Below are 53436 nucleotides of genomic sequence, written 5' to 3'. Positions count from 1 at the left end.
TAGAGATAGGAAGTAGATGGTGGGGGTCAGAGGCTGGCGGAGGGGATGGGGAGTCAGTGTTTAGTGATCACAAGATGAAAAGAGTTCTAGAGATGGTTGGTGCTGAGTGTTGCACAACAATGTGAATGTATTTAATGCCACTGAACTGGACACTTGGACATGGTGGAGATGGTAAATTTTATGTCATGTGTACTTGACCACCATAAAAAATTTGGAAAACAAATCATGAACAATTCTCCTCATAATAGTGGAAAATTGGAAAAATACTTAGATTTCCATCACCAGCAAAGTGGAAAAATGCATGAAGGTGTATGTCCACAAGAGAATATTGTATCACTCTGGAAGCAAATGAGCTAGAGACTTGTGTATTGATCTGAATCTTAAAATATGACTATTTTTATGAATCTTAAAAATATAATTCTAAGCAAAATCCAGGAAGCTGCAGAGGCATGCGTAGAGTGACCCTATTTACATAAAAAATTGTAAAAACCATAGGGTCATGACAAAGGCTGTATTTAGAAATAGTGGTCACCTTGGAGGAGGAAAATAATGGGACAGGGGAAGGTATACATGGGATTTTCAATTGTATCTTTGATGCTTTATTTCTTAAGGTGGGTGATATTTGTTATATTATAAAGAATGCTTTTACATTTCTTTCTTTTGACCTGTATGACTATGTTTTTGAGGTATACCTTATGTAATAAATGGCATATATGTGAACACAGAAATTGTTGAGTCCTGATTATGTATGGCCTGTGAAATTATTACCATAAGCAAGATACTGAACATTTCGGAAGGCCTGAAATCCAAACGCTTCTCTTCCTGTTTCTGACTCTCACTCTCTGTGTGTCTCCCTCTGTATCTTTGTCTTGGTCTCTCTATGTCTCTGTGTCCGTGTCTTTCTGTCTCTGTTTCTCTCCCTGTCTCTGTCTCTCTCTGTGCCTCTGTCTCTGTGTCTGTACTGCTCTTTGTCTCTGTTCGTCTCACATACAATCTTGATGAAGTTCCTGGTTCTTGTCCTCTGTTCTCAAAGAAGAATGTGGGAACAAGTAGAAGGATCCACCGGCCTGTATCTGGGTTCTGTCTGCAATTCTCAGGTTGATGTCCCCCCCTGGGCATCCCCTGGGGGGTACCCTCTAGGACTTCCAGTCCCGATATCCTCCCACCCCCGAAGCAGAGCCGGGGTGTTGTTCAGCCCTCCCACCCACCCCCTCACCTCACTTCTATGGCTAATAGATCACCACTTCCTGCTGTTCTTTCCTCCTAAAACGTCCCTCCTTCCTGTCCCCTCCTATCCTCTCCAGCCCCCTGCCTCTCCTCTGTCTCCTGGACACCCAGTCTGTGCCCTCACTGGTCACTCTCATGTCTCCTCTTTCTCCCCTCTTCCCTGGGACAATCCCCAAAGTAACCTTGTAACCAAGTCCAAGCTCCCTACAGGACAAGCCAGTACGTGGAGAGGTAAGTTGTTGGGGTGGGAAAGTGAATTTATTCATCAAATCAGGAACCCGAGGATGGTGGACTACTGTCTCAAAGAGCCATCTCCCTGAATATGAAATTCGAGCTGCTTTTACGTTAGCAAAAGGGAGAAACAGGGACTCGTGAGTGGCTCAGTGGGTTAAGCCTCTGCCTTCAGCTCAGGTCATGATCTCAGGGTTCTGGGATCGAGTCCCGCATCAGGCTCTCTGCTTAGCAGGGAGCCTGCTTCCTCCTCTCTCTCTCTCTGCCTGTCTTTCTGCCTACTTGTGATCTCTGTCAAATAAATAAATAAAATCTTAAAAAAAAAAAAAGAAAACCCCCTATTAAAAAAAAAAAAAAAAAAAAAAGGAGGGAGAAACAGGAGGGCGTTGCAGTCAAAAGATAACTGACATCCCAGGAAGGTCATGAAACTTCTTTATCTTGGTCAGTTGATCCTTGGGTGTAGGAATCTGGTCATATCTTTTCTGAAAATCTCGAACCTTGTAAGTCATTTCTGTTCGTTCTTTCTTATCTCCTCAAGTGAGGTAGGTTTCTGGTAAAAAAGCAGTTTTTGCAAATCTGAGCTGCAAACAAAATTCCTTCGATGGTTAACAAGCCTACAGGGCTCATCAGAAGTTTCTCAGCTGTGGGTCCCAGCAGCAAGGGAAATAGAAGCAATATAGAGGCAGACATTCTAAGTTTCTCCCAGTTACAACCTCACTTGCCTCCCTGTGGGCAATCCTACAATAGCTCTTCCTGCTGACGGCTCACCTGTGCTGAGGGCTCGCTGTGTGTGACTCTATGCATATGACTGTGTCTGATTCTCCAAGGTAGCTACTGTTAATCCTATTCTCTAGAGGAAGACTTTCAGGTGCAAGGAGGCCAAATGGCTTGGGTTTATTTGCTTCCAAAACCCATTCCTATAATACAGCATAACATAGGTTTTAGCATGGCTTACACACATAAAGACTTTCTGGTCCCATTCATACACTGTGGGGACTAACTAGTCAAGACTCAGAGAGGCAAAGTTACTAGTCCAAGGTCGCACAGGGGGACTAGCTACCTTCAGAACTCCTGCTTTTTCTTTCTGCACTCACCTGGCAGAGGAGCTATGACGCCAGGCTCTAAGCCCAGGGTGGTCCATGCACCTCTGGCTTCTGGATCTGAAGTTGAGTGGTGAGCTGGGTTGCATGGGGAATGGGGCCCGATGTTTTGAGTGATGGGGAGGGGGGTCTTTGGTCCCTCAGGAAGAAGCTTTAGAGCTCACGCCCTGATCCTATTGCTCTGGGCTGAGCCACTGAGTGCTTTGTTAGAGATCCAGATGCCAAATAATTGTCTGCCTTAAAAGGAACCCGTGCTAGATGTGGTCTCTTGGGGAAAGTGAGCAACACTCATCATTTCTGTCTTTTTCTTTTCCTTCCACTTCTGTGGAGGCCTTGATCGCTGAAGCATTTTTCTTGGGGGAACTTCCTTCGATGGCCCTAGAAGTGGCAGAATTCCCTTGGAAGCTTTGCACCCTTGTGACAAATCCATGGTGCTATTCTACTCAAAATCTTACCGTGGCTCCCACTGCCAGGCAGCACCTCCACAAGTTTTTTCCTACATAACATTTTATTTAAAAAAAAGCATTTAAGCCATATATTTATCTATAAATTAGGCACACCTACTATAGAGAGAAGATACAATAATTCATAAACCACATCCTGTAAATTAATTTACAGAAAGCAAGAATAAAATAAATCCTATTTAAATGGATTTATAATTATGGGAACTCCATAGTATTCTTAGCTTGTACTTCAAGGCACATATCATGGTTAACATTAGTGTATATGTATCTATATATATGATAGTCTTCTTGATGACTATTGATAGTCTTCTTGATTTTTTTGTGGGGAGGCTGACTTCTATCCTGGCTGTTACAGTTATCAATCCCTTTGTAACAAATAACCCCAAAGTAAGAGGATTAAAACAGCAACAATAACAGCATTTATTTTGCTTATGAATATCTTTTTTTCTAGATTAAATTCCCCTCCCAGCTTTACTGAATTATACTTGAGTATATATTTGGGGCATGCAAGGGGATGATTTGTCATGTATATTTGTTATAAAATGGTTACGCCAATCAAGTTAATACATCCATTACCGCTCAAGGTTACCAAAGTTCTGTGTGTGATGAGAGCACTTAAGACTTGCTGTCTCGGAGTGCCTGGGTGGCTCAGTTGGTTAAGCGACTAGCTCTTGATCTCAGCTCAGGTCTTGGTCTCTAGGTTGTGAGTTCAACTCCCAGGTTGGATTTCACATTGAGTATGGAGTCTACTTAAGAAACAAAAAAAGACCTAGTATCTCAGCAAATTTCAAGTGTATGATCAGAAGTATTAACTATAGTCGTCTCCTCATTGTACATTGTACATTAGTACATTAATGTACATTAGTACAATGTACAATTGTAATTAGTACAATTAGTACAATGTACATTGTACATTAGGTCCTCAGAACTTATTCACCTTATAAGTGAAAGTTTGTACCTTTTTAAATAAGTAGGTACCATACCAAGTGCAGAGCCCAATCTGAGGCTTAACCTCACCACCCTGAGATCAAAACCTGAGCTGAGATCAAGGGTCAGTTGCTTAACTGACTGAGTCACCCAGAGGCCCGGAGAAAGTTTGTACCTTTTGACCACATCTCCCCATTCTTCTTTCTTCCAATCTTGGCAACCACCATTCTGCTCAGTTTCTGTAAGTTTGACTTTTCCTCCCTCCATCCCCAGATCCTGCGTATAAGTGAGATTATGCAGTACTTTTCTTTCTCTGCCTGGCTTATTCCACTTAATATAAGGCCCTCAAGGTTCATCCATATTGTCACAAGAAGTATTATTTCCCTCTTATCTGTATCTATAGATCTATATCTGTATATCCACATTTCTTTATCCATTCTTCTGTTGATGGACACTTATGTTGTTTCCATATCTTAACTATTGTGAATAATGCTGCAGTGCAGGCACCTGGGTGGCTCAGTGGGTTAAGCCTCTGTCTTCAGCTGAGGTCATGATCCCAAGGTTCTGGGATCGAGCCCCGCACTGGACTCTCTGCTTAGCAGGGAGCCTGCTTCCCCCCCCCTTCCCGCCTGCTTGTGATCTCTCTTTGTCAAATAAATAAAATCTTAAAAAAATAATGCTGCAATGAAGAGGGAAATGGAGCTATATCTTTGAAACACAATGCAAGATCCCTGATGAACATGGATGCAAAAATCCTCAAAAAAATATTAGCAAACTAAATTCACTAGCACATTGATCAAGTGGGATTGACCTCTGGGATGCAAGGAAAGCTTAATGTTTGACAATAAATAAATACGAAAGAATGCTAACAGAACGAAGGGTAAAGATCATATGATCGTATTATTAGGTACAGAAGAAGCATCTGAAAAAACTCATCTTTTCATGATAAAAACTTCCAACAAGTTGAGTATGGAAGGAATGTAGCTCAACATAATAAAGGCCATATATGACAAGCCTACAGCTAACATCATGGCCAATAGTGAAAGGTGGAAAGCTTTTCCTCTAAGATCAAGAACAGGACAGAGATGTCCACTCTTACCTCTCCTATTCAACATGGTCCTGGAAGTCCTACCCAGAGCAATTAGGCAAGAAAGAGAAATAAAGGGCATCCAAAGTAGAAAGGAAGTAGTAATTGTCTTTGTTTGCTTATGAATTTTAACTTAAGTGGTGCTTGGCAAGGCCAGCTCATCTCTTCCATTTGAAGGCTGAGGGTTGGAATCATTGGAGACAGTGTATTCTGGTTGTTGGCTGCACTTCAGCTGGGACTGGGCTGTAGCACCTATAGATGGCGTCTGCATGTGGCAGCTTGGCTTCCTTTTAACATGTGGCTGGGTTCCGAGAGCGAGCATCTCAACAGGACCAGGTGGAAACTGTATGACCTTTATTTTTTTTTATTTTTTATTTTTAAAAATTTATTTATTTTCAGCATAACAGTATTCATTATTTTTTCACCACACCCAGTGCTCCATGAAATCCATGCCCTCTATAATACCCACCACCTGGTACCTCAACCTCCTACCCCCCCGCCACTTCAAACCTCTCAGATTGTTTTTCAGAGTCCGTAGTCTCTCATGGTTCACCTTTAATGATACAGCTTTGGCAGTCACATGGGGCCACTCTGCCCTTGTCACAGTGCCCCACCCAGATTTAAGGGGAGGGAATTTATGCCTCACTTTTTGATGGAAAAGTATCAACATCACATTGCAAGGACAATATGTGGGATGACAGACATCGGTATGGTCATCCTTGGAAAATGCAATCTGCCAACATCTCTGATTACGATCTTTTCCTCTCACACTTTACCCAGTGAAGGATCCTAGCCTTAGTCATTTTCTTAGGCATGGTATTTGCATTGTTAAAATTAATTTTGTCCTGTGGATTCTTTTCAAGAAATTTTCTTTAAGCCACTTATCCATTTCGTGAATGTTGGTTTAGTGAAATCTGGATAACTCAAGCCATTCATAGACTTTACCAAGCATGTGGACTCCTATAACACAAATTAAGACTAATGTGTATACTATATATATTATGAATAAAGTATACATATATAATATATATATTTACTATATATGTACATATACACATACATATATAGTGTATATATTTTAAAAATATATTTTATATGTAAATATATCTGTATTTTCCTCTTTAAAAAAGAGGAAGTGATTTCTTGAGGAAAAAGTGGATGTTTCTCCCTTGAAATTATTTTGTAACCATGAGTATATTGCTTATTTAACCTTTAGTTGGATACTTTGAACATTAATAGACTTTCCCATTAAGTAAAAAAGCAAAAACATAAATGACTTCCACTGGAAAATTTTTTAACCCAAGAATGAGTCTTTATTACCAAAGTGAATTGTTTTTTCAACTGATTTTGATATAGTTACAGATGCACAAGGAGTTTGAAAAATAGTACGTGAATTCTGCATACCTTCCACTGAGTTTCATCCAGTAGTTACATCGTATATAAGTATAGTATAATATCAAAATCAGGCAATTCATATTAGTACAATGTATTTATATAGTTGTATGCAATTTTATCACAGGTGTGGATAAATTTGTCATTTTGAGGGTGTCATAGACATGGAATCGTACAGTATATAACCTCTTGTGATTGTTTTTTTTTTCTTTTTCTTTTTTTTTGCATTCAGCATAATGCCCTGAAGATCTGCTTAAGTTGTTCTGTGTATCATGGCATTTTGTTCCTTTTTCACTACTGGATATGTCATGGGCTGAATTGTGCTCCTCACTCCAAATTCATATGTTGGTGTTCTAACCTCTAGTAACCCAGACTATGACCTTATTTGAAGATAGGGTCTTTACAGAGATAAGCAAGTTTAAAATGAGTTCATTAGGCTGAGCCTTAATCCCATATGACTGATGTTCTTATAAGAAGAGGACATTCTCCCATGGAGATAAACACAGAGAAAAAATGATATGTAGACACAAGGAGAAGACATCTACAAACCGAGGAGGGAGGCTAGGGACAGACCTTCCTCTTGTGGCCATTGGAGGGAGCCAACCCTGCCAACACTTTGATCTCAGGCTTCTGGCATTCAGAGCTGCAAGAAAATAAATTTCTGTTGTTTAAATGACCCAGTCTATGATACTTTATTCAGTTAGCCTTAGCAAACTAATACAGGATAGAATATCATTGTATGGGTGTACTGACACTTGTTCAACCATTCCCGTATTGAACAACATTTGGGTCATTTCCAGTTTTTGGCTATTCCAAATAAAGCTGCTCTGAATATTTCTGTGCAGGTTCTTTTGTGGGCTGTATTAAAGCCAACAATTAGTGAAATTGATGTAACATTTCATTTAGTAGTTATTTCTTTAAATATTTAATGATTTCAATTTTGTGGTTTTACTTTTGTGCTTTGGAGCAAAACTCTGCTTTGCTCTTTTTAAATTTTGTTTTCATTCCTAGATCTCAATTATTTCCAGAAGCTTCTGGGATGCTGCAGAGTGTTAGTGGGCAGGGTCCACCTTTGAAGCTGGGGAAAAGAAATAAGGGGCTGGTTAGACCCTCTGGTGAAACATACCACTGGAGAATCTTGGGAATGATTCCCTTGATTTTGAAACACTAACACCCCCTAGAGCTTGGTTTGGATTACACGTAATGAAAGAGGGTGCCCTTGTGAATGGGGTTGAGGAATGAATTCCTCTACATTTATATTTATTATCTTCTTGATGAATTGATCCTTTTATCTTTATGAAATGTCCTTCTTTATCTCTGATAATTCTCCTTGCTTTCAAGTCTGTTTTTCCTGATATTGATGTAGACAGGCCAACTTTCTTATGATTCTATTATCATCATTTGGTTTCCACACTTTTGTAAGAAATCCATAGCCGCGGAAACCTGAATCATCAATAAACTTATAAAAAGATGTTCACCCTCACTAGAAATCACACTCAGTGTGGAGACTGATGTGGGGCTGGATCTCATGACCCTGATATCAAAACCTGAGCCAAAATCAAGAGTCAGAGGCTTAACCGACTGAGTCACCCATGTGCCACACAACTCATTTTTTGGAGATTACAGATGGGTGTGAGACAGAAGAAGAGAGGGGGAGGAAGTGAGAGACCCAGTCCTTCTGACAGGGTCAGCGGTATAGGTAAAGACGTAGGAAGAGCTGGAAACAGGTCTAGCATCATTTTTCCCACTGAACCTGCTTAAAGCCTCTCATGCCTATATTCATGAAATGTCTAAGAAATAAAACTAATCAGCCCCTTGCAATTGATAAATTTTTTAAAAAATATTATTTATTTATTTCAGAGAGAGAGTGAGCAATAGAGAGTATGGGAGGGCAGAGGGAGTGGGAGAAGCAGCTCCCCACTGAGCAGAGTCCCTGATGCAGAACTCGTTCCCAGGATGCTAAGGTCATGACCTGAGTTGAAGGCAGATGCTTACCTGACTGAGCCACCCAAGCACATGCAACTGATGAGTTACTGAACACTACATCTGAAACTAGTGATGTACTATATGTTGGCTAATTGAATTTAAATAAAAATTTTTAAAAAACGTAACCAGAGGTGCCTGGGTGGCTCAGTGGGTTAAAGCCTCTTCCTTCAGCTCAGGTTGTGATCCCAGGGTCCTAGGATTGAGCCCCGCATCGGGCTCTCTGCTTAGCAGGACTTCTTCCTCTACTTCTTCCTCTCCTTCTCTCTGCCTGCCTCTCTGCCTACTTGTGATCTCTGTCTGTCAAATAAATAAAATTTTTAAAATAAAATAAAATAAGATAAAAAATGTAATCAGCCCCACAGAAACTTACTCTTTTCTATGTTCCTGTCACTCTACCCACCGAGGTGGAATATTTCTTTAAAAGTATCTCAAGTTTGGGAAGAAATATGCTCACATCCAGTCCATTTTTTTTTTTGTAAGTTCAGGGAAGCCTTACTGGATCTGGGAGGAGCAAGGGTAGAAATAAGAAGAGAAGGGCAATAGAGAAGATTCAGGTCCTTCTGGTTTGTTCTTACTAGTTTGTAAAACTGCATTAAAACATGCCCTCCTCACCCCACTCACCTGCCTAGCCCTAAGAACAGCAAGACCATGATAACAGTCTGACCATCATCTCACCTATGACCTCAGAGTGATCTACCCAATGATGACAGTGGCCAAGAGGAGACAAGAGGAGTCTCGCCACCATGCTATAGTTCCTTAACTCGATTTTTACAATTTCCTTTCTAGTCTTCAGGAGCATTTGCCAGTTGGAAGCATTGTGATATGTTGAACATGGACTCAGATAGCTTGGGTTAGAATCCAAGCTTCCCTACTTCCTAGCTGGGGGACCTTGGATATGTTGCCTAAACTCCCTGTGCTTCAGTTTCCCCATCTATAAATAAGACAATAATAGTATGTACTCACAGGGTTGTTGAGGGCATATGCTGTGATAATAGAAACCCTGCTGGTTTTATAGATAAAAGTTTATTTATTGCCCATATCAATTCCAGTGTAGGTCATCTCTGATCCATACTATACTAACCTGATACTCTTCTGTAGTGAAGTTATGATACTTTTATTGTAGTGTTGTGTAGTACAAGTAGTACAGTACATCCCTGATACCTATATTGACTGGTCCAGACAGTTCGGAAAACGGAGCTTAGACTGAGATGTGGGCTTGGTGACATAGTTTAAATACTTAAAAGCCCCGTTCAATTAATTCCTTTTTTCGACACACACATAGATTGGCACCCATTGTTCAAAATGCTTAGGGTGACTTGTCAACTCAGCCTTCATATGCACAGGAACAGCTCTGATACCTATATATTTTGTAAATATCTCTGTAAAGATAAATTTCAAGTACGTATCTTTCCTCTGGAAATCTTTAATTGAGTACATTTAACTCTTGTACCTAATGGTGATGACAACAAAAGTTTAAAAATGGCAGCATTCAATATTAGATGGCCTTGATATTCAGATAAGAGTGGGCCTCACCATCTTACATCTCTGCTTCATAGTAATTGAAACAGTAAAAGTAACACATGCTTGGGCTGCCCAACTGGGGTCATCTTGAATGACAGTCTTCCACTTCTGTGAAACCTAAAAGTGGGACTCAAACAAAGATACTGCAGAGAACCAACATGGGAAAGGACTTATAGAACACCACTGCCAGAGCACTAGCCTTATATCTCCTTTCTTACTTGGATTCCAGAGATTGGATCCCAGACCCACCACTCATTGTGCAGAAATTTATAAGAATGGGGTGTAAGCCAGGACACTAACGCATGACTGAAATATCCACAAGCTGTTGGGTTAGTATTATTTTGGTAAAAATTTCCTTCTGTTTAAGAATGAAAAAAAAAAAAAAACCAACCCAAGCAAATAGACCCTCCACTTGTTTCAGTGATTGGGTTCACTATTTTTGTTTTTTTTATAAACCTTCAAGAAAAAAAGCAGGTCTGGGAGGAGAAAAGGAGTTGGTTATAGTACACCTTGCACCACATGAACTACAAATGAGACAGGCCTCAACTGTAAGGGAGGGTCCTAGGAACATCTCTTTGACCTAAAGCCAGTTCTGCCAAGGACCTTGACCAAAGCCATTCGAACCTCTCGGTTTCTCAGGCTATAGATGAGGGGGTTGAGTGTAGGGGTGACAAGGCTGTAGAAGAGGGAGACCACATTGTCTTGCTGTGGGCTGTGGTAGGTACCTGGAACCATGTACATGAAGACAGCTGCCCCATAAAAGAGCCCCACCACAGTGATGTGCGAGGAGCAGGTGGTAAAAGCCTTGTGTTGGGCCTCGGCAGAGTGCATGCGGAGAACAGCCCTCAACACATGGCTGTAGGAGGTGGTGATGAGTGACAGGGGCAGCAGCAAGATCAGCACCCCCGAGATGGACAGCGACAGCTCATAAGCAGAGGTGTCTGCACAAGACAGCTTCAGCAGGGCAGGCAGCTCACAGAAAAAGTGATCCACGGTGTGTGAGGCACAGTAGGGGAAGTGCAAGGTGATGGAGGTCTGGATAGAGGCCACAAGCATACCCGACAACCAGGAGGTGCCCACCATGAGTAGGCAGACCTGACGTCTCATGAGCACAGGGTAATGTAGGGGGTGGCACACGGCAACATAGCGATCGTAAGACATGAGGGCTAGCAGGACACCCTCAGAGACACCCATCAGCATCAGGAAGAACATCTGAGCTGCACAACCCCCAAAGGAGATGGAGCCCTCTCCCTGCAGGAAGTCAGCTGCCATCTTGGGGATGGTGACCAGTGGAAAGCCAACATCCAATAGGGAGAGATGACTGAGCAGGAAATACATAGGTGTGTGGAGCCTGGAGTCTATGTGGATCAGGAAGAGCAGGATGGCATTGCCCAGAAGGCCCAGAGTGAATATGAGAGCCACAAGGGAGAACAGGACCGGATGTGGCCTTGAGTGGCTGAAGAGCCCCGTGAGAGTGAAGTCTGAGATCACTGACTGATTTGATTCTCTCATCCTCCAGGAAGCATCACACATGTGTAGGAAGAACAGGATATTTGGAAGGAGTCTCCGTGGGTAATAGTCTTGTCTTACATGCCAAATAAAATTGTTTGATAGTAGTTGCTTAAAGTCTCAAGAAGGATGAGGAGCATTTTCAGTCTCAGTAGGAAAAAAAGCACTGATTTATTATGTCTGCTTCGGTCAGGAGATGGGAATAGCAAAGTCTTGTCTTTGCCTTCCAAGCAAGCACAATCCACCAATATTTTCAGTTGAACTTTGTCCATGAGCTAGGGAGTGCAAGTTAGTCCCAGTGGAGTATTGGAATATACCCCATCCAAGATGCCCTTCAGCCAAAGCAGGGGAGGTATTCCAAAGAGATTATATATCAAGTAGGGAGAATTTTCCAAAGATAATAAGGGATGATGAGCCTGGAGAAGGAATATGGAGTGTGTGGATTGTTTGGTATATGGTTAAGGGAACTTGGATAGAGCAAGATTTAAATACCAACTCAGCTGTGTCCTAGTTTTGTGACTCTGGACATGTTATTTAACCTTTCTGGGAGTCAGTTTCCCCATCTGTCTATAGGGATAAATAACGCCTTCCTTGTAGGAGTAGCTGGGAGTATTAAATGAGATAATGAATTAAACAACTTAGCTCAATGACAACCATACGGGGATTTCTTTTTTTAAGTTCACAGCTATTAGTCATATTGTAGAAGAAATGTATACATTAAAAAAGTCAGCTGGGTGGGATGATTCTCCTATGATAGGATAATGTATGTTTGGTACTTAGCTCATTGTCTGGCATATAGTAAGACTGTTCAACATGTATTAGCCCTTTTTGTTGATGTTATTCAACATTATAACTCTTGTTCACTTGCATGACAAAAATTTATCAAGTTTATTCTCAGTCATGCTCTCCTGAAATGACAATTTCCCTGTTCTTATCCTAAATTGGTGGTTCTCAACCAGAGGTGATTTTGCCCTCTTTCTTAGGACATTAGCAGTATCTGGAGATATTTTCAGTTGTCATGGCTGGGGTTGCTAATGGATCTAGTGGGTAGAGATCAGGGATGCTACTAAATATCATATAATGCACAGGATGGTCTCCACCACAAAGAACTGTCTGGTCCCAAATTTCAATAGTGCCAAGGTTGAGAAACCCTTCAACTGACATCCATCAACTCTTCTCTGACCTGGAGCAGAGCCTCTGGGAGATCTCCTAGGTCCATTATCTTGGTTTTCTAGCAGAGATAAGCTTCATGCCCGATGCATGCCTGGAGAGTAATCTGTGAAGTTGAATTTCCAGGTACATTTTAAAGAAATTATTAATAAGACTAGTCCCAACTTAAATCTCTGGAGAATTGCATTGTTTCCGTAAGTCTGTGTAGAGAAGGGTTTGTTCTTTAATCATTATCCTTTGGGGGTAAACTCATAACCAGTCAGTCTCTCTGGAGCTAGTCAAAGGATTTTCAAGTGGACAGCGTACTTATTCTCTTTTCACCCACATCTCCACCTCAAGCACCCCACCGAAGGGGAAAAAGGGAAGTGATTTACTATTAAGCATTTGCTATGTACCAGACACCATGTTAAGATCAGAGAAAGGCTGATGGGTTTCATTTGAGTGTTTCTCGATATTGACACTATTGACATTTAGGGCTGGATAATTTTAAGTACTATAGGCATTTAAGATTTACCATTTAAGTGTTACAGGCATTTTTTTTTCACTTGATCTTACTGGTACATGTTATCATCTGCTGTGTATAGGTGAAGGAGCATAGATTCGAAGAAGTGCAGTAGTCAACTGTACTGGGTTGGATAACATTGCCCCCAAATTCACGTCCACCTGGAATCTCAGAATGTGCCCCTACATGGAAATAGGGTCTTTGCAGCTATATTAAGGATCTTGAGATGAAATCATCCTGGATTTGGGGTGTTCTCTAAATCAAGTGACTAGTGTTACTGTAAGACAAGGAGAGGACACACAGAGACAGAAAGAAGGTGACCATGTGAAGATAGAGGTAGAGATGGACGACCCAGTTATATGCCAAGGAACACCAAGGATTGCCAGAACTGCCACAATCTAGGAGAGAGGCGTGGGACAGATTCTCCCTCAGACCCTCTAAAAGGATTCAATTCTGGCAACACCTTGACTTTGAAAATCTGGCCTCCAGAACTGTGAGAGAACAGATGTCTGTTGTTTTAGGCCACACAGCGGCCCCAGGACACTCATACAGGAGTCCAAGAACACCCAGCAAAGACGTGGTAGAATTAGTTTTTAAACAACAGCTGGTATGATTCTAGAGTTCCTGTGTTTTTTCTTCACGCCTTACTTTCCAACAAAAAATAATGGATCATTCAGATTCTGCTTTCCTAAGTAAATCTTTGGCATTCCTGCTCCAGTCATGTTAAGTTTTTCTCTTCTGTTTGACAGTTATTCTACTACCCGTCCGGGGACAGGAGCCACTTCACTAGCTGTGGGTTCATGGTCTTGAATTCCCTTGCTGTGATGCTCCCCCGCTCACTCACCTGACTTTGGCACGATGGTCCTTACAGTGGATTGGTCACCAGCTCTCCAGTCTCCACCTTAGAAACCATGAAGATCAACCATGGTTTACATCCAAGAAGTGTCATTTGGTCTAGAGCATGATGTGAACTCAGTACTACTTGTCTTGGTGCCTTGGATCCTCTACCTCTGAAGACTATATGATGTCTCCCCAATGTCTTACCTATAAAAGGCTTTCCTTCCCTCATACGCAACCCTATTTCCTAACCTCACTTTCCTTCCAGAATTGCCAGGGGGTTCCTTTGCTAATGACACAGCCACAGAACAGCACCTTTCCCTATTGCTGGCTTTTGGAATCTCCTTTAAGCAGCTTCTCCAACAGAACTGTCATCCTCTCTGTCATGTTTTGCCTGGGGCTTTGCACACTTTCTTCCTTCAGGATAGGATGCTTCCCTCCACTAAACCCACCTTCCCAAGGGAGGCAGCAGGAAGCCCTAGACAGAAAACGGTCTTGGCTTTGGGTGTGTTGTCTCCTTGTTCTAAGTCAGTTACCTCACACCTTATGATGAAAAGCCCCTCCAACTCCCACCATTTTATTAAAGTAAGCTCTACACTCAACATGGGGCTTGCACTCGTGACCCTGAGATCAAGAGTTGTATGTTCTACCAACTGGGCCAGCCAGGTGCCCCTCCAACTGTTTTTGGAGTTGACTTTTAAACCACTTCTATGTTTCCCTCTTTACTGTCTGCTTTTTAAGATCTGATGTCCTTTGCTGAAATGAAAGATGAGAGAAGAGGCACTGGAGTTAGCAGACTCTCTGTTGCCAACAAAACCTTCACAGCATCTCTCACCTATGAGGGAGCACGGCTGAGCTCTTCCTCCATCAGATGACACAGGTGGTCCAGGGTACATTAAAATGTATTTATTTATTTTAAAATCAGAAGAGAAAAGATGACTGCATCCAACCAGAACTAGAAGTGTCTTTATACCAATAGCAAGCTATAAATTATAATTGTTTAATATTGTTATTTTTGGAGGAAGGGGTCCACAGAAGCAAAAGTGTCTATGGCCCATTCAAGTTACACTGCATTCCTGCCTTTCCCCTCCTTTGCTAATTTAGTAATCAAATAATGAATACTTGGGAGCTCAGCTCACAGATTGTTTTCTGTTTGACCCTCACTCCTGACCACACAGCACAAGGAACATAGAAGTGCTCCTTGTGCATTTGCTGGATGACAAAATTTTCAAGGGAAATACTTAGTGTAATGACATGTCTAAGGTGGCACAGGGATTGACCGGCAGTCCTGGCACCTGAACCCATTCTGAGGGGTCCCAATCATGTGTTCTTTCTACTCTGCCAACTGAACAGAGGTTTGCCTCTTTCTGTCTTGGCTCTCCAAGCTGATCTGATCTGATCTCTGAAAACTGTTTTGGGATGTCAGTGTTTTAGACTTTCTGGAAGGGGAGCTGAAGGATGTCTCTGGGCTGTGGCAGTAAGCATGTCTTAAGTCCAATATTTGGGCAATGATCAAGGACACGAGGTCCTGCCAGCTCACCAGCTTCTATGGAAGTTCATGTGTGGACATGAAAATAAACAACCCCTTGCTCCCATCTGCTGCACAAAGCACGAGGCTCGAGGCTTGAGGCAGTGTTGATGGGCTGAGGTAAAACAAATGGTAAGATGTTCACTGGTGAGCCGGGCAAGATTAAGAGGTGTATACAGTCTTCTCTGTCCCTCCAGGTCCCTGCATATACTCAAAGTCTGCATGATTATAAAAATGTATATAAAACTATCAACTTCAGGGGCTTTTTCTTGCCATCAATATCTCCTCTCTAAACATGCTTACTCTCCAGAAAGCATCACAAACAGTGGGGTTCCAGACTCTCACCTCTACTTGCCAGGGTCTAAGAGACACCCTCTTGGCTCCCATACATACTTCAATTCTCCTTATCCTGGGTATCCTTTTTGATAAAACCTCCCTGGGACTGAGCACCTTTGGTTAATGAATCTTGCCTTGGTCTATGGAGTGAATGACAAAATTGTCTGAGGATAGAGGCTCTAAGGGACTATGTTGCATCAGAAAGCTTCTTTTTATCTTCCCTTTTTATCAGAGACAGAAAACTAATCACCATGGGAGCTAGAGCCCTTGAGACTGAAATTATGCCAGGAGATACATTCTCCATCCTTCAGTTCCAGGAAGGTGGGAATCCCTGGGTGGATAATTGAACTTTTCAAAGAATCCAAAGCCAAACAATAATGTCAGATAATTCAGAAGTCTTTATTTGTCCTCTTGTGGGAGAAGGGATTGTGAGAATCTTTATTTATTTATTTAAAAAGTATTTCTAACATGGATGTAAATGAACATGAACACACAAAAATAACATTTCTAATTGTAGAGAGTCTTTTCTGAGTGAAATAGGGAAGCTGTGATTTGGAAGAATAACCAGGAAATAGCCCCACTTATTCTACCTATTTTAGAGTAATTCCCTTCTCCAATTCATAGTCTCTGAGCGTGCTCACGAACTCAGAGATACAAGAGAACTCAGTGAAGATCGAAGCTATTGATGACCATAAGCCCCTTGGCAAGATAACTGAAGAAATGAGAAAGATCTTAGTATGGGTGTAATAATACTCTGATTAAAATCAGGTGATGAATCAGGGAGTGCAGAAGAATAATGAACTGAGATGCAACCGGCTGGACACAGAGCTGTAAGGTTACAGGTTATAAAAGCATGCAAGATACAAAGTAGGCAATTGGCTACAAACAAATCATGGTCAAGGAGACAATTGTTCATCCCAGCTAAAACCATCCAGGTGAGGCAGTCTGCCAGAGTGATTACTTTGTACCCTTCTGGATGTCTTCTGGTGTGTCAGGGACCCTGATGGAGGTGAAAAGATGCCAAGGAAAGGCGCAGCTGGAGAAGATAAACCCCAAGGGGTAGTGAAGGTGGGAGTCAGAGGTGACAGTAGGCAAGGACTCAGTCGTGAAGATCAAATTCAGCCCAAAGAGAAGTTACTGATCCTCTGGCTTCTCCGAGAATCCCATGAGTAATTCCTTAGTAATGATCTGGGGTTTTGTTTCCATGAACCTGCTTTGTACTTCATGGGCAAAAAGCACCGAGTCAAGGAAAGATACAGAGGATCATATATCCACCACCAAAGCCATCTTTCAAAAATGAAAGTGAAAGGCATTCCAAGATTAAAAACTACAAGAAGACTGGGGAAGGTGTGTTTAGCGGAGAGAAGCATCCTGTCCTGAAGGAAGAGTGAGTGCAAAGCCCCAAGCAAACCATGACAGAGGTGGGTGGGGGATCACAGTCCTATTGGAGAAGCTGCTTAGAGGAGATACCAAAAGCCAGCAATGGGGGAATGTGCTGCTCTATGGTTGTGTCATTAGCAAAGGGACCACCTGGCAATTCTGGAATAAACAAATGTTTCTTCATTTGCCGTATGCTCCCAGGGCCATTTCCAAAGATGTTATATGGATGTCCATGAATGATTTCACAAGGTTCACCAGCAAACAGATACATGAGAGGTCTATTATGTGTGTAGGGTCTCCCTCTGTGTGGTATTTTTCAATAGCAGGTTTCTTTATTGCTAATTAAAACAAATATGAAATCCAAAAAGATGGAAAATTGAAAGGAAGTTAATTAAAATATAAGTTGTAAAAAACCACAAATAACCAGAAAGTAAGTAGATCTAAGTTATTTCCTAATGAAACAAAATTTAAGACCCACGGTATGTAGCAATAGGATTCCTGACATCGCCACGCATCTGGAGGACTGGGGAGAGAAGTGGCCTCCAGATTATAAAAGCTCCTGGAAACATCTCCAAAAACTAGACTCTTAGGGATCTTGGGCTCAATAGGTCCAAACTAAACTCTTAACTTTCACCAACCCAGACCTGCCTTTCCGCTGGTTTCAAAAAATGGTTTCATCGATCCAATCTCTAGTTGTGTGCATTTTGAAGTTCGCTGTTATTTTTATTTTTTATCTTTTAATTTTATTTGATTTCAACTTAACTAGCATTTACTATATTATTAGTTTTAGAGGTAGAAGTTGGTGAGCCATCCGTTGCATATAACACCCTCTGCTCATTCCATCATGCGCTTTCCTTAATGCCCACCCCTGCCCCAGCATTCCTCCTCTGTTTCCTAGAGTTAAGAGTCTCCTACAGTTTGCCTCCGTCTCTGTCTTCAACTTATTTTAGTTTGCTGTTACTTTTAAAGATTATTTATTTATTTATTTGACAGACAGAGATCACAGTTAGAGAAGCAGGCAGAGAGAGAGAGAGAGGAAGGGAAGCAGGCTCCCCGCTGAGCAGAGAGCCCAATGCAGGTCTCGATCCTGGGACCCCGCGATCATGATCTGAGCCGACCGCAGAGGCTTTAACCCACTGAGGCACACAGGCGACCCGGTTTGCTGTTACTTTTAAAGGTTGCTGCTCCACGCGCCTAAGAGTACACGTGCTCTTACCAGATGATGGATCACAGCCTGGAACTCAGAAAAGGAACAGGCGGCCCTGCTGCTGCCCCAGCCAATGGCAACCCCGCTTTCCCGAAATCCCCAGGGGGGCTGGAAAAATCGAGAGGGCAGCCCCTGGCTGGGCTCGCCAACACTGTTGCCTGAATAAACTCGGATAAACTCTTCGCAAGAGAAGCCAGTAACTCAAGAGAGGAGGGTTGGAAAGAAAAAGAGAGAGAGATTTGTTTCGTGTATGGGCAGCCCGGGCAGGTGCAGGCTCAAACTTTAGCTACGGACCTCTCGTGCCCACAAGAGGGACACCTAGAGTTTTATAAGGAGAGTTTGTGGGGAAAGCGGTGTTGCTGCAAGAGCGCAGGCAGAAAGCGCGCGATCAGGGGCGGTCATGTGGGCAGCGAATGGGGCGTGTGGAGTGTGGTCTTCTGGGCGGTCCATTGTTAGTGGGACTTTTCTGGTCTGACCGTTGAAACGTTGGGGTCATTGCAAAACACCTTTATCAGTGCCTCCTAAAATGCAAAAGAAATAAGCACAATGGGATTTAGTGTAAGAGTTAAGCGGTCTTGGGGCGCCTAGGTGGCTCAGTTGGTTAAGGGGCTACCTTCCGCTCAGGTGGTGATCCCAGGGTACTGTGAGTTACCAGAGCACCCCCATCGGGCTCCCTGCTCAGCAGGGAGGCTGCTTCTCCCTCAGCAACTTCTCCACTCGCGCTCGCTCTCTTTCTCTTGCTCACTTTCTCTCTCAAGCAAATAATTTTATAAAGAAAAAAAATGAGTTAAGTGGTCTTGTCTGTTTTGGGTTTAAACTCTTGGGGTCTGTGGTTAAGCCAGAGGGTTCACTAGCAGTAGAAAGGTATGGGTAGTTTGGAATCTCTTGAGTGTTTCTTGGGCCACATATACAGTGACTTATTATAAATATTTGATGAATATTAGATATAATTAAATGCATATCAAATTTAAAATATGCTTATACTTTATAAATATAAAATAGATATATGAATATTTATAAATAATTACATAAAATTTATATGAGTTATACGATTTGTATCTAGACAAAGGAAGTAGTTGGGGGTATGGGCTTTGGATGTGCTGACATGCATATGAATGAGGTACTCTTAAGTGAGTTGTTGGCTCTCTAGAAATTGGCTAGTCTCTCCAGAGTCAGCAAGGCCCTAGGTGTCAACACATCAGGAAATTAAAAGGCATGGCTAATACCAAAAAAACCATGTGAATTCAGTAAGTGCCAACAGTTTACCATAAGGTGATGTGTATCAACTGCAGTTTTAATTTCATATAAATAGAGTTGAAAACTTACATCTTGGTAGTCAATTACAGCCTACACGCAGGTATTCTGGACCTTTTCTCTATTGAATGATAAACTTAGCTTATTCTGTATGCATGAATTGGCATGTTCTTTGGGTTTAAATTTTTATCTCTCCAACACTTCTGAGTTGTCTGATGGTGAGTCCAGGTCTACGAAGGTTCTGTCCTTATCTTTCACCTCCCTTAAATAATTTCTCTCTAGGATGGTGGAAACAAAATTTATGGGAATCATCTAGAGGGCAATATCACCCAATATCAGACATAAAAATGAATTGGTGGTTACATAGGAGCCAATCGTGTTGTATAAAAGTAAGATGACATTATCATGACGTTGTCTTCTAAAATAGATCTGCAGAAAATGCCAATTGATAGATGAGTGTCAAGTAGGTCATGCAAATTGGAAAATCCATCTTTTTTTTTTTTACATTTGATCCCAAAAAGCAAGGGAACTATAAAGTCCCCTATTCCGTTAACAGTTATATGGCATTTTATTTTATTTTTTTTTAAATAAACATGTATTATTGGTTTCAGAGTTATATGGCATTTTAACTGTGCAAAGTATTTTCATATCCATTTTTCACAACACTTTTATCCTTATTGTGAAATATAATGTATATACGCAAAATGTATTAACAAACATATTCAATCAATGAATAGTTATGTAATCAGTGTTCATACATTTACAACCCAAGTGCAGTAGAAGATGCTTGTCAGATCCAGAAGCGCCGCATATGCGTCTCTCATCACACAGGTTAATTCTCCAGACTTATCCAGTATCCTGAATTTCTGACAATCATTTACCAATTTTCTTTACAATTTTTTACCCATGTGTATCTATCTATACACCCCTAAACAATATAGTTTAGTTTTGCTATTAGACAAAATCAACTCTATTCATATATAATTCACATAAAATGACCTCATTTGAAGTTATATATATTTGATGAATTTGACATGGAAACTCAACCACAAACAAGATATAGAACATTTCCACGACTCCCTCAAAGTTCCCAGTCAATCCCCCATCCCCAATTATAGACAAGTATATTCTGCTTTCTGTCACTCTAATTAGCTCTGTGTAGAGGAGATCCTGTAGTTAGCTAGTCCTTTTGGTCTGGCTTCACTCACTTAACATGCCTTTGGGAACCACCCATGCTGCTGCACGAATCAAGAACGCATTTCTTTTTCATCTCTCAGTTGTAGTCCGTTGCATAGATGTTACTATTTGTTTATCCATTCACAAATTGATGGACGTTTCAGTTATTTGAGATTTGAGGCTATTACGTACAAAAACGCTATGAACATTAGCATTTCACATTTTTGAACTTTTTCTCCACAACTTTTAAATTGAAAAAATTTAGATCTACAGAAAGGTTGCAGGAATAGTCCAATGGACTTGTGTGCCCTTCATCTAGATTCACCATTTATTAACTCTGTGCTAGAATTGCTTTAATGAACTATAATCTATCATCTATCTGCCTATCTGCTTATCTCTCACACACTCTGCATTGCTCATCCATTTGAGAGTAGGTAGGACAAATTGGTTTTTTTTTTTTTAACATTTTATTTATTTATTTGATAGAGAGAGACAGCAAAAGAGGGAACACAAGCAGGGGGAGCAGGAGAGGGAGAAGCAGGCTTCCTGCTGAGCGGGGAGTCCCATGCGAGGCTCCATCCCAGGACCCGGGGATCATGACCTGAACTGAAGGCAGATGCTTAACGACTGAACCACCCAGGCGCCCCCACAAATTGCTTTTGGATACTTGATTTTGCTTATGGAGAGGTAGTTTTGTAGTCTTGTGTGTGTGTATGCGTGCATGTGTGTATGTTTTCTCACAAGAATAAAATATGAAAGACTCATCCAAGCTGTTGTACACAGCTCTTGTTGGCTCATCTTCATGGATGTATGTTTTCTGTTTTTCTGTCATAACGATATACCGCAGCTGTATTCTTCTAACCTACTTAGATGGGCATTTGATTATTTTCAGTTTGGGCAATTACAAAAAATTGTGATGGAATAAACATGCAAACAAGCATGCGATTGGGTTGGATATACACTTACAAGTGCAACCCCAAGGGTGTTTGTGTTCTCAGCTTTGTTATTTGTGCTGAACTGTTTTCCAGAATTTCTGCAACAATGTACACTCACACCAGCAGTGTATGAATGTTCCAGTTTCTCCATATTTTCACCAACGCTTAGTGACGGATTTAAAAATATGCCCCAATCGGGTATGCACATAGTAATATCTCCTTATTCATTTAGAGTGCATCTTCCTGATCCCTAATAAGCGTGAGGACTTTTTCCTGTTTAAAAAATTATCAAGATTTTCAATCGGAGAAAAACTATCATATGATCTCCCTGATATGAGGAAGTAGAGATGCAATGTGGGGGGTTTGGGAGGTAGGAGAAGAATAAATGAAACAAGATATGATCGGGAGGGAGACAAACCATAAGAGACTCTTAATCTCACAAAACAAACTGAGGGTTATCAGGGAGATGGGGGTAGGGGGAGGGTGGTGGGGTTATGGACACTGGGGAGGGTATGTGCTATGGTGAGTGCTGTGAAGTGTGTAAACCTGGCGATTCACAGACCTGTACCCCTAGGGCCAATAATACATTACATGTTTATAAAAAATAAAAAAACTGTAATGAATAAAAAAAAGGAATTAAAAAAATTATCAGGATTTCAAGATGCATGTGGAAACACTGTGATATAGACTGCTATGGTCATAACTGCACAAAATGGGTTTGCCTGTGGCTAAGGATTGCAATGCAATACACAAAACAGGTGATGTATTAATTTCCTGGGGCTTTTATAACAAAGTATGGTACTCTGAGTGCTTTAAACCACAGACATTTGTTGCCTCACAGTTTGGGAGGACAGAAGCCCCAGATCAAGGTGTCAGTAGATCAGTTCTTTCTGGTGGGCGTGAGAAAGCAGTCTGCGGCCAACCTATCTCCTGGCTTCTGTGGTATTTTGGCAATCTTTGGTGTTCCTTGACTTGTAGAAGCTTCATCTCAACATCTACTTTTATCTTCACATGATATTTTCCTTGTGTGTAATTCCCATTTTTTTGGTAAGGACACTACTCATATTGGATGAGGGGCCCACTCTACTCCAGTGTGACTTGATCTTAACTGATTACATCTGCAATGACCCTATTACCAAACACCCTCACATTCTGAGGTCCTGGGGGTAAGGGCTTTCACACATGAATTTGGGGTGGAGGAGGGTTACAACTCAACTCTAGCGGATGGCTAGGTGATGTTCCTTTTTCTCTCAAGTGCATAGTATTATTGATGTTGGCAACACAGCAGAGAATAATGGGGAAGACTGCTTGGTATAAAAAAGGATTGATTTGCATCCTAGCTGTGCTTTTTAATAGCCTTGTGTTTTCACCATGCCAAGCTTTTCATTTATTGAACAGTCACTACTTTGGACATTTTTGTGTGTGTGTGAAGATGAAATGAGGGCATTTCATCATGTTTGACAAACGGAGGGCAGTCAATAAATGCTAGCTCCTTCTTCCTTACATTCAACATTTTAAACCTTTAAAATAATAAATAGGTAATTAGCTAGCTAGAGTAATACATGAATGAATGAATGGGAAGTGGGACTGGCCTCAGTAGCCAAGAAAAGAATCATGCAAATTATTTCCTGGGGCGCCTGGGTGACTCAGTGGGTTAAAGCCTCTGCCTTCGGCTCAGGTCATGATCCCAGGGTCCTGGGATCGAGCCCCGGCATCGGGCTCTCTGCTTGGCCGGGAGCCTGCTTCCCTTCCTCTCTCTCTCTGCCTGCCTCTCTGCCTGCTTGTGATCTCTGTCTGTCAAATAAATAAGCAAAATCTTTAAAATAATTATTTCATAAGGCCACATGTCCACAACTGGGCAAACCTAAGATAACTGTTCGCAGAAAGCTGTTAGAAGCCAAGATCGGCAATGGTTTGAGTACAGGAATTTGGATACGGTTCTGTGTTGTCTTGTGTTTTAACCTCCTCAGGCAGAGATCAAGTTTTCAGGAGAAGCTTGGTGCCCACTGCCTTTGCTCTAGGTGCCCAGGTCCCTTCCCCTATCAGATTACTTGATTGTCGGCCATCTAGAGAACTTGGGGACCCGCACTGAGCCAGGAAGGAAGACAAGTGTGGGAGGGTTGGAGAGGAGGGTGCTTCCTTCTAAGAGCTGGGTAGATCACTCAGAAAACCCTGCAGGGCAGGGGAATCTCAGAGCTGAGTAAACTGCAGCCATGGCCGAAGCCAGGCAGTCCCCAAACCCCAATGAGATTACAGCATTGAGAACAAAACTCCCCCTACAGCAGGGGAACACTGGTGAGTCAAGGAGCTGGGATCAGGGGCCCTTTACTTCAACAAAAGATGGGTGCTGGGTTGCTCTGATTCCCTCATAGATTAGAGGAAGGGAATACCCGAGATGTGAGTCTTCCTGAAGCCCTTCCTCATCCCACTGGCCTTCACCCCCATGACTTCTTATCCTAGAAGGATGGGCTTTTTTCCCAGCCTTTTCTGAGCCCTCCCTATCAGGTGGGTCCAGCAGTGAACCCAGAATACCCCAGGGGATATGGCAGTTTCCTGCAGACTGTCTGAGGCATCTCAGGGGGCAAGAGAGTGTATATCCTTGGGGAAAGGGAGGCTGACCTGGTTTCCCCCAGGGAAATGGGGACAGACATCCCAGGACAAGACCTGGAAGTATCTCTGCCTCTTCGTGTCCCTGATCCTGCTTCTCGTGGTCATTATCTCCAGTGTGGTCCTGTCTGAAGGTAAGGCATGTGGGCCAGTGGGAACAGGGTGACCACAGGGAAGCAAGTACACTAGCTCCCAACCTGCAAAGGCAGGTCTATAAGGCCTGTGCGGGGGTGGCTGGTCTGTGTCCCTAGGGGGATCATAGTGATAACAGAGTGGAGCTCACCTGCCCATCAGTCTCAGAGGCATTTGGGAGCTCTATGGACTGAAGTCAGTCTGAGTCATTGGTGAGTGTCTCCCCAAAGTTCATCCCTGACCTGGACTAAAACTCCAGGCTCCTTGCTAACAACCATAGAGAGCTAGTTCAACAGAACCTCCTAAATAGAAGTCCCGCCTCACTGCTCACTAATTGGTGCCTTAGACAAGGGCCTCTACCTCTCTCTCTGGGCCTCAATTTCTCCATCTGAAAAATGGGGGGGCCATTTCGGAGCCTCAGAAGGCCTTGCCTTGGGAATGCGAGAAAGCCTTGGCTTTGAGGAACAGGGAGAGACCCCAGGGAAGTTCTGGGGTCCAGGATAGCTGGTTGCACCTCTCCCCAGTACTGAAGAGGACAAAACAAATGCAGAAGGAAGTCTTCCAACTCAAAGAAAAAGGTGAGTGGGGATCAGTATGTTTGGCCTCCTGCCCCTCAACTGTATCTCCTCTCTCTGCCAAGACCTTCACCAGCCGTTTCTCTTTGGGCCTCCCAGTAACTCAAGGACTGGGAGATGCTGGGCACGACCGGGACTTCATCCGGGGAGAAGTGTTCCGACAAATGAAGGCTGTGCTGGCAGGCAACGGTAAGGAGAGTAGGTGGAGAGAAAAGAAGCTGTGTTCCTTTCAGCACCTGTTAACATTGGGGCTGCCCACAGCAGTGGCTCTCAGAGGGGCACCCCAAAGCCAATGGCTTTTCAGATCTTCTTAGGAAGTTCAGGTGACATGATCAGATCATATTTGTATTGGAGGGCTCCCAGGAAAGCAAGACCTTTGAGACAGCAAGACCTCTCTGGGCTTGTGGTTGCATATGACCTTGGGCAACCCATTTAAACCATTCGGAGACTCAGTTTCTTTCAGCTATAAAATGGGGATAATCAACAGTATTTTCTCCAAGACAGGCAGTCAGGATCCAGAGCTGCCACTTTTAATAACACACTGGTGTGTTACAAAATGTGGTCGGTTCATAGCAGCATGTTACAAGTCCTGGAGAATTCTCCACAGTGTACATTTCTTGTTCCCAAACAACCATTGGGATCAGATGCTTCTGAAGGGGGTGTTCTTAGCGTCACACCTTTTTTATATAACTTTTGTACGAGTGGATGTCATTCATAAAATATACAAGAAAATCTCATTATTCATGTAGCTATGTTTTATAAAGTCCCTGCAAATGATAAACTGGTGCATATTGAATCAATGCTTGTAGAGGGGAAATAACAGTGTTAGGTTGATTTAAGCCTCTGGCCATAACGTTTTGTCAACCAATCAAGACATAACCCTGTTTTTGTGTGTTTCTGTTTAAATAGCTACTGTTTCATTAACATTCAACTCATTGCCAGAGGCAGTATAACTAATGTCTGAAAGAAACTTATCTAATGCACATACATTTTCTCGATAAGGCATATTGCAACCTTCGTGCTCATTTAGGAACACTGACAGCACTTCTGCCCTATACTTGAGGGTTGAGGGTCTTTTTATTTTTAATTTTATCTTATTTTTTATGATTTTACTTATTTATTTGAGAAAGAGGGAGAGAGAGAGAGAAAAAGAGAGAGAGAGAGAGAGCGCATGAGTGGGGGGAGGGGTAGAACAACAAGCATATACCCCACTAAGCACAGAGTCCAATGCAGGGCTCGACCCCAGGACCCTGAGACCATGACTTGAGCCGAAGTCAGACTTGTAAATGACGGAGCCACCCAGGCACCCCAAGAGCCTTTATAAACAGCAAAATCACTGACAGAAGGCATAAAAATGTGAAAATCGTAGCACAAAATAGCCCATGGAAAGAACACTTGTTTACGGTCTGAGAGGTAGAACAAGAAGGCAGAGCTTTGCGTTATTTTACCTCAGACTCAAGCTTTTTGTGGCTGTATGCATCTCTGTGAGTGACAAGGAAAGCTTCGTAAGTATTGATTTTGGGGTTACCAATATATTTGAGTCAGTAGGAGAATTTGCAAATATAGAATCTGCAAATAAGAAGCATTAATTTGGGGCGCCTGGGTGGCTCAGTGGGTTAAAGCCTCTGCCTTCAGCTCAGGTCATGATCCCAGGGTCCTGGGATCAAGCCCTGCATCGGGCTCTCTGCTTGGCGGGGAGCCTGCTTCCCCTCTCTCTCTGCCTGCCTCTCTGCCTGATTGTGATCTCTGTCTGTCAAATCAATCAATCAATCAATCAATCAATCTTAAAAAAAAAAGGATTAGTGTGTGTGTGTGTGTGTGTGTGTGTGTGTGTGTGTCTGTTCACTAATTGGATATAAATGAATAAGACGAGAATCCCCTCTATCACTCCTGAGCCCTTGCTGCCAAGTTCCTACCTAACTCTCAGGAACCACTGTAATTATATTATGTGGTTATATGTGTTTTCCCTTAGAGCACAGTTTCTTAAACTAAGCACTATTGACCTTCGGGGCTGCATCATTCTTTGCAGTGGGGGACAGTGGGGGATTGTCCTGTGGATTGTAGGGTGTTTGGCATCATCTCTGCTGTTGACCTACCACGTGTGAGAACCCTGCCTGAGGTCAGAAAACTGAAAGAGGTCTCAGTTGTTGCTCAATGTCCCTTGGGGGCAGAATTGTCCCTGGTTGAGAATCACCACTCTGGAGTTTCTTCAAGCAAATGAGGATGTCAAACACATGTCCCTCTATCTTATACAAAAGTAGGATATTAACTCCACAGTGTTCTTTGGATCTCTTTTCCCCACCTCACAGGATATCCATGTCATTTTACTATTTCCTTCTGATACTACTCAATGATGGGAAGCACCAACTTACCAGGTAGTGAATTTCCAGCTGCTGGGTGTGCTCAAAGGGAGGCCACTGGGAATGTGACCAGGGGGTGATGGGTAACACAGCTCTTCACTGGATGGAAAACTGGACATGCCGATTTTGCTAATGGCTCCATTCCCACAGAAACCTCTTGTGAGCCTTGCCCCCTGGGCTGGAAGGTCTTTCAGGGCTCCTGTTACTTCTTCTCCCTGGACAAGCTCACCTGGAGCCAGGCTAATGATTCTTGTGTCCAGAAGCAAGCTCACCTGGTTGTCATCAACAGCCGAACAGAGCAGGTGGAAAAAAGGGAAAACCAGAATCTTAGCAGGGTGGGGGAGGTATTATATAAGAATTTGGGGGTTCATATTTCTGTCTCTTTTGGGATCTAGCACAGCACTTCTAGTATGCTCTTCAAGACCTGCCTCCTCTTGCCTCTACCCAACCTCACTGCTATGACATGCAGCGAATGGACTCTATGCTTTGTGGTCCTGCCTCCAAGCTCTGATCCATTAGGTCCCTCTGCTTGGAGCGCTCTTACTCTTGCTATCTGTGTGGACAGCTTTTACTCCCTTTTACTCACAAAACCCCAATGCAAACATCCCTTCTCCGTATTCTCTCATGACATCATCAGAGGTTTCATCATAGAACTTCACACTGCATCAGGTTTGCCTGCTTATAAGCCTGGGGCTGGATCTAAACCATCTCAGGAACAAGGCTTGGCTCGAAGTAGGGCATCAAGAATGTCCTTGGAGTTGGGTTTCCAGCCAGAGATATTCCTAGGGCCTACAGATGAAACCCCTTGTCCTGTCATGCATTGACCTTAAGAAACATTCACAGCCAGTATTTGTCCAGGACTTCTTTCTACATACATATACCTCTCACAATTGATTCTTCTGATCTGGAGGATATACTAGGAGGTGGAGAATCTTCTTTGCTTTGTACAGATGGGGACACCAAGGGATGGGTTACTTGTTTGAAGACATACAACATGCTCATAGTGGGTCTGGAGTTCACATCAGGATATAAAGTACTGTGCATGGCTGTCTCTGTCTGCTGCCCACCTGAGAGCTCCTCTGTACCTTAGTCCTCTTGAAAACCCCAGACACTCCAACCTCTGTCCTTTCAGCTTTGATGGAATTTTACGTCACAATATGCCTTTTTCCTTCTAGGACTTCCTGACAACAACTGGGCAGGTGACATCCTGGATAGGCCTTTTCAAAGAGGGCCAGAAAGGCAACCACAAGTGGATGGATGGCTCAACTCCCACCTACACGTGAGTCTCCCTGTCTGCAAGGCAGGTGCCCCTAATCATCCACGACAGTCCCCTACCCCCAAGAGACTGGCAGGGCTTTTGATGAGTGAGTTGATGACCACTCACTATTTACCTGCAGCACCTCCCAAACAACATGCCACACTTTCTACCAGACCAGCTATTGTTATTTTGTTACTTGGAGAGAGTATTCCAATTTAAATGCTTGAGAAATGATAGATTCAATGTTGCAGGACTTCTCAGAACCTTGAAGGTGCTAATATGCAGGTTGGGCCTTCTCAGGAGTATAACAATGCAGCAGTTGTCAACTGGATGAGTTTATTATGGACTCTATAAGAAAGAGCCACAAACTGTGTGGCTTAACACAACAGAAACTTATTCTTTCACAGTTCTGGAGGCCAGAAGTCCCAAACCGACATGTCAGCAGGGCTGTATGTCCTTCAAAGACTGTAGGAAGGGATCTTCTCCTGCCTCCTCCAGCTTCTGGCCTCTCCAGATATTTCTTGGCTCAGAGGCCCATCATTCCAATCTTGGTCTCTGGGGCCACACACTGTTCCCTTCCCCTTGTCTTCTCTTTTCTGTCCCTTATAAGGACACTTGTCATTGGATTTAGGGTTCACTCAGTTAATACAAGATGATCTCATCTCAATATCCTTCACTTAATTTCATTTGCAAAGAACTTTTTCCAAAATAAGGTCACATTCACAGATTCCTGGGGTTAGGATGTGGGCATATCTTTTTGGTGGAGACAATATTGAGCCCAGATTTCTTCCTGGAGGTTACCCGCCCCACCCCACACTCTTTGTTTTTCTTTGGATGTTTCCATCTGCTAGCATCACCTTTCCCTGTCTGGCAAACTGCCCTTGATGGCTCCAGGCTAAGGGCAGAATTCATCTCCTTGGTAAACTCATCTGCTGTCTGAGCACATACAGTATATCTTACAATGCACTGGTCATTACATCCTCAGAATGTGCTCCCATTTTGCAAAAGAGGAAAACAGTGACTCAGAAATTAAGTAAGTAGCTTATGGCAGAGCTAGATCTTGGACTGGGTAAAATCTGACTTCAGAGTAAATGCTCTTCAGAGAGGGGGAGAGGGTCCGTGGGATGATGCAATCAAGAGAGTGGTCCCAGAACTTGGAGATCCTCAGCTTCTCTGAAGACTGTTGCCTGCCTCCACTCTCATTTGAGATCCATTTCTCCACTCAGAAAAAAAGAAATGGGAATGGGTTGGCCAGAGGCCTACTGGAAGATGGGCTCGAGAAAGGACTCTTTGGAGGCCTCAAGAACCTCAGGGCAAGGCCCTCGTTCATAGAAAGCAGGGCTGGGGTTGCTCAGGCACTGGCCCATCTACTCAGGGATTTTGTGGGCATCTCTTTACAGCAACTGGAACTCCAAGGAACCACATGATAATATAACTGACCCAGCCTGCATGCTGATGCAAAGCTATGGACAATGGAGTGACATCTCTTGTGAATTAGGGAGATTTGCTTTCATTTGTGAGAGGCGCCAGAACTGCTGACCCAAGCCCTTATATCCACACCCTGGGATAATGTAGATCCCATGCTACACAGCCTTTTCTTTTCTGGGTTCTGAGTTCACAACGGCAACAATAAAAGACCTTTCTCCAAAGCCTAGTATCCCTCTCTTGGCATTGTGCTTGCTCACCCTTTCTTTCCTTTCCTGATTTCTGCTGAATGGAGGAAGTACCCCAGAAGCAGGGCTCATCCCTGCAAGAGGATTATAATTCTTAATTCCCATTAAGGCCAGACTCAGCCATGATTATGCTTGGGCCAACGAAGTGTGTTGGGAATTGACATGTGCCACAAGTAAGCAGGAATCTTAAGAGCTTTATGTGGGTCTTCCATCTTTATTTTGCTCTTGCCACAAGACCAGCTCTTCCCAGAAGGGCAACTTCTTCAAATTTGCAATGAAGAAGACCCCCTCAAGCGGAGCTTCTGCTGGCCTGCAATGACCATAAACATGACAAAGACATGGAGCTCTGTGGTTATCAGCCACCATGATTTTGAGGCCATCATACTTAACCTAAACTGACCAATACAGAGGACCAAGTTTCATTTCTATTCCTTCATTGGGCCCAAATCACCTGGTACCATGTATACGGTCTACTCAGAGTCTGACTCTTGTTTTCCTCTTAGAGATCTTCATTAAATTTTATGGTCTATATTGTACAGATGCAGTGGATCTCTATCCCATTTAAAAAAATCCTTCAATCCCTTAAGTGTGTCTGACCCCCTTCTGTTAATTCCAAAACCTATGTGAGTTTCCTCCACATTTGCAAGCCTGGATTCCTGAGACCGAGATCATTGAGAAGATCATTGAGAAGGCATCAGCCATTAGGATTAGTTATGGCCATTCCCTGGACCTGTCCCAGGCTCACTTACTTATACATCTTTCACTCATGGTTACATAGACATGTCACAACAAAGCTTGGGTCTGTCGGAACAATTGTTCTCCAACAAATGCTATTTTGAATTAGGTAAAACACCAATTTGGTCCCTGCTATCTCTTTCCTTAAATCTGAAACTTTATGGGAATGAGATGCACATCTGTATCCTTGATGCAGAGAAGAGAAACATAAAATGCAATTCTCTTCTAGGACCATGGAGATGAGCTGTCAGAAACTAAGAGTGGGTCTTGCTCTTTGCTCAGAAAGTTTAGCTGAAGTTCAGCTATTGTAAAAATGCAGGTAGACCAGATGTCTCATGATGATTTGGTGAAATAGGTCAAACCATGTGCTTTTTCAGGATGCATTTTGCAATTGCTGTAGTGAGTAAAAACTCATAAGTACATATAACATGGCAAACAGAGTGATTAAGAACTGGGATAGACACACCTGTTACCAGGATGCCTTCCTGGGGTTTTGTAGTTTGTGGCAGAGGGGGAGCTGATAGAACAGGTGTACAGAGCAAGATGGAGTCGCTCATGTCAAGAAGTAACTTATGCCAAGCATTGACATAAGCAGCTAAGGGTGCTGCTGCTTAGACCAGATATCGCTGAAACCAACACAAGCGGATGGCTTCCAGATCTGGTAACCAGCTGAACCGAAGCCCAAGACTGATTAAACTCCTTTTAAAAAGGAGCATTTTTACAACAAACTGTCAGAAAATCCAAACGCTGCACTTTCACATCTGACCACAACCAAAAAAGGCAATTGCCGGCAAAAAGTCTGCATGACTGATCTCTGAACACAACAGAGGTCCTCCATTGTTTGAACATAATAAGCAGGAGGGCAGAGAGCTGACCCACTACAGACCAAAGACTCCTCCCAAGTGCATGCTCACAGGCTGACTTTGCATTTGGTTTTCTGACTTCTTACCCCTGTTGTTTCTGGGTTGTGGTACCACTTTGCCTTGTGCTTTGCTTTGTGTGACGTGTGTGAAGCCAAGTTAAATATGTAGTAAAATACCAGTGAATTCAGGATCCTGAAAATGTTTTACAATTATGTTAACCTTGCTTTATGATGGAATAAAGCTGACATAATGGAAAGACACAACATGTGTATGTGCTTCCATAGCATGCTAATAACGGTAGGTTTGAACAAACAACTATGGGACCTGGTCCTCACTGGGGACGAGTTCAAATCCAGGAAAATAGTTTTGTCACAGCCCACCCTGACTCTGATATAATATCCATTTATTTCTCCACTCTATGCTACATCTGGCCCAAGAACTGCAAGCACAAATCCATTTTCTGGAAATTAGCATTCATTTCTATGAATCATTAACTCGTATTTTCATAAAACTAGAAGAAACCTCAACTTGGTTGCTGTGTATTTAAAATTCCAGAGCCTGGAATATAGAAATCACTCAATAATGTTTGATGGACGAATGGATGGAGGAGTTCCAAAGGCATAGGGTAAGGTAAGTAGACATTGAGCTGATTCTATTCACTGGACCCAAGCTGCTACAGGGCTCTCCTCAGTGATGAAATAACAGTACACCCCCAAAAAAAAAGAAAAAAAAAAAAGAAAAGAAATAACAGTACCGAGCATTTCCTGAACACTTGCTAAGTACCAGACAGCTTATTCATTAGGCAGGTGCTAATACTATTGGTGTCCCCATCTTCAGACAGAGAATCAGAGAGATCCAGTCATTGCACCAAGGTCCCACAACCAGAAGTGGCTCGCCAGGATTTCCACCTGAGTCTGTCTGATGTGAGTCAGTACCCTGAGGCATAGAGCCACCCAAGCTACTACATGCAAGTCTCTCTTTGCCTAACAATCTGTGTTAAAGAACCTCAGGAGAGCTGAACAGTTCACACTGGTGTCTAGTTAGTCTTTGTTTAAAGAAGCAAACAAAAAGCCCCCAGAGAATTCAGTGGAGGTGATGTCTTGGGGTAGCAGGAGATTAGGAGAATTGTCTGAATCCACCATCTCCAGTCCTGCTCCCAGGCGCTCAGAGCCCATCTGCCAGAGCTCCTGGTCTCCCGTCCTGGAGGACACAGAGAGGTGAACTGAGTTAGGCTCACCAGGAGTCAGTCAAAGGCATAAAAGAGCACAATGGGACTCCTTCTGTGCACAGCCTGCCAATCCCAGCTGGCATACCAATCCCTAGAAGCCAAGACCATGGTCATTACTGAACAAGTCTCAAGATTTTAAGTGACAGCTGGGAACTCATTAAAAGTTGGCACACAATTCCCCACCTCCACTTCCTTCATGGAATTTAAAGAGTCCCTAAGGATTGGCCACAGACCGGCAGGCAGATGAGTTTCAATACACACCTCAAGGCTAGGTAAGTTCGGCTCACTCCAGAGGAATGGTCCCCAGAGTGTTTTACCACTTAATTTCAAGCTCAGACTTGGTGTTGCATTAGCACCAAGAGAAGTTGGTGGGACATGGAGGTGACCATTTCTTGACCCATGCAACAGATTCTTGGAGCTCAAAGTGGCTGAGTTCTACAACACGCACCATGGCAGAACCATTGCCCACAAACCACATGGTGCCAAGTGGCTATTGTGAACACTGCATGCTGCTGGGCACAAATAGGGACAAATGTCTCCAGAGCTTTGGGAGCAGCTGAGGCTTCTAATTCCACAGTAATGGTCACTGCATTGCATTATAGTATTACCTGACAACACCTTTGATCCTTTCCCACAGACTAACAGCCCTGAGAGGGTAGGACCAGTCTGAATTAGCTTAATATTGTATGCTCATAGCTGCGCACCTAATAGGTGGTCAATAAAACTGCTGAGAATACAAACTCACCTCTCATTACAACACTAGAGAAATTAGTTGAGCTGCAAAATCCTCCTGAAATAAGAATGGTTCATCCCTAATTTACCTGAAATTGACTTTTCAGGAGTGACTATGTGACAGACGTCACAGGAACCCATCTACCCTCTTGTGTGTATCATAGCCAGTATATCCTGTAGATGAGTTCCATCCTGTGGCAGTTAGGGTTATGGAGTAGGGTCCTTTTGTTTGGATCCCTGTTTGGCTTTAAACCATCTTGAGCCACTCACTCCTCCTCTCCTGTCCAAGCCCTCTGCCACTTTGGCTTTCTTCCATTCCTGAAAGGGACAATCAAATTCCCACCTCGCATCCCCAGAACGTGCTGTTCCCTCTACCTGACACATCCTTTCCTCACACTCTACTCATAGAGGAGAAAGTCTCAACTGAAATACTCCCTTCTGCATAAAACTCTTGCAATCTTCCCTGCTTTCATAGCCCACCACCTTCCCTTCCTCACTCATCTCATATTCTTGTCTAAATTCAGTTATCTATCACCCACCATCTCCCCTCTACTGTCATGTGCACAGGGGCAGGCATGTCAGTCCTGATCACTGTGGGCTCCCCAGGGAAGCGCTCAGGCATTGTATACACAACTATTGGATACATGCTAGCTAGGGCTGGATGTCTTCTCAGCCAGAGATAAGAGTTATCTGGCCCACAGTGTTGAGGCCAGTCATGCTTATCAAACTAAGCAGCTAGTGTGGTCTGTTCGACTTTACCCAGTTATCAAGGAGCAGATCAAGCATGAGGCTTCCTCCCTCCATGTACCAACACACTGCCGCCTAGCAAAATGAGCGGGGACTTCTTAAGCAAGACGATGACCAAAGATTTGGAGAGTTTTTCAGTTGACTTAACTGTCCAGTCTGTAGTTGAATATTGTGCTGTACACATTCGTGGTGTTCTAGTTCGTGCTAGAGATGGAGAGTGACTGGACCTAAGTGCTAACACTTAAGGCTACCAGGCAAGGAGGGAGAGACAGGTAAATGCTGAAATCATTCATATCCTTGGAGATAAATGTCATGAAGGTGCAGTAGACTCTCAGGACGCTACAGGCCCAGTGACTTCCCTGAAACCCATGGAGGTAAAAAGATCCTAAAAGGAAATCTCCTGACATTTAAGGAGTCCTGCCATGTCCATGAGCCTGGGGTCAGATGGCTTTCAACCAGTCTCCAAGTTAATGCTGGTCCCCAGATGCAGGGCACTCTCGTATTAGGGGTATTACTTTCCAATCAATCGCCTCTGGTGGCTCCCTCCTCCTTTTGTTTATCTTCCAATATCAGTCCGACGTTCCCACTCTGCTTTACCTGCCCACTGGCATCTTCTGCCCCTGTAGAGATCCAGACGTGTATAATTCTGATCTCAGGCTGATTTCATGGGTAATCGGAGTTCTTTGGTAAGTAATCAACTCACTTTAGGGTACAGGTTGAAACGGCACCTCCTCCTACTTCCCCACCATCTTGTCTCCCCCAGACCTGGGGTCAGATGGAAGACTCACAGGAAACTGCCTCCACATTCCTGGGGTCAGGAGTGCAGTGTCGTGTAGAGAAGTAGGTGCAAGACATTACTCTTGGTGATTGGCTGGGTCTGACCCATCTCTCCATCTGCAGCTGTGAGTAAAGATTCCAGAACCCAGCAGGGGTTGATGAATGTCTAGGGTAGGAAACAACTAGGACAATATATCTTGGTCACCCCTACATCAGACCCAGTGCAGAGAACCAGAAATGCCTGAATCCTGCCTGACAGAACAGCTGAGCAAAGCTACAAGGCTGTGCTTCAAAGGGACTTTGGTTATTGGTCATTTTATCTCCAGTGACCACACACTGCTTGGCACACAGTAGGTGCACAAGAAATACCTGTGAGAAAAATGAAAGCACGGTGCCCACAGTTCAAGAAAAAGGTAGATATGGGTGCTGAGGGTGGTAGACCACACACCTACTGTGTGCCAGGCTCTTTATACAGGTTGTGTCTCTTCTTATCATTCTGCCCCATTTCATAGAAAATGAGGCCCAGAGAGGCCAAGCTGCTTGTCCAGGGTCACAGCGCCCCCCTCCAGGCAGGGATGGAAGAAGCCGCTGAACTGAGACTTTGGCCTCCACTCCATCTCCTGACTTCCTGCTGATCCCCTTCTGTGACCTTGGCCTTATATCCTGACTTCTCTGGGCATCCAGAAGCAACAACAAAGATCTTTCTCCTTAGACCTGAATTAATTTCTTGATTGAACATCTGTTTCTCTGATGTCCTTTCTGGACTTGAGTAGTACCAGGAATTTCCCAGATTGCCTTCACATTCTGGGTCTTCGGCTGTGCCAGTGGGCTAGAGCTTAGAGGAGAGTGTTGGGACACTCAGTACAGGCTGAAACCTTCTTCTAACCCCCATCTGCTGGACGCTACAAGGGTGGATCCAAGGTGCCTAAAGTCCCTTCACATTTTGACCTCATCTGACTTCCCAGACTCCCCCGACCCCACTCTGGACATTTCTCCATGCCTTTTCTTCAGGTGGTTCCTTTGCCGGCCAATCCCTCCCTGATTCCGTGTTCCAGGGACTGTTCATCCTTCAGAGTTCAGCTCAGATGCCACCTCCCTCCCTTCCCACAGGCGCTGTAGGGTCTCACAGCACTGTGCATGTGCTTCCTTCACTGTTTTCTTTAATGCATTTGTTGTGTATGTATTGTTCCATTTAATATTTACCATTCTGGGGGCTGGGAACACAGGATGCTCCCAATGAGATGCCATCTCTGCCCTCAGGAGGTCTGTCGAAGTCTAGTGAGAGACACACACCCATAACCAGTGATGATAGCACCATGTGATGGGGGACTTCAGGGCAAGCTAGGAGTCAGACAGGACCCTGGTCAAGTCAGTGCTGCAAGGACACAGGATAGGCTTCCTGGAGAGGGGGGCATGGGATGTGAGACCGGTTGATTGAAGCAGATGGGAGTGGGGTAAGAGGGATGCAGTGGGATCTGGGGATGCGAGAGTCTGGTACACTCAAGAAATTGAAAATGCTCCCATCTCATTTTAGCCTACAGATACAAAGTGGGGGTGCTGTGTTGGAAGATGGAGAGGGAGCTGAGAGAGGAAACTGGAGAGGCCAAAAGGACCAGACTGTTGGCTGTAGTGAAGCATCTGGGACGAGGGAGCCATGGCTGGTTCCAAGCAGGGGGGAAGATAGAATGTGGTTTGTTCAGCAGGATCCTCTGATGCTGTGCAGGAAGCAGGTGCAGAGGTCAGACCTGAAGCAGAGAACTGAATCAGGACGGATGCTGTAAAGGGTCAAGACAGTGTCGCTAGGAAATGCATGCCCACTTGGAACCTCAGAATGTGACCTTGTCTGAAATAGGGTCTTTACACATGTAATTAGAGAAGGATCTCAAGGTGAAAACATGCTGAGTGCTGGGCCCCTAAATGCTGGTGTCTAATGACTAGTGTCCTTATAAGGAGAGGAGAAGACATACAGACACAAGGACAAGTTCATGTGAGGGCAGGTAGAGATGGAAATGATGCGGTCAAGTCTGCTGGCAGCCGCCAGAAGCCAGGAGAGAGGCATAGGGCTGATCCTCCCTCAGAAGGAATGACACTGCTGACCCCTGACCCCCAGAACTGTGAGAGAGCACATTTCTGGAGTTTGCAGCACCCCAGTTTGTGGCAATTTGTCCCTGAGCCCCAGGAAAGTAATGCAGGGGCAGGTGCTGTGTTCTAGGTCAGATGTGTTCACACCATGCAGGCGGACTGGACACGGGGAGTGGGAGGTGAGTGGACACTGAGCTGCACTGTTCCTCAAGCGCAAGGCAAGTCTGGCTGCGGGTAACTGTGATGGCTTGGCACCGCCTCCTCCCTCTCTAAGACCTCAGCCGGGGCAGTTGGGTCCAGAGCAGGGCCATGTCTTAGAGATCCCATCTCTGGCCCAACACTTCTGCTTCTGCAGAGGCCAGACAGCAGCTCTTCTGGACCAGTCCCAGGGCCTGGGTCCCAGGGTTTCCTCACTAAAGCTCTGAGAACCTGCACTTTCCTGTCTGAGAGAACCCAGGTTACCTGTTTGTGGGGTGTGGATGTAGCCTGAGCATTGGGAATGGAGTGTGCCCAGGCCAGCATGCATGAGAACAAAGGAGTATTCTCAGAGAGTAGGGGAGGGACACTAGCCTCCTGCTGTATTTCTTCCTCTGTCTTGTCACCAACATCTCCAGACTTAACCATCCTCTGCACAGCCCAGCTGGGAGGCCTCAGGTAAAGTTTGGCGGCTGCAGGTACACTGGGTCTCAGGGAAGCCTTTGGAAGTCTCCTGAGTCCCTCCCCACTCAACTCTGGGGCCTGAGGTCGGCCCCGCCCACAAGCTGAGTCAGCAGCTCGCCTCCCCCTGGGAAGCCTTTGGAATGCCACTTTGGAATACAGCTAGATAAAGTGCAGGTGCAGCCTCCCGCCCTGCCCACCCTACTTCTCAGCTCTTGGTGTCGAGTGCCAGTGAGGGGACCCAGGGCTTCCCCTGCGACGCCCCCAGACTGCTCTCGGCTGCCAACAACAGAGGCGAGTGTGTGCCCCTGGGTGTCTTTGAGGAGGAGGTGATGCAAGCGCGGGATGCAGGGAAAGACTGTGGGTAATAAGAATGTTGGGGTGGATCTTGGGACCCGAACCCGGCCCAACGAAGTCTGAAGCAAACAGTGCCTGGGCGGAGACCTCTAATCCGGAATCGCGCATCCAGACTGGGCTGTGTGCGCGCGGGAGTCCCTGAGAGTCCTGTGCACTTCCTGGCTGTCTCTGCAGATCTTAGCAGGAAGGTTGTGTGTCAGGGACACCAGCGTTAGTCGCCATCTTCCTGCTTGTGCTGTGTCCTACTGTGAGAGTGTAGGTCTGTGTGCACCTGCAGGTCTGCCTGTGTCCACGACTCTGCTGTTATGTGGGTCCATCCGCGCAGCGAGGTCTCCGCATCTGTGTGAGTGCGCAGGGCTGGTGGCAGGGCTCAGGTGCCTGTGGGCCTGCTGGGTGCCTCTCTGGTGTGAGAGCTTAAGGCAGCCACACCTGTGGGGATGGGTGGCAAGTGGAATGCAGGTAACGTGGAGGCGTGGGACCGCCCACATGGAGGTGTTTGTGAGACACAGGGGATCCCAGATCCCAGTCTGTGAGACAGGAGGCCACCCAGCCCTGAGAAGAGCTGTTCTGAGGTGCTTCTCCTTCTGTTCTCACACACACCTGGGCAGAGGCTCAGTGGCTGCCCTGGATGGCACAGGTAGGCTTAAGGGCAGGTGATGGGTTCTTCCTCCCTCATCTGCCCTCTGGCCCTAGACACTCACTCTCTGTCTCTCTGGGGCTGGGCTGGGCTGTGAATCAAGGGAGAGACAACTCAGAAGTAAAGGAGCACCAGGGAAGGCTCGTTTGCTTTCTAAAAGAAAAAAATGGGGCAAAATTCACATAATAAAGAATTAACCTTTTTGAATTGTTCAAATCACCACCCCTTTGAATTGTGCAATCACCACCCCTTTCTAGCTGTCAGATATTTTCATCACCCAAAAGGAAACACTGCCTTCATTAGTAGTCACTTCCCCATTCCCCCCTGCCAAGTCTCCAGCTTACCCCAACCCCTAATCTACTTTTTGTGTCTATGAATTTGCCTATCTTTGGTATTTCATATGAACGGAATCAGACAATCCTTTCTTCAGACAACCTTTCTTGCCTGGCTTTATTTCACATAGCAGCATGTTTTCAAGGTTCATTTATGATGCAGCATGTGTTCCTTCTTTGTTGTGTAAAAAACACACAACAGAAAATGTATGACCTCAACCATTTTAAGTATGCAGGTCAGTGGTGTTAAGTGTATTCACGTTGTTGTAATTGATCTGCAGAACTCAGGTCACCCTGCAAATCAGAAACTCTATACCCATTAAACAAAACTCTCCATTTCCCACTCCCTGTAGCCCTTGGCAACCTCCATTCTACTTTGTTTCTATGAATTTGACTGATTTAGGGACTTCAGATAGGTGGGATCATACAGGATTTCTCCTTTCTCGGGACTGGCTGATTCCACATAGTGTAAAGCTTCATTGGTGTAATAACCTGAGACAGGATTTCCTCCCTTTCAAGGCTGAATGATATTCCATTGTACGGATATCTCACAACTTGTTTATCCATCCATCCACCAATGAACAATGGGGTCTTTCCCACCTCAGGGCTATTGTGGCTAGTACTACTCTGAGCAGAACAAATATGTCTCTCAGACTCTGCTTATGCCACTTTTGCATATCCATCCAGAAGTGGGATGCCTGAGGCATAGGTAGTTCTATTTCCAATTTTTAGTTTATGGATGGAAAACCATTCTTACTGTTTTCCATACTGTTGCATGGCTGTGCTGTCCCACCAACAATGCACAGAGTTCCAATTTCTCCACTTCTAGCACAACTGAGTGCCATTTAGGACATTCCCAGTGTTGGGCCACCAACATCTCTGTTTAGGTCCAAGACATTTCGCCACCCTTGAAGGAAATCTACAACCCATTAAAATTCAATCCCATTCCATCCTCCTCCTGGTCCCTGGCAACCACTAATCTGCTTTCTGTCTTGATGCATTTACCTATTCTGCATACTTCAAATAAATGAACTCATACAATATGTGGTCTTTGCGGCTGGCTTCTTTCGCTCAGCATATTGTCTCAGCATGTTGTAATGTGTGTCAGTACTTCATGCTTTTGTATGCCACAAAGATACTCCATCATATGGATATACCACTTCTTGTTTATCCATTCATCGGTTGATCCATCCTGCATTGTTAAAAAGGTGTTGCGTTTTTGCATCACGTCTGTTGGTGTCAGAGAGAGGAAGACAGAGAGACAGAAAGACAGAGAAGTAACCCTGGATGGAGCAGATGCTTGGAAGGAGAGCAGTCCTCACAGGGAGCTGGGGCAGATGTGAGTCTGTTGCCTCTTGGAGAAGGGTATGAGGGATCCCACGGCTGGGAGCCTTGGTTGCTCCACGAAGCAGGCTGTTGGGGACAGGAGAGTGGGTAGGGCTTGAGGAGATTCAGTGAATTGCACTGGTACCTGACCAGAGATAGAGTGCCCAGCAGGGGTGGGAGAATGTGATCTGATGATGCTGGTCAGTGCCACATCCCTGTGGGGGACTCACACAAGTAGGACCACACAACAACAATAGTACCTAAGAGCTGAATATGCACACCTCACCTTAGTGCCTCTACAGCCCTGTGGAATAAGGAATATTATTCCATGTTCCCAGAGTGCCAGTAGGGACAATGCTGACAATTAAACAGAGCCTACTTGCTCTACATGCCAAACGGGAGAGGTGCCCTCCAGCTGAAGATAGCAATTAGGGAGTAGTTTGCACTTAAAATTGGGAAGGATTTGGAATCACAAAGTTGGAGAAAAGCATGAAGTGGCCAGCATGCTCAAAGGCAGGAAAGGCAGGTGGTTGTGCATGGAGTCAATAATAGTAATAACAGTAGTTGTAATTATTATTATCAGTATTATTTTTTACCGCATTCTTACTATGCTCCAGGGCCTGCCTTACACACCTGAGGCTCATGATCTTCTGTGAATCCCCCTCAGTTCCCAGGTGCTCTGACAGTCATCATGAACGTCAGGTGGCGGAGGGACTGCTCATGTTCTGCAGGGTGAGGGCTCCTTGCCCCCACCCCCAGAAGTCCTCCTGGGCCAGGCTCAGCTTGGACCCGGAGCTCCTGCCCACCAGGCCGCCTTCGCTCTCTCCCCACCCAGGGATGGCTGCCACTCTGGCCCTAAACCACAGCTCCGTGTCTGAATTCATCTTCGTGGGCTTCTCCACCTTCCCATCTCATCTCCTGCCCATCTTCTTCCTGCTGTTCCTGCTCATGTACCTGTTCACGCTGCTGGGGAACCTGCTCATCATGGTCACTGTCTGGAGCGAGCGAAGCCTGCACACACCCATGTACCTCTTCCTGTGTGCACTGTCCATCTCTGAGATCTTCTACACCTTGACGATCACCCCGCGCCTGCTGGCCGACCTGCTCTCCTCCCGCCGCACCATCGCCTTTGCAGCCTGTGCCAGCCAGATGTTCTTCTCCTTCACATTTGGCTTCGCCCACTCCTTCCTGCTCACCGTCATGGGCTACGACCGCTACGTGGCCATCTGCCACCCCTTGCGCTACAGCGTGCTCATGAGCCCCCATGGCTGCACCTGCCTGGTGACCTGGTCTTGGGCTGGTGGCTTAGTCCAAGGGATGGTGGTGACCACAGCAGTCTTCCATCTCACCTTCTGTGGACCCAATAAAATCCAGCATTTTGGATGTCATGTGCCCCCTCTCTTGAAGCTGGCCTGTGGAACTGATGTACCAATAGTGGCCCTGTGTGTGGGGCTGATGTGCATCACTGTATTGTTGGGCTGCTTTCTCCTCATCCTCCTCTCCTACACATTAATTGTGGCCACCATCTTGAAGATCCCCTCTGCTGAGGGCAGGCACAAAGCCTTCTCCACCTGTGCTTCCCACCTTATTGTGGTCATTGTGCATTATGGCTTTGCCTCTATCATCTACCTCAAGCCCAAGGGTCTTCACTCCCAGGAAAGTAAGACCCTGATGGCCATCACCTACACGGTCCTCACGCCCTTCCTCAGTCCCATCATCTTCAGTCTCAGGAACAAGGAGCTGAAGACTGCCATGAGGAAGACCTTCCTCAGTAAACTCTATTCCTCCAGCATCTAAGTGGCCAGTGTGAAGGTGGTGTTAGAGGAAGGTAGAAGGATGACCATATCCCCATCTGTACAATGGGGTTAACAGTGACTACCTAGTATGATTGCTAAAGAAGTGTGACGGCACGCAGGACATAGCAGGTGCTCAATAAATGTGAGCCTTACTTCTTCTTCCTCCTTTGATTTGTGTCTTGGATATTAGTTTTATTTGTAATCAAACAGCTTTCCTGAGATATAATGCACATGCCATTAAATTTACCCATTTAAAGTACACAATTCAGTTGGTCTTTAGTACACTCAGAGTTATGTGATCATCACTACCATCAATTTGAAACATGTTTGTCACCCCAAAAGGAAACCCCCACACATTCAGTCTCCAATTCTCAGTAAATTCCCATAACCCCTAGCTGTAGGAAACCACTTTTTTTTTTCAGAAAATATTGTTTAAAAATGTTTAAATGATGTATAGTTGTCACACAATGCTACCTTAGTTTCTTTTATTTTCTTAATATAGTGTTCCATTATTTTTTGTTTGCATATAACACCCAGTGCTTATCGCAAAATGTGCCTTCCTTAATACCCATCACTTGGCTTACCCATCGCCCTACCCCTGTCTTCTCAGACCCCTCAGTTTCCTGGTGTCCATAGTCTTTCATGGTTCACCTCTCCCTCTGATTTCTCCCCCTTCATTTTCCCCTTCTTTCTCCTAATTTTCCACATATAAGTAAAATCATATATTAATTGTCTTTCTCTGGATTATGCTAAGTTACATTAATTTCGATTGTACAACATAGTGATCTGATGCCACACAATGCTATTCGAACACCATTGCCTACATTCCCTACGCTGTACCTTTCATCCCCATGACTTGTTCATTCCACTTTGCCTATTCGGAACATTCATATAAATGGAATTACATTAGGTGGTCTTTTTGACTGAGCTCTTTCACTTAGTACAATGTGTTCAAGATTCCTTCATGTTGTAGATATATGAGACCTTCTTTCCTTTTTATTGCCAAATACTATTCTATTATATGGACATACAATATTTCCTTTCTTTCTTTTCTTTAATTTAAATTTTAGTTAGTTAACATCCAAAGAAATTTTGGTTTCTAGAGTAGAAGTGGTTCTTCTCTTATGTACAACACCCAGTGCTCATCACAAGGGTCCTCTTTAATCTTCCTCAGCCACCTAGCCCATCCCTCTCCCACCTCCCTCCATCAGCCCTCAGTTTTTTCTCCATCATTAAGAGTCTCTTATGGCTTGTTTCCCTCTCTCCTCCCCACCCCTTTCCATACTTTCATGGTTTTTTTTTTTCTTAAATTCCCTATATGAGTGAAATCATATGGTATTTGTCTGTCTCTGACTTATTTTGCTTAGCATAATACCCTCTAGCTCCATCTATGTTGTTTCAAATGGCAAGATTTCACATTTCTGATGACTGAGTAATATTCCTGTGTGTATATACATACCACATCTTCCTTCTCCATTCATCACTCAGTAGACATTGGGGCTCTCTGCATAGTTTAGCTACTGTTGTTAATGGGACACACTGTATTTCATCTGTTTCTTTATCGCTTGCTGAACTTCTCAGTTTTTCCACTTTTTGCCATTTTGAATAATACCACTAGGAACATTTATGTACCCTTTTTTAAAACACATGGTTTCATACTGCTGCATAGATACTAAGGAGTGGATTTTTTGGATCCAATGGTAGCTCTATGTTTAATTTTTCAAAGCAAGTTCCAGGCTGTTTCCCAAAGTGGCTGCACCCATCTATATTTCCCCCAGCAATGTAGTAGGATTCAAATTTCCCCAAATCTTTGCCAACGTTTGTTGTTACCTGTCCTGTTAGTTATAGCTATCTATAACTAACTTTTTAGAGTGGTAAAAAGTGGTATCTCATGTTGGTTTTTATTGAGAGTGGTAAAAAGTGGTATCTCATGTTGGTTTTTATTTGCATTTCTCAGATAAGTAATGGTGTTCTGCATCTCATCACATGCTTTTGGCCATTTCTATGTGTTCTTGGAGAAATATTGCTGAGATATGTCACCTATCTTTAAAATTGGCTTGTTTATCTTTTTGTTAAAGATAATTAATTATATCTTTAATGTAATAATTGTAATAATTCATTATAGTTTCTAGTTATAAGCCCCTTATCATATATGTGAGTTTCAAGTATTGTCTCACATTCTATAGGTTGTCTGCTCACTCTCTTGTTGTTAATCTTCAGAGCACAGAACATTTTAATTCTGTTGACATCCAATTTATGTTTTTGTTTCCTTCATTGCTTATGGTTTTACTGTCATGTCCAAGAAATGGTTGGTTAATCCAAGATCATGTAGATGCACAGCTATGTTGTCCTCTAAGAACATTATAGTTTTAGCTCTTACATTCAGGCCTTTGATCCATTTTGAATTAATTTTGTATATACCATGATGTAGGGGCTGAATCTAGGACTTGACTGGTTCAGTGTGGTTGCATTCTCCTTGAAACTGACCCTGTGTAAACTTCTATCAATGCTCCCAGCCTGTGATTATATAATATTGTGGGGTAGAGGGAGTCACCGTATGTGTGTGGGCATATACATTATTCAGACTCAATTAGCTAACAGGAATATTATTTCTGGCTCTTGGGCTGCTGGTACGGCAATGGTAAAAACTAATAATAGTTACCATATGAGTATACACTACATGTTGGGTATCATACTACATTCAACATGTTTAACATAGTGTCTTTTTATTCCTAAAAACTTGCAAAGAGGAGGTAAAAAGGCAATTTGTTCCAACAACAACAAAAAAAAATGGCTTGTTATTTATAATTGCCCAACCTTTGAAACTGTAAGAAGAGACTTATTTCTAAGTGGAACATTTGGTATGAAGATGGATGGAAGGGATGGGGAGAGAGATTTCCATAAGTTAGCAGTGGAACAGAGAGAGATATCCACATAAGAAAAGGAGAGAAGTGGTGGCTGCACCTGACAGGGCTGCAGACTCTGCTGTGTGGGGAAGGGGACAGTGTGAGAGAGGTGAAAATCTTATGGCTTGTAATGATGGTGTCTTTAGGGAAAGAAAGAGCTGATAGCTCAGAGCCTGGTAAAGAAAGAGATGGAGAGAGCACAGGCGTTAAAAGCCATTTTAGGAGGAGTTTCCATATGACATCAATTGTAAGGCTTCTTCCTTATTTGCCTATGAAACTTTTAGTAATGTGTCATTGTCATGACCTCGTTGAGCTGAATCCGTCTGGTGAATGCCTCTCTACTGGAACTAACTAGAAAGTAGACATAAAAAGATGGAAAAACATTCCATGCCCATGGACTCAAAAAATATGGATCATTAAAATGCCTATGTTGCCAGAGTAATCTATACTTCCAATGCCATCCCGGTCCAAATCCTATTGGCAGTTTGCAAAGTGCTGGAACAAACAGTCCTAAAATTTGTAAAGATTTAGGAACCAGAAAAGACCCTGAATCTCCAAGGAAATGTCGAAAAAGAAAAACAAAGCTGAGGGCAACAGGTTGCCTGATTTCAAGCTACATTACAAAGCTGTCATCACCAGACAGCATGATGCTGGCACAAAAACAGACACATAGACCAATGGAACAGGGTAGAGAGCTCAGATATGGACCCTCAACTATGTGGTCAAATTATCTTTGACAAAGCAGGGAAAATATCCAATGGAAAAAAGGCAGTCTCTTCAATAAATGGTGCTGGGAAAATTGGACAGCTATATGTAGAAGTATGAAACTCGACCATTCTCTTACATGGTACACAAAGATAAACTCACAATGGATGAATGACCTCAATGTGAGACAAGAATCCATCAAAATCCTAGGCTACTAGGATATCTAGGATAACCTAAAGTAGCCTCTTCAACAGTGGTCACAGCAGCCTCTTTCAAGACATGTCTCCAAAAGCAAGAGAAACAAAATAAAAAATGAACTCTTGGGATTTCATCAAGATAAAAGGCTTCTGCACAGCAAAGGAAATAGTCAACAAAACAAAGAGGCAACCCACAGAATGGAAGAAGATATTTGCAATGACACTACAGATAAAAGGCTGGTATCCAAGATTGATAAAGAACTCCTCAAACTCAACATCCAAAATTCAAGTCAAAAAATGGGCAGAAGATGTGAGCAGACACTTCTACAGAGAAGACGTACAATGGCTAACAGACACATGAAAAAGTTTTCATCATCATTAGCCATCAGGGAAACTCAAATCAAACCACACTGAGATATCACCTTCCACCAGGTAAAATAGCAAAAATCGACAAGGCAAGAAACAACAAATGTTGGAGAAGTTGTGGAGAAAGGGGAACCCTCTTCCACTGTGAGTGGGAATGCAAATTGGTGCAACCACTCTGGAAAACAGTGTGGAGGTTCCTCAAAAAATTAAAAATAGAGCTACCCTATGGCCTGACAATTGTACTACTGGTTATTTACCCCAAATGTACAGATGTACTGAAAAGAAGGGCCACATGCACCCCAATGTTCATAACACCAATGCACAATAGTCAAAATGTGGAAAGAGCCAAGATGCTCTTCAACAGACGAATGGATAAAGAAGATGTGGTTCATATATACAATGGAATATTACTCAGCCATCAAAAATGATGAGTTCCCAACATTCGCATCATTATGAATGGGACTGGAGGAGATTATGCTGAGTGAAATAAGTCAAGCAGAGAAAGTCAATTACCATATAGTTTCACTGACTTGTGGAACATAAGGAATAGAATGGAGGACATTAGGAGAAGAAAGGGAAAAATGAAGGGAGGGGAATCAGAATGGGAGACAAACCATGAGAGACTGTGGACTCTGAGAAACAAACTGAGGGTTTTGGAGGGGAGTGGGCTATTGAGATGCGTTGGTCTGGTATGGTTTTAAAGAGGGCATGTATTGAATGGAGCACTGGGTATTTACATAAACAATGAATCTTGGAACATTACATCAAAAACTGATGACATACTGTATGATGACTAACATAACACAATAAAAAGTAATTAAAAAATTAAACATAGAGCTATGATTGGATCAAAAAATCTACTCCTCAGTATATACACAGCGGTATGAAACCAGATATTCAAGAAAAAAGGGTACACAAGCTTTCCTAGTGGCATTATCCAAAATAGCCAAGAGTAGAAATACTGAGAAGGTCAACAAATGATAAAGAGACAGATGAAATACAGAAACCCCATGATAAACAATAGCCGAACTACGGAGAGAACCCCAATGTCCTCTGAGTGATGACTGGATAGGGAGAATGTGGTTTTGTATATACACACAGGAATATTACTCAGTCATCAGAAATATGAAATCTTGCCATTTGCAACAACATAGATGGAGCTAGAGGGTATTATGCTAAGCGAAATAAGTCAGAGAAGGACAAATACCATACGATTTCACTCATATAGGGAATTTAAGAAAAAAAAAAAAAAAGAAAGTATGGGAAGGGGAGAATAAGGAGAGAGGGAAACAAGCCATAAGAGACTCTTAATGATGGAGAACAAACTGAGGGTTGATGAGGGGAGGTGGGAGAGGGATGGGCTAGGTGGCTGAGGAAGATTAAGGAGGGCCCTTGTGATGAGCACTGGGTATTGTATGTAAGAGAAGAACCACTTCTACTCTAGAAATTAATATTTCTATGTTATGTATGTTAACTATGTATGTTAACTAACTAAAATTTAAATTAAAGAAAAGAAAGAAAGGAAATATTGTATGTCCATATAATAGAATAGTATTTGGCAATAAAAAGGAAAGAAGGTCTCATATATCTACAACATGAAGGAATCTTGAACACATTGTACTAAGTGAAAGAGCTCAGTCAAAAAGACCACCTAATGTAATTCCATTTATATGAATGTTCCAAACAGGCAAAGCGGATGAGCAAGTCATGGGGATGAAAGGTACAGCATAGGGAATGTAGGCAATCGTATTCGAATAGCATTGTGTGGCATCAGATCACTATGTTGTACAATTGACACTAAGGTAATATTCTGGCAACTATACTTCAATTTAAGAATTTAAACCATAGGGCGCCTGGGTGGCTCAGTGGGTTAAGCCGCTGCCTTCGGCTCAGGTCATGATCTCAGGGTCCTGGGATCGAGTCCCGCATCGGGTTCTCTGCTCCGCGGGGAGCCTGCTTCCTCCTCTCTCTCTCTCTGCCTGCCTCTCTGCCTACTGGTGATCTCTCTGTGTCAAATGAATAAATAAAATCTTAAAAAAAAAAAAGAATTTAAACCATAATTTAGGGGAAAAATGGTTTCCTAGGGCTGGGGGTTATGGGAATTGGAGGAGAAATGGGATTGAATGCATAGGGGTTTCCTTTTGGGGTGACAAAAATGTTTCAAATTGATGGTCGTGATGATCACATAACTGAATATAGGGAAGACCAACTGAATTGTGTACTTAAATGGGTAAATTTTATGGCATGTGGATTATATCTTAAGAAAACTGTTTGATTACAAATGACACTAATATGCAATACACAAATCAAAGGAGAAAGAAGAAGTAAGGCTCACATTTATTGAGCACCTGCTATGTCCTGCGTGCCATCACACACCTTTACCAATCGTACTCGGTAGTCACTGTTAACCCCATTGTACAGATGGGGATATGGTCATCCTTCTACCTTCTTCTAACACCACCTTCACACTGGCCACTTAGATGCTGGAGGAATAGAGTTTACTGAGGAAGGTCTTCCTCATGGCAATCTTCAGCTCCTTGTTCCTGAGACTGAAGATGATGGGACTGAGGAAGGGCGTGAGGACCGTGTAGGAGATGGCCATCAAGGTGTTGCTTTCCTGGGAGTGCAGATTCTTGGGCTTGAGGTAGATGATAGAGGCAAAGCCATAGTGCACAACAACCACAATAAGGTGGGAAGCACAAGTAGAGAAGGCTTTGTGCCTGCCCTCAGCAGAAGGGATCTTCAAGATGGCGGCCACAATTAAGGTGTAGGAGAGGAGGATGAAGAGAAAACAGCCCAACAAGACAATCATGCACACCAGCCCCACACCCAGGGCCACTACTGGTATATCAGTTCCACAGGCCAGCTTCAAGAGAGGGGGCACATGACATACAAAATGCTGGATTTCATTGGGTCCACAGAAGGTGAGGTGGAAAATAGTTGTGGTCACCACCAGCCCTATGACCGAACCACCAGCCCAAGACAAGGCCACCAGGCAAGCACAGCCACAGGGACTCATGAGCACATTGTATCGCAATGGGTGGCAGATGGCCACATACCGGTCGTAGCCCATGACGGTGAGCAAGAAGGAGTGGGTGAAACCACATGTGAAGAAGAAGAACATCTGGCTGGCACAGGCTGCAAAGGCAATGGTGCGGCGGGAGGAGAGCAGGTCGGCCAGCAGGCGTGGGGTGACGGCCAAGGTGTAGAAGATCTCAGAGATGGACAGTGCACACAGGAAGAGGTACATGGGTGTGTGCAGGCTGCGCTCGCTCCAGACAGTGGCCATGATGAGCAGGTTCCCCAGCAGTGTGAACAGGTACATGAGCAGGAACAGCAGGAAGAAGATGGGCAGGAGATGAGGTGGGAAGGTGGAGAAGCCCACGAGGATGAATTCAGACACGGAGCTGTGGTTTACACCCACAGTGGCTGCCATCCCTGCGTGGAGAGAGAGTGAAGGTGGCCTGGTGGGCAGGAGCTCTGGGTCCAAGCTGAGCCTGGCCCAAGAGGACTTCCAGAGGGAGCAGAGAGTCTTCACCCTGCAGACCATGGCCAGTCCCTCTGCCACCTGATGCTCGTGATACTTTCAGAGAACCTGGGAGCTGAATGGGGTCTACGGAAGATCATGAGCTTCAAGTGCATAGCACAGGCCTTGGAGCATAGTAAGAACGCAGTAAAAAATAATACTGGTAATAATAATTACAACCACCTGGCTTTCCTGCCTAATTGCTGTCGTCAGCTGGAGGGCACCTCTCCCGTGTGGCATGCAGAGGTTGTAGGCTCGGTTTAATTGTCAGCATTGCCCTTACTGGCTCACTGGGAATGTGGAATACCACAGGACTGCAGTGGCGCTAAGGTAAGGTGTGCAAGTTCAACTCTTAGGTACTATTGTTGTGTGGTCCTACTTGTGTGAGTCCCCCACAAGGATGCGGCACTGACCAGCATCACCAGATCACATTCTGCAACCCCTGCTGGGCACTCATCTCTGGTCACTTAACAATGCAATTCACTGAATCTCCTTCCATCTCCTCAAGCCCTACCCACTCTCCTATCCCCAAACACCTGCTCCGTGGAGCAACCAAGGCTGGCGGCTGTGGGATCTCTCATACCCTTCTCCAAGAGGCAACAGACTCACATCTGCCCCAGCTCCCTGTGAGGACTGCTCTCCTTCCAAGCATCTGTTTCATCCAGGGTTACTTCTCTGTCTTTCTGTCTCTCTGTCTTCCTCTCTCTGCCACCAACAGACGTGATGCAAAAATGAAACACCTTTTTAACAATACAGAATGGATCAACCGATGAATGGTAAACAAAAAGTGGTATATCCATATGATGGAGTATCTTTGTGGCATACAAAAGCATGAAGTACTGACACACATTACAACATCCTGAGACAATATGCTGAGTGAAAGAAGCCAGCCGCAAAGACCACATATTGTATGAGTTCATTTATTTGAAGTATGCAGAATAGGTAAATGCATCAAGACAGAAAGCAGGTTAGCGGTTGCCAGGGAACGGGAGGAGGATGGAATGGGGAGTGAACTTTTAATGGGTTGTAGATTTCCTTCGGGGGTGGGGAAATATCTTGGACCTAAATGGAAGTGTTGGTGGCCCAACACTGGGAATGTCTAAATCACACTCAGTTGTACTGGAGGTATAGAGAGTGGAAATCTGTGCATTGTTAGTGGGACAGCACAGTCATGCAACAGCTATGGAAAACAGTATGAATGGTTTTCCATCCATAAATTAAAAATTAGAAATAGAACTACCTATTCCACAGGCATTACACATCTGGATGGATATGCAAAAGTGGCATAAGCAGCGTCTGGAAGATGTATTTGCACACTCCTGGTCAGAGCAGCACTAGCCACAAGAGCCCTGAGATGGAAACAGCCCCAATGTTCATTGGTGGATGGATGGATAAACAAGTTGTGAGATATCCGTATAATGGAATATCATTCAGCCTTGAAAGGGAAGAAATCCTGTCTCATGTTATAACACCAAAGAAACTTTATGCTATGTGGAATCAGCCAGTCCCCAGAAAGGACAAATCCAGTATGATCGCACCTATCTGAGGTCTCTAGAGCAGTCAAATTCATAGAAACAAAGTAGAATGGAGGTTGCCCAGGGCTACAGAGAGTGGGAAATGGAGAGTTTTGTTTAATAAGTGTAGAGTTTCTGTTTTGCAGGGTGACCTGAGTTCTGCAGATCAATTACAACAACGTGAATACACTTAACACCACTGAACTGCATACTTAAAATGGTTGAGGTCATACATTTTCTGTTGTGTGTTTTTTACACAACAAAGAAGGAACACATGCTGCCTCATAAATGAACCTTGAAAACATTCTGCTATGTGAAATAAAGCCAGGCAAGAAAGGTTGTCTGAAGAAAGGATTGTCTGATTCCGTTCATATGAAATACCAAAGATAGGCAAATTCATAGACACAAAAAGTAGATTAGGGGTTGGGGTAAGCTGGAGACTTGGTAGGGGGGAATGGGGAAGTGACTACTAATGAAGACAGTGTTTCCTTTTGGGTGATGAAAATATCTGACATCTAGAAAGGGGTGGTGATTGCACAACATCATGAATGTGCCAAATGCCTATGATTTGTACAATTCAAAAAGGTTAATTCTTTATTATGTGAATTTTGACCCATTTTTTCTTTTAAAAACAAAATGGACCTTCCCCGGTGCTCCTTTAATTCTGAGTTGTCTCTCCCTTGATTCACAGCCCAGCCTGTCCCCAAGGAGACAGAGAGTGAGTGTCTAGGGCCAGAGGGCAGATGAGGGAGGAAGAACCCATCACCTGCCCTTAAGCCTACCTGTGCCATCCAGGGCAGCCACTGAGCCTCTGCCCAGGTGTGTGTGAGAACAGAAGGAGAAGCACCTCAGAACAGCTCTTCTCAGGGGTGGGTGGCTGCCTGTCTCACAGACTGGGATCTGGGTGCTTCCTGTGTCTCACAAACACCTCCTTGTGGGCGGTCCCACACCTCCACGTACCTGCATTCCCCTTGCCACCCATCCCCACAGGTGTGGCTGCCTTAAGCTCTCACACCAGAGAGGCACCCAGCAGGCCCACAGGCACCTGAGCCCTGCCATCAGCCCTGCGCACTCACACAGATGCAGTGACCTCGCTGCGCGGATGGACCCACATAACAGCAGAGTCGTGGACACAGGCACACCTGCAGGTGCACACAGACCTACACTCTCACAGTAGGACACAGCACAAGCAGGAAGATGGCGACTAACGCTGGTGTCCCTGACACACAACCTTCCCGCTGAGATCTGCAGAGACAGCCAGGAAGTGCACAGGACTCTCAGGGACTCCCGCGCGCACACAGCCCAGTCTGGATGTGGGATTCCGGATTAGAGGTCTCCGCCCAGGCACTGTTTGCTTCAGACATCGTTGGGCCCGGTTCTGGTTCCCAAGATCCACCCCAACATTCTTATTACCCACAGTCTTTCCCTGCATCCCGCGCTTGCATCACCTCCTCCTCAAAGACACCCAGGGGCACACACTCGCCTCTGTTGTTGGCAGCCGAGAGCAGTCTGGGGGCGTCGCAGGGGAAGCCCTGGGTCCCCTCACTGGCACTTGACACCAAGAGCTCAGAAGTGGGGT

General features: G+C 44.1%; 3 protein-coding genes and 1 pseudogene across 3 annotated transcripts; 2 read left to right on the top strand and 2 right to left on the bottom strand.

The window, feature by feature from the left end:
- Positions 1–10496: 10496 nt before the first annotated feature.
- On the bottom strand, positions 10497–11447 carry LOC116568414 (olfactory receptor 2Z1-like). The gene has a single exon (XM_032303847.1). It carries the CDS (start codon positions 11445–11447, stop codon positions 10497–10499), a length of 951 nt encoding a protein of 316 aa, XP_032159738.1.
- Positions 11448–23867: 12420 nt separating this feature from the next.
- CLEC4O (C-type lectin domain family 4 member O) lies at positions 23868–32680 on the top strand. The gene is made up of 7 exons (XM_032314410.1): positions 23868–24064; positions 24403–24510; positions 25033–25086; positions 25183–25272; positions 27594–27745; positions 28619–28722; positions 30102–32680. Exons 1-7 carry the CDS (start codon positions 23983–23985, stop codon positions 30238–30240), a joined length of 729 nt encoding a protein of 242 aa, XP_032170301.1. The 5' UTR covers positions 23868–23982; the 3' UTR covers positions 30241–32680.
- On the top strand, positions 28635–43897 carry LOC116573952 (olfactory receptor 10H2-like). Its single transcript, XM_032314398.1, has 2 exons — positions 28635–28722; positions 41515–43897. The coding sequence occupies exons 1-2, from the start codon at positions 28701–28703 to the stop codon at positions 42642–42644; spliced, it is 1152 nt and encodes a 383-aa protein (XP_032170289.1). The 5' UTR covers positions 28635–28700; the 3' UTR covers positions 42645–43897.
- Positions 43898–49293: 5396 nt separating this feature from the next.
- Positions 49294–50459, bottom strand: LOC116600398 (annotated as a pseudogene).
- Between the last annotated feature and the right edge of the window lie 2977 nt (positions 50460–53436).

Source organism: Mustela erminea, chromosome 1, assembly GCF_009829155.1.
Source record: "Mustela erminea isolate mMusErm1 chromosome 1, mMusErm1.Pri, whole genome shotgun sequence".
Classification (NCBI taxonomy): Eukaryota; Metazoa; Chordata; class Mammalia; order Carnivora; family Mustelidae; genus Mustela; species Mustela erminea.
Note: the sequence above shows the minus strand (reverse complement) of the source record. Positions and strands in the feature narration are given on the sequence as shown.

Bases quoted from the DNA above. Each gene is read 5' to 3' on its own strand.
- LOC116568414 (XM_032303847.1), bottom strand. From the start codon at position 11,447: ATGAGAGAATCAAATCAGTCAGTGATCTCAGACTTCACTCTCACGGGG.
- CLEC4O (XM_032314410.1), top strand. From the start codon at position 23,983: ATGGCCGAAGCCAGGCAGTCCCCAAACCCCAATGAGATTACAGCATTG. The intron at 24,065-24,402 runs GTGAGTCAAGGA...GGTTTCCCCCAG, and splicing joins CCTACAGCAGGGGAACACTG to GGAAATGGGGACAGACATCC. The intron at 28,723-30,101 runs GTGAGTCTCCCT...ATCTCTTTACAG, and splicing joins GGCTCAACTCCCACCTACAC to CAACTGGAACTCCAAGGAAC.
- LOC116573952 (XM_032314398.1), top strand. From the start codon at position 28,701: ATGGCTCAACTCCCACCTACAC. The intron at 28,723-41,514 runs GTGAGTCTCCCT...AATCCCCCTCAG, and splicing joins GGCTCAACTCCCACCTACAC to TTCCCAGGTGCTCTGACAGT.